General features: G+C 46.2%; 4 protein-coding genes and 1 long non-coding RNA gene across 7 annotated transcripts in view; 1 reads left to right on the top strand and 4 right to left on the bottom strand.

The window, feature by feature from the left end:
* Positions 1-27,633: 27,633 nt before the first annotated feature.
* Positions 27,634-33,090, bottom strand: LOC111162170. The gene is made up of 3 exons (XR_002641562.1): positions 33,012-33,090; positions 28,202-28,280; positions 27,634-28,002 (listed from the first exon to the last, which is right to left on the bottom strand). It is a non-coding gene; the product is annotated as an uncharacterized LOC111162170 (long non-coding RNA).
* A 4,300-nt stretch (positions 33,091-37,390) lies between these two features.
* LOC111162181 (RUS1 family protein C16orf58-like) lies at positions 37,391-50,629 on the top strand. Of its 3 annotated transcripts, none has more exons than XM_022526396.1 (13): positions 37,391-37,715; positions 38,815-38,914; positions 42,136-42,181; positions 43,779-43,811; positions 43,898-44,003; positions 46,126-46,227; positions 48,198-48,268; positions 48,347-48,531; positions 48,612-48,669; positions 49,025-49,095; positions 49,758-49,901; positions 49,999-50,076; positions 50,524-50,629. In XM_022526396.1, exons 1-13 carry the CDS (start codon positions 37,416-37,418, stop codon positions 50,619-50,621), a joined length of 1,392 nt encoding a protein of 463 aa, XP_022382104.1. In that variant the 5' UTR covers positions 37,391-37,415; the 3' UTR covers positions 50,622-50,629. The 3 variants fall into 3 exon arrangements, with proteins under 3 accessions (XP_022382104.1, XP_022382103.1, XP_022382105.1); XM_022526395.1 differs by lacking the exon at positions 38,815-38,914 and adding an exon at positions 37,925-38,039; XM_022526397.1 differs by lacking the exons at positions 38,815-38,914; positions 46,126-46,227 and adding an exon at positions 37,925-38,039.
* A 60-nt stretch (positions 50,630-50,689) lies between these two features.
* On the bottom strand, positions 50,690-56,888 carry LOC111162180 (sodium/glucose cotransporter 2). The gene is made up of 14 exons (XM_022526394.1): positions 56,744-56,888; positions 56,124-56,195; positions 55,943-56,047; positions 54,978-55,142; positions 54,562-54,667; positions 54,235-54,315; positions 53,853-54,082; positions 53,415-53,550; positions 53,065-53,172; positions 52,807-52,957; positions 52,512-52,680; positions 52,222-52,437; positions 51,271-51,400; positions 50,690-51,185 (listed from the first exon to the last, which is right to left on the bottom strand). The coding sequence occupies exons 1-14, from the start codon at positions 56,867-56,869 to the stop codon at positions 50,962-50,964; spliced, it is 2,019 nt and encodes a 672-aa protein (XP_022382102.1). The 5' UTR covers positions 56,870-56,888; the 3' UTR covers positions 50,690-50,961.
* A 3,347-nt stretch (positions 56,889-60,235) lies between these two features.
* Positions 60,236-65,620, bottom strand: LOC111162270 (transforming growth factor beta-1-induced transcript 1 protein). Its single transcript, XM_022526562.1, has 11 exons — positions 65,608-65,620; positions 64,200-64,315; positions 64,025-64,077; positions 63,779-63,921; positions 63,527-63,614; positions 63,305-63,410; positions 62,999-63,193; positions 61,869-62,042; positions 61,566-61,647; positions 61,135-61,283; positions 60,236-60,897 (listed from the first exon to the last, which is right to left on the bottom strand). The coding sequence occupies exons 1-11, from the start codon at positions 65,618-65,620 to the stop codon at positions 60,631-60,633; spliced, it is 1,386 nt and encodes a 461-aa protein (XP_022382270.1). The 3' UTR covers positions 60,236-60,630.
* A 1,842-nt stretch (positions 65,621-67,462) lies between these two features.
* The window catches only part of LOC111162248 (armadillo repeat-containing protein 5), a 5,876-nt gene continuing 3,875 nt past the window's right edge, over positions 67,463-69,463 (bottom strand). The window contains exons 4-6 of the mRNA XM_022526528.1: positions 69,380-69,463; positions 68,694-68,826; positions 67,463-68,606 (exon numbers count right to left, since the gene is read on the bottom strand). The exon at positions 69,380-69,463 is cut by the window's right edge and continues 422 nt beyond it. Of these exons, the coding sequence (XP_022382236.1) occupies positions 67,787-68,606; positions 68,694-68,826; positions 69,380-69,463 (1,037 nt within the window). The 3' untranslated portion in view covers positions 67,463-67,786. The remainder of the gene's footprint in view (positions 68,607-68,693; positions 68,827-69,379) is intronic.

Below are 69,463 nucleotides of genomic sequence, written 5' to 3'. Positions count from 1 at the left end.
CTCTCTGATTTCTTCCCATTTAGTTTTCCCTCCCTTCCCCTATTGTCCTCTGCACTATTCCTTTTGTTTCACATATGAGTGAAAACATGGTAATTGTCTTTCTCTTATTGACTTATTTCACCTAGCATAATACCCTCCTGTTCCAACCATGTCAATGTAAATAGTAGATATTCATCCCTTCTGATGGCTGAGTCATATTCCATTGTATATAAGTGCCACATCTTCTTTATCCATTCATCTATTGGAGGACATTTTGGCTCCTTCCACAGTTTGGCTATTACGGACATTGCTGCTATGAACATTGGAGTGCAGGGGCCTCTTCTTTTCACTACATTTCTATCTTTGGGATAAATACCTATTAGTACAATTGCTGGGTCATAAGGTACCTCTATTTTTAACGTCCTGAGGAACATCCATATTGTTTTCCAGAGTGGCTGTACCACCTTGCATTCCCACAGTGTAAGAGGGTTCCCCTTTCTCCATATCCTTGCCAACACACTTGTTGTTTCCTGTCTTGTTAATTTTTGCCATTCTGACTGGAGTAAAGTGATATCTCATTGTGGTTTTGATTTGTATTTCCCTGATGGCAAGTGATGTAAGCAACTTTCATATATCAATTGGCCATTTGTATGTCTTCTTTGGAGAAGTGTCTGTTCATGTCTTCTGCTTTTTCATTTCCAGAGCCCCTTTCAGAGAGGGATGTCTCTCTCCCTAGAGCAGATTTCCAAGGGTTCTGATTTTGTGCTCCCAAAATTTGTCACTTTCCAGGAGCCAGCTTAGGAAGCTCCCTCCCCCCTCTGTTTATTTTCTGATATCTTCCTGCAGATTCATGACTCCACCCTTTGTACCTTACAAAAAGCAGTTGATTTTCTGCTTGTAGAGATGCAGATATATATTCTTACATCTCAGGTTGATTTTATGGATGTTTGATAGCTATCCAGCTAAATTCGGGGGACCAGTTGAAATGGGGTGCCCTACTCTTCCACCATCTTGCATCCCTCCTCCTCCTACATTATACTTAAGTTGTGATAAGTGATTCTAAGTGACTTTAAGTGATTCTAGAACAATCTCAGCTTCAACATTCACTGCACCTGTGAACTTGAGCTTGCAGCTTGGCTTCCCTGAGCCTGTTTTCTCATCAGAAAAAGTGTGAACTCCACCTACCTCTCATGGTCTCTTGAGCACTCAGTGTCATATTATTATCATCATTGTTGTAGCCCTCAACCCATTCCAAACCCATCACTGAACAGAGACCTGTCCTCTGGGCCCCCATCTGGACCAGCTGTCAACACAGAGAGATAGGGTGTCTAGGCTAGGGTGTCTGGTTGACCAGCACATTTTTATCTCATCCCCAGTGGAATCTTCATCACAGGCTGTAACTACGTTCATGTCAAAGCCTTCATTTCCCCAAGGAATGCTTCAGGCCATTCCCTACATCATCCACTCAGAACCCTGTTCCCTCACACCTCTCCTCTTTCCAGAATTGCACCATTCATGCTACCTTGATGAGCAGTTTCCTACTCTGTGGGTTGTCTTCAGTGCACAGTTTTTTTTTTAAGATTATTTATTTGTTTATTTGACAGAGAGAAAGAGAGAGAGAGAGAGAGAGAGAGGGAGGGATCACAAGTAGGCAGAGAGGTAGGCAGAGAGAGAGGGGGAAGCAGGCTCCCCACTGAGCAGAGAGCCCAATGTGGGGCTCAATCCCAGGATCCTGGGACCATGACCCAAGCCGAAGGCAGAGGATCAACCCACTGAGCCACCCAGGTGCTCATAGTGCACGGCTTTTTAAATTTTTGAAAACTCTTCCTGAATAGAAGGAAAGAGGATTAGTGTAGGAATAATGTGGAAGGGTTGAGTGAAAGTCCCTTTTATGTGAGAGCCCAAAAGTATAAAACTGCCTGGATGAGGGTTTCTTCTGGGTTCCTTTGAACACTAAGGTCTTTGTAGGACATGGAAGGGAACTCTCATGTGGGCTATCCAGTGCCCCCATTCCCATATTAATTGACAGCTCTGTTTTGGTCAATTTTGGTTTCAATGGGGACAGAGTGTAGTTGCCATAGAGGAAACATGTGCAAGTATTTAATTAAGCTCAGTCCAGCATGGGACATTTAAGAAAACTTATTTCTAAAGTAGGAGGCATGATGGCTATTCCACGTAGAAGCTGAGAGACCTGCCCACCAGCCGAGGTCCTGTTTTGGGGTTTTACTGCCTCCCAGGAGCACCAAGCTGACTGAGGAGGAAAAGGACAGGCCTATGGGAGATCCCTCAAACATCCTGGTTCTTCTATGGAGAGAGGCCTACTCATTTGGAAGCTTTCTCCTTTCTCCTTCTTCAGGTGGTGAATTGAGGCACTCTGCAGAGAGGATGGCATGCAGTGAGGATTAGTTCCACAGGATTTGGCAGGCCTGGGGAGGGAAGAGAATGAGGACTGGGAGCCCTATTTTATTGAGAGCTTCAGTCCTCCTCAGGTCAAATCTCCCCTCTTGGATGAAACAGACCAGGGACCTACAGAAGAGCATGTGTAAGACCCAAAGAGTAACACTGCTGGGGAGAGGGAGAGTTTTACCTCACTCCAAGAAAGAAGCCTGGTAGGAACTGAGCATCCCAACACTGGGCCATGCAAGTAAAGGTCAACATGCCCCTGGAAGGAAGAGCCTAAAGACTGCACAGTTCCTAGGGCTTAGACCAGGGTCTTCAACCCTGAGAACTGATAAAGGGGAGAGCAGTTCTTGAGGCTCAGGATGACAACTCATCTAGGCCTCTCATAGCATACCTTGGCCACATTTATCCAGTGCTCCACCACCATGGCCCCATCCTAGGCTGTCATGCTTGGGTTGCCAAGGCAAGTGGTGATGACACAATTGGCCACTGCTGAACTGGGAGATGGTGACACAGTCAGACTGAACTGGGTGATGGTGGCCAGGTGCTCACTGCCAGCTTATTCTACTTGGACCTGATGGAACCCAGTCACTGATGGGACAATGTCTTCTTGAACAGCTCATAAAGAACAGGGGGAGGTTCACTCACCCAGCCATTTCACTAGCAAGACTAAGGTCCTAGACAGGGATCCCAGGTCAGAGTTGGAGTTCAGGAAGCTAAGAATGTAGCCTGAGCCTGGTTGGAGTCTCCGGATTTCATTCCATTCTTTTTCACTGAGGGAACCCAGTACAGGATGACCCAGAAGTGAATACTGGCAGGGAAGGAAGGAGGGCATTTGCACCCTGATCATCCTCACTAACTCCAAGCTCCAGGTGGCAGTTCCAGGTGGCTCCTCACAAAGGGCATCTTCCCCTCCAAGTGTTCATCCCTCTGGTCCTACTCCCCTTTCAGATGCACATTCTCCCATGGTAGCTACAACCACAGTTTTGTCTGTCTGCTCTGTACTTAAGTACACATCAGATGCCTAATAAGTGCTTAGGTGCACACAGTGACCAGTACTCCCCCACCCAAAGGACCAGGGCCCACCCATTTTTCTATCTGTTCTGGCTCGTTTAATCTACACACTAACTCTGCATCAGTTCCTATCAGTGTCTATCTCTACAGTCCACAGCTGGAGAATGAAAACTTGAGTTTAAGGAACTTGATGGGTCGACTTGATGGTTGGTAAGTAATAGAGCTGAGATTTGGACCCAGACCCTAGGAGTCCACATCAGGGAAAGGCAAGTCTAGTGCAGCTGGTAGCAGAAGAAAAGCCTGCCCCAGCCCCACCCTGAGAGCCCAGCTGCTCACCACATCTATGTATGTCAGTTGCTCTGCCACCAGCTTGGGAGGGAAGTCCATAAGGACGGACTTCTCCTCATTCAACTGGTTCTTTGGGGTTACACACCAGTGGCAGGAAGCCTCTGGGGCTGGAGTTGGATCTGTCTGTATTTTTAGAGCTGTAGTTAAAATTCCCAGTAAAGCTGATGGTTGAGCTGACTGAAGCTCAGGACCTGGCACACATGCAGAAGATGATGTTAGCACTTGTTCTGGTTCTGGAACAGCTAATGGAGGTGATGCTGGCTCTAACACTTGAGCTGATGGTTGAAACAGAGCTGGGGTTTTCTCTAGCTCCATAGGGTGCCCTTATTTTGGCTCTACAGCTGGAAGAAGCCCTGGAACTGGCACTGGATAGAGAGAAATGTTCATACACATGACTGACTTTCCATGTGCCTTTCCAAAAGTAGGATAAATGTCATGGCCCTTAAAGGAATGCCCAGCCTATTAACCCCATCCTAGATAGTCTTCCCAGTTTGCAATCCCCCTTACCCTCTGACTCTGTCTCAGTAGGATCCAGAGGTATCAGAATAAGGGGGGCATGTCTCTTCAAGTACCCGTCATGCAACTCCACATGCACATAGCCCCCCTTTATAAACAGGCACAGTGCAGGGACTGCCAGGTATCCTGCAATTTCTGGTCAGGCCAGGTACCCAAAATGGGAGGAAGGCTGCTGGGAAGAGTCATATGTAGATCAGAGTCAGGTCTGGCCTTTCATTCCACATGGTACTTCCACAGCACCATTCTTTCTGTGTGGGTCCCAGAGGATGGTCCCAGCCCACTTCCAAGCCCACTATAGCTGTCCTTGAAGTGAAAGGCTTGGTCATCCAGAAAACCTGTATGAGTCTGCTTTTTCCACTTAAACTCTTCTCTCCATGGCCATGGGCCTAGCTTACTCTATCCTCCATGAAGACCAGTACCAGAACTTAGGTTTGATGCAGATTTCTAAGCTGTCTGTTCACCACACCTTCTGTTCTTAGCCCATTGTGGTAGTCAACAGAGGTGGATATGGAGAGGGGCAGAGAAAGATGGGACAATCAAAAGGATGGGTGTTTTAGACACCAACTCAGCCCACACTGTGTTCCACTTCCCAGAGGGCTTGGGATCTCAACCATATCTCTCTTTGACTCATTTCCTTCTTCACAGGAAGCCCCCCAAATTAAGTGCTCCCATGGAAATCAAGAGGTCTGTGAGATCCATGGTTCTGAAAGTCCCTCCTGCCAAACCCTTGTAGTCTTCCCCCCTGCTCTGTAGAAGTAGCTGGCCCTCCTTCTAGACCAAAAGACCAATCACATTTTTCTTGATCACATATTCTATCATAATGATCCAAATATGGGTGGGCCCACTCATACCTAGAGCAGACCATGAAGATGTCACATCTAATGAACTATGGACACGGATGTTTATAATGTGTAGAGTGACTGTCTGACACTCTGACTAGAATTTGAAACCCAGGCATTGTATCTACTTTATTCATTTAATTATCTTAGTGACTAGTACCCATTACTAGGTACTTGATATATACTATTGAATGAATGATCCCAACCAGTACTTTCCAAATACTGAGTGGACCTTGGGCTGCTCTGCCTGCCCCCAGTGACCCCTAATCTGGTCACATAAAGAAAAAGTACCAGGACCAGCTAGATGGAATCTCAGAAATCCTTTCCAGACAGGTAAACTAGCTGCTTTCCATGCACTTTTGTATGGGCCACAGGCCCATGAGAGTTGAGGTTGAGAGCTTCTTCACTAGAGAAGAGAACTATCAAATATGAAGATGCCCAGCATGTCCAGCAGCCCTTACGACAGAGCCAGGCTCCATGTAAATCCTTACCACATTTTCCCCCATGATTTCCTACAGGTTCATCCTCTCAGCACCCCATTTTTCAGAACAGGAAAGTAAGTGAAGCTCAGAGAGGTACAGGGACATTCCCAAGACACAACTCGTAGGCAGAAGTCTCACCTCTGTGCTGTGCATGGTGTAGGCACTCCCCAATTAATCTGCTGGGCTGTGGTAAACACCTTGTATATGCAGGAAATGGTTATGACTTTTAAGATATTTCTATCCTGGAAGGATGGTACCAGGGACTTATGAAATTGTCCATTGTGCTTTCCTTGAGCATTAGCATATTGCAGGCCTCATGCAAGGACAGGGTTGATTCCTTTTCACACCAGGTAGACAAGGAGGGGCAATGTAGCAAGTGTCAACACAATGAACTACCAAAAAGTTCAGAGTCTGGTGCTCAGACCAGAGACTCCAATCAATTCAGGAACTCATGCAAGAGAAGAGATTTGAGTGCCCACACAGAAAAAGGTTCTAGGCTTAAAAGTATGACTGGTTTTAGGGGTGAAATGATAAACCATTGGTAACTTCAAAGCATTATGTTAGCTGCACAACAGTATCATTTCTCTCTATTAATAGCCTTTATTAAGAGCAGCATGGGAGATAGAAGACAAGATGGCAAAGGAATAATGGACCTCATTTAAACTGGTCTCCTGAATTAGGATGGATATTTATCAAACCATTTTGAACACCCATGAAATCAATATATATGAGAATATATATCTGGATCTCTACAAGAGAAAAGTGACTGCTTTTTACAAGATAAGAAGAGTGGAGTCATGAATCTGCAGGGAGATATCAGAAGATAAACAGAAGGAGGGGGAGGAGCTGCCATAAACTGGTTCCTGGAAAGTGATATAACATGGGAGCCCAAAATTGGAACCCTTAGGAATCTGCTCTAGGAAGAGACCCAAATTAATATAATCATGAATGAAAGGGAAGAGATCATGACTAACACCAAGGAAATAGAAACAATTATTAGAAATTGTTACTAGCAGCTATATGCCAACAAATTAAGCAATCTAGAAGAAATGGACACATTCCTGGAAACTTAAAAATTACCAAGACGGAAACAGGAAGAAATAGAAAATCTGAACAGACCAATAACCAGGAAGGAAATTGAAGGAGTAATCAAAAACCATATGATTTCCTTCAGATGTAGAATTTAAGAAATGAAAGAGCTGAACACTGGGGAAGGGAAGGCAAAATAAAATAAACAGAGAGGGAGAGAAATCATTAGAGACTTTTTTCATCATAATTTTATTTTATTTTTTAATATCAGAAATTTTTTATTTAAATTCAATTTAGTTAGCATATAGTGTATATTAGTTCCAGTGATAGAATTTAGTGATTTCTCAGTTGCATATAACACCCAGTGCTCATTACATCAAGTGCCCTCCTTAATGCCCATCACCCAGTTACCCCATTCCCCCAGCCACCTCCCCTCCAGCAACCCTCAATTTGTTTTCTAGAGTTAAGAGTCTCTTATAACCTGCTTTCCTCTTTGTTTTCATCTTATTTTAATTTTTCTTCCCTTCCCCTATGTTCATCTCTTTTGTTTCTTAAATTCCACATGAGTGAAATCATATGGTATTTGTCTTTCTCTGAATGACTTATTTCACTTAACATAATACCCTCTAGTTCCATCTATGTCATCACCAATAGCAAAATTTCACTCTTTTTGTTGCCCGAGTAATATCCCATTGTATATATATAACACATCTGTATCCATTCATCAGTCAATGGACATTGGGTCTCTTTCCATAATTTGACTACTGTTGATAGTGCTGCTATAAACATTGGGGTGCATGTGCCTCTTCAAATGAGTGTTTTTGTTTGGAGAAATACCTCTTGGTGCAATTGCTGGGTCATAGAGTAGCTCTATTTTTAACTTTTGAGGAACATCCATACTATTTTCCAGTATATTTTCCAGCAAACATACTATTTGCTGCATCAGTTCGCATTCCCACCGACCGTGTAAGAGAGTTCCCGTTTCTCTGCATTCTTGACAACAACTATTGTTTCCTGAGTTGTTAATTTTAGCCATTCTGACTGGTGTGAAGTGGTATCTCATTGTGGTTTTGATTTGTATTTGATTTGTATTTCCTTGATGCTGAGTGATGTGGAGCACTTTTTCATGTGTCTGTTGGCTATTTGGATGTCTTCTTTGCAGAAATTGTTCATGTCTTCTGCCCATTTCTTGATTGAATTTTTTGTTCTTTGGGTATTGAGTTTGATAACTTCTTTATAGATTTTGGATACTAGTCTTTTATCTGATATGTCATTTGCAAATATCTTCTCCTATTCTGTCAGTTGTCTTTTGGTTCTGTTGACTGTTTCCTTTGCTGTGCAAAAGCCTTTTTATCTCGATGAAATTCTAATAGCTCATTTTTGGTTTTGTTTCTATTGCCTCTGGAAATGTGCCTGGCAAGAAGTTGCTGCGGCCAGTCACAGAGGTTGCTGCCTGCATTTTTCTCTAGGATTTTGATGGATTCCTGTCTCACATTTAGGTCTTTCTTCCATTTTGTGTTTATTTTTTTTATATTTTTTTTTATTTCAATCATTTTTTTAATTTATTTTCAGCATAACAGTATTCATTGTTTTTGTACCACACCCAGTGCTCCATGCAGTCCGTGCCCTCTCTAATACCCACCACCTGGTTCCCCCAACCTCCCACCCCCCCACCTCTTCAAACCCTTCAGATTGTTTTTCAGAGTCCATAGTCTCTCATTGTTCACCTCCCCTTCCAATTTCCCCCAACTCCCTTCTCCTAACTCCCCATGTCCTCCATGCTATTTGTTGTGCTCCACAAATAAGTGAAACCATATGATAATTGACTCTCCCTGCTTGACTTATTTCACTCAGCATAATCTCTTCCAGTCCCGTCCATGTTGCTACAAAAGTTGGGTATTCATCCTTTCTGATGGAGGCATAACACTCCATAGTGTATATGGACCACATCTTCTTTATCCATTCGTCCGTTGAAGGGCATCTTGGTTCTTTCCACAGTTTGGCAACTGTGGCCATTGCTGCTATAAACATTGGGGTACAGATGGCCCTTCTTTTCACTACATCTGTATCTTTGGGGTAAATACCCAGTAGTGCAATTGCAGGGTCATAGGGAAGCTCTATTTTTAATTTCTTGAGGAATCTCCACACTGTTCTCCAAAGAGGCTGCACCAACTTGCATTCCCACCAACAGTGTAAGAGGGTTCCCCTTTCTCCACATCCCCTCCAACACATTTTGTGTTTATTTTTGTGTGTGGTGTAAGAAATTGGTCCAGTTTGATTCTTCTGCGTGTGGCTGTCCAATTTTCCCAACACCATTTGTTGAAGAGCTTTATATATTTTAGATGTTAACCCCTTGTCAGATATTATTTGCAAATATTTGCTTCTATTGTAGATTTCCTTTTCATTGTGTTGATAGTTTCATTTACTGGGCAGAAGCTTTTTAGTTTCAGGTAGTCCCATTTGTTTACTTTTGCTTTTGTTGCCTTTGCTTTTGATATTAAATTCAAAAATCATTGCCAAGGCTGATGTCAAAGAATTTATTGCCTATATTTTCTTCTAGGAGTTTTATGGTTTCCAATCTTATATTCATGTCTTTAATCCACTTTGAGTTGATTTTTGTGTGTGGTGTAATGTAATGGTCCTTTTTCATTCTTTTATATATGATTGCCCAGTTTTTCAAACACCATTTATTGAAGACACTCTCCTTTCACCATTGTATTATCTTAGCTCTTTTGTGGTAAATTAATTGACCATACATGCACTGGTTTATTTCTAGGCTATAGTTATTTTTAATACTATTTTCCTTTTAACTTTTACATTACAGTTAGGTAGTTAACACACCATTCTAATTAGAGTTACAATTTTCTACTTCTGGCTATCTATTTTTTGTCTTTACCAGAATGTTACTTTCACATGTTTTTATGTCTCTAATTAGCTTTTTTTTTTTTTTTTCATTTCAGCTTGAAGAATTCTTTTTAGCATCTTTCAAGACAGATCTGGTTGGTGGTGAAGTCCTCTAACATTTGTTTGTTTGGAAAAACCTTTATTAGATATATCTGAAACATGAATTTGCCATATAATATATTCTTGACTAGCATTTTTTATCCACTAACACTCTGAATATGTCATTCTACTCTCTCCTGCTGAGAAATTATTGACGGCTGAGAAATCATTGATAGCCTAATGGAGGTTCCTTTGTAGGTTGCTTTCTTTGTTCCTGGATGCCTTTAATATTCTTTATCATTGATTTTTTAAGTTCCATTTTAATGTGTCTTGGAAAAGGCCTTTTGGCACTGAGATAATAGGTGTTCTATTAGCTTCATGGACTTGTATGTCCAAGTTTTTGCCCATGCTTTGGAAGTTTTCAGCTTTTATTTCTTTAAATAAACTCCCTTCTCCTTCTGACATATTAATTATTCTTACATTTGCCTTTTTTAAAAAAGATTTTATTTATTTATTTGACAGACACGAGTAGGCAGAGAGGCAGGCAGAGAGAGAGGAGGAAGTAGGCTCCCTGCTGAGCAGAGAGCCCGATATGGGGCTTGATCCCAGGACCCTGGGATCATGACCTGAGCCAAAGGCAGAGGCTTTAACCCACTGAGCCACCCAGGCACCCCTATATTTGCCTTTCTTTTTTTTTTAAGATTTTATTTATTTATTTGGCAGACAGAGATCACAAGTAGGCAGAGAGGCAGGCGGAGAGAGAGAGGAAGGGAAGCAGGCTCCCTGCTGAGCAGAGAGCCCGATGCGGGGCTCGATCCCAGGACCCTGGGATCATGACCTGAGCCGAAGGCAGAGGCTTTAACCCACTGAGCCACCCAGGCGCCCCTATATTTGCCTTTCTGATGGAATCAGAGAACTATCATAGGGTTTCTTCACTTTTTAAAAATATTAGTTCCCTATAGTGTTCTAACTGAATTATTTCTATATTCCTGTCATCCAAGTCACTTCTTTTTTCCACCTCAGCTGTCCTGTTACTGCTGCTCTCTTTTGCATTTTTACATTTTATTCATTGAATTTCTCAGCTCTAGAAATTTGTGTGGTTTCTTTTTATAATTCCAGTTTCCTTGGTAAAGAACTCCTTATGTTCATTGATTTTATTCTTTATGTTCATTGAATTGTCTTTCTTAGTGTTCTTGTAGTTCACTGAATTTCTTCCTAACAGCTATTTTGAATTCTTTATCAGTTAGATTGCAATATACCATGTCTTTACATTTAACCATTGGAGAATTATCATTTTCTTTTGGTGATAGTATATTTCCTTTATTTTTCATAGTGTTTGTAGGAATGGACTTCGGCTTTCACATTTGAAGTAGCAGACACTTCCTTATTGGGCTTTTATGTCTTCTTTGGTTCTTACAATTCAACAGGCTATTAGGAACCATTCTTCTGTATTCCAGAAGGTGGTGTTATAGCTCAGGTTTACTATTTCTCCCTTGGCCACATTTCTTGGCCTATTATCTGAACAATCTCTGTGTCTTCTGGAGTTCACTCTGGCAGACCTACTTACAAGCACACAAGGAGCTGAAAGCAGAGTATGGGGAGGTGTGGGTTTAGCACATATTGCTTTTGGAGTACCCACGGCTGGTGCAGATATCCTTGAGCGGGGTACTACCAAAGGTTTGAGTGGACTTCTCACTGAAGTCTTGAAGTAGATAGCAGGAAATGTTCTTTTAATGCTCTTTGCTATATTTATCTGCTTTATTCCCTTTTTCCTCCTTTTCTAGACATAGTGGTCCTCAAAAATCCTCAGAAATCCAGGGGCTGCTGGAGAGAAATGGATTTCTCCAGCACAATTATGATAGCCAATCATAATTGGCTTTCACTTTCACTTTCTATCTACTCTGTGAGATCAGTCACCACTTTCCACCTCTGCTGCCAGAGAAGTGGCTGTTGCTGTTGCCAAAAGCCCACCCCTGTAGTGTTGCCCTGGGAGAGGTGCCTCCTTGGTGAGTTCTTCTCTCATCTGTGTCCAAACTTGTCTTTATCCTGCTCCAATGACATGATGGAATTCCCCTTTGGGCAGACTGAACTTCCATAAATTTTCTCTTGTTTGTGGGTATTTCCCAGTTTTGCAATCTCCAGTTTTGCAATTCCCTCCCCCCAATTGTAGTGAATGGGGGTGGAGTGGGTTTGCTGACCCCTTTGAATCTGCAGCCTTTACTGAGGTTCTCTTTCTTTATTTTCAGATAGAGAGGTGAACTAGAAACCTCTTGGATTTGATGTAATGCACAGTGGCACATTTGTTCAGTTATGGATATCTAATTGGTTATTTTTAAGGGGGGGGGGGGAGAAAAGAGGAACACCTTACACTGCCATAATGATGACTTCACTCCTACAAGTCTGTTCACACTATTTCTAATACTAATCCATTACCACATGGGTAATTCTTAACTTTCCCCCTTGGCTCTCTCAATTCCCACTCTAACATTGAGTAACCAAACTCCAACCATCTATTTACGTGTTTGTTTAATTCCAATGTGCATGTATAACAGTATCAGAATTACTAATATGCATTTCTGTAGAAAATAATTTTGTCAACTCTCTTATATGCAGTTACTTCTGCCATAGTCTTTTAGACTCCATCATTTCCAAAGTCACTTAGGTTAACACATTTTATTCCCCATCCCCTTCAGTGAGACTGTCTTACACATTTGTAATACATTTGGATTCTCTTGTCAAGTTCTGACCTCTTTCCTGAAATTCTTTAGACTCATCTAAATAATGTTTCTTTTAATTTACATACATTACAATACATTCTTTGTGTCATAAAGTTCTACAGATTTTGAAAAATGCATAATGCTATGTATCCACCCTAACAGTATCATATATAATAGTTCCACCACCCAAAGAAATACCCTATGCTTCATATAGTTAACCTTCTCTGCCTCCTGCTTCATTCCTGACAACCACTGTTCTTTTTTACTGTCTTTATAGTTTTACCTTTGCCAGAATGTCACATAATTAGAAACATGTATTATGTAGCTTTTTTCATATTGGTCTCTTTCACTTAGCAATATATTTAAGGTTCTGTTGTGTATTTTTAAGACTTAACAGCTCATTTCTTTTCATCACCAAATTATATTCCATTGTATAGATAGATGTTAATAAGTTTCTCTATCCAATCAGCTATTGAAGTATATCTTGATTGCTTCCAGTTTTTGGTGATTATAAATGATGCTCTTGTTCCTATTGAGTGTTTTTACTCTTTGGTCTTCTCAAATGACAGAGCAAGGAAATCTAGGTTTCTAAACAACACATGTATACATGCATATCTACAGGTATTTCTTTTTTTTTTTAATAAACATATAATGTATTATTAGCCCCAGTGATACAGGTCTGTGAATAGCCAGGTTTACACACTTCACAACACTCACCATAGCACATACCCTCCCCAATGTCCATAACCCCACCACCCTCTCCCTACCCCACTACGCTTGCAACCTTCAGTTTGTTTTGTGAGATTAAGAGTCTCTTATGGTTTGTCTCCCTCCCAGTCCCATCTTCTTTCATTTATTCTTTTCCTACCCCCCAAAACCCCCACGTTGCATCTCCACTTCCTCATATCAAAGAGATCATATGATAGTTGTCTTTCTCCGATTGACTTATTTTGCTAAGCATAATGTCCTCTAGTTCCATCCACGTCGTCGCAAATGGCAAGATTTCATTTCTTTTGATGGCTGCATAGTATTCCATCGTATATCTGTACCACTTCTTCTTTATCCATTCATCTGTTGATGGACATCTAGGTTCTTTCCATAGTTCAGCTATTGTGGACATTGCTGCTATAAACATTCGGGTGCATGTGCCCCTTCGGAGCACCATGTTTGTTTCTTTAGGATATATACCCAGTAGTGCAATCGCTGGGTCATAGGGTAGCTCTATTTTCAGTATTTTGAGGAACCTCCACACTGTTTTCCACAGTGGTTGCACCAGCTTGCATTCCCACCAACAGTGTAGGAGGGTTCCCCTCTCTCTGCATCCTCGCCAGCATCTGTCATTTCTTGACTTGTTAATTTTAGCCATTCTAACTGGTGTGAGGTGGTATCTCATTGTGGTTTTGATTTGTATTTCCCTGATGCTGAGTATGTGGAACACTTTTTCATGTGTCTGTTTGCCATCTGGATGTCTTCTTTGCAGAAATGCCTGTTCATGTCCTCTGTCCATTTCTTGATTGGATTATTTGTTCTTTGGGTGTTGAGCTTGATAAGCTATTTATAGATTTTGGACACTATCCCTTTATCTGATATGTCATTTGCAAATATCTTCTCCCATTCTGTCAGTTGTCTTTTGGTTCTGTTGACTGTTTCCTTTGCTGTGCAAAAGGTTTTGATCTTGATGAATCCCAATAGTTTATTTTTGCCCTTGCTTCCCTTTCCTTTGGCAATGTTCCTAGGAAAAATTTGCTGCAGCTGAGGTCAAAGATGTTGCTGCCTGTGTTCTCCTCAAGGATTTTGATGGATTCCTGTCTCACTTTGAGGTTCTTCATCCATCTGAGTCTGTTTTCGTGTGTGGTGTAAGGAAATGGTCCAGTTTCATTTTTCTGCGTGTGGCTGTCCAATTTTCCCAACACCATTTGTTGAAGAGGCTGTCTTTTTCCATTGGACATTCTTTCCTGCTTTGTCGGAGATTAGTTGACCATAGAGTTGAGGGTCTATTTCTGGGCTCTCTCTTCTGATCCATTGATCTATGTGTCTGTTTTGTACCAGTACCATACCGTCTTGATGATGACAGCTTTGTAATAGAGCTTGAAGTCTGGAATTGTGATGCCACCAACTTTGGCTTTCTTTTTCAATATTCCTCTGGCTATTCAGGGTCTTTTCTGGTTCCATATAAATTTTAGGATTATTTGTTCCATTTCTTTGAAAAAAAATGGATGGGATTTTGATTGGGATTGCATTAAATGTGTGGATTGCTTTAGGTAGCATGGACATTTTCAAAATATTTGTTCTTCCAATCCTGGAACATGGAACATTTTTCCATTTCTTTGTGTCTTCCTCCATTTCTTTCATGAGTACTTTGTAGTTTTCTGAGTATAGATTCCTTGTCTCTTTGGTTAGGTTTATTCCTAGGTATCTTATGGTTTTGGGTACAATTGTAAATGGGATTGACTCCTTAATTTCTCTTTCTTCTGTCTTGTTGTTGGTGTATAGAAATGCAACTGATTTCTGTGCATTGATTTTTATATTCTGACACTTTACTGAATTCCTGTACAAGTTCTAGCAGATTTGGAGTGGAGTCTTTTGGGTTTTCCACTTATAGTATCATATCATCTGCAAAGAGTGAGAGTTTGACTCCTTCTTTGCCAATTTGGCTGCCTTTAACTTCTTTTTGTTGTCTGATTCCTGAGGCTAGGACTTCTAGTACTATGTTGAATAACAGTGATGATATTGGACATCCCTGCCATGTTCCTGACCTTAGTGGAAAAGCTCTCAGTTTTTCTCCATTGAGAATGATATTTACGGTGGGTTTTTCATAGATGGCTTTGATAATATTGAGGTATGTGCCCTCTATCCCTACACTTTGAAGAGTTTTAATCAGGAAGGGATGCTGCACTTTGTCAAATGCTTTTTCAGCATCTATTGAGAGTATCATATGATTCTTGTTCTTTCTTTTATTGTATCACATTGATTGATTTGTGGATGTTGAACCAACCCTTCAGACCAGGAATAAATCCCACTTGGTCGTGGTGAACAATCCTTTTAATATACTGTTGGATCTTAGTGACTAGTATTTTGGTGAGAATTTTCACATCTGTGTTGATCAAGAATATTGGTCTATAATTCTCTTTTTTGATGGGATCCTTGTCTGGTTTTGGGATCAAGGTGATGCTGGCCTCATAAAATGAGTTTGGAAGTTTTCCTTCCATTTCTATTTTTTGTGCCATGGATCATGATAAGGTAACCCTGAGTTGAGAGCTCACTCCTTGGCTCCATCTCTGTAGCCAGCTTCCCCACTCTAATACCTGTGAGCTCTGCAACACTCAGACAGCCCCGATCCTTCTGTGATCCCACAGGACCTGAGGCCATGCTGTCCCCATGTGAGCTTCACCCTGGCTTAGCCTCTGGAGCGATGTCCTTCAGTGGAGTAGACTTTTAAAAGTTCTGATTTTGTGCTCCATTGCTCTGCTGCTTTCCGGTAGCCGGCCCCTCCCCCCATGGTCTATATTCCCATCACTTTGGATTCACTTCTCCGCAGGTCCTACCTTTCAGATAGTGGTTGATTTTCTGTTTCTAGAATTGCTGCTCTTCTTCTCTTTGATCTACTGTTAGATTTGTAGGTGTTCAGAATGGTTGGATAAGCTATCTAGGGGATCCCCTGGTATCTGATGTCATCACAGCCTCCTACTTCTCTGCCATCTTGACTCCTCCCCTCTACAAGTATTTTTATATGTATCCATTTTTATGCAATAGCTGAGAATTTCTTTTGCTCTGCATCTCCACCAGCATTTGGTGTTCTCACTGTTTTGGATTCTAACCACTCATAAAGATGTAGAGTGGTATAATGTTGTTTTAATTCATACTTCTCTGATGATAAATGATGTGGAGCATTTTTTTAAAAAATTTTTAAAGATTTTATTTATTTATTTGGCAGACAGAGATCACAAGTAGGCAGAGAGGCAGGCAGAGGGAGAGGAGGAAGGAGGCTCCCCGCTGAGCAGAGAGCCACATGCTGGGCTCGATCCCAGGACCCCGGGCCATGACCTGAGCTGAAGGCAGAGACTTTAAGCCACTGAGCCACCCAGGTGCCCCTGAATTAATTTTTTTTTAAGTATCATATCTTCAAGAGAACGTGAAAACAAGCCATAGACTCAGAGAAAGTATATGCATGAGCTTTGCTTGAATTGTTCATGCAAACCGTTCACACAAACTGTTCACTAAATATTAAAGGTTTAATATTTTAGGTTTAAGTTTAATATTCAGTGAAGGTTTAGGTTTAATATTCAGTGAACAGTTTGTGTGGAAGTAAGTGTCATGGGGAGGGTCAGGGTCATGGTCAGATTCAGGGCCATAGTTTCACAGTGAGTTGTATAAGGGTTAGGGTTAGAGTTAGCATGATTCAGGGAAGTAAGGGTCAGGGTGAGAATGAGTCTTGTATCTGTTTCAAGGTCACAGTGATGATCAGAGTCAAGAAGAGTGTGAACATGAGGTTTCAGTCACATTCAGGGGATGTCTGGGACAAGTATCAGGGTCTTGATGAGGATCAGTATCTGACTAATGTTAGGATAAAAGTAAGGGTAAGGGCTGCTGTTGAGTTTAGGGAGGGTGAATCTGAGTGTCAGGGTCAGAGTAAGCATTAAGTAAAGGTCAAGATAAATATGAGATTCATCTTTAGAGTGAGGTTTGTGTCAGAGTAAGAGTGATGGTCACAGTCAGGATCAGATTGATTGTCAGCATCATAGGAAAAGTATGTAGTATCAGTTTAGTGTCACATTGAGGGTAAGAATCCAAGTCAGTGTTTGTGTGAGAATCAGGGCCAGAGTCATGTTAAACATCAGGAACACAGTCATAGTCAGTATTGGGTGTAGGTCAGGGTCATATTCTGTGTAAACTTAAAGGTCAGAGTCAGGATAGGAGTTAAAGTGAGAGTCATTTGACATAATTAGGTCTGCATCATGTTTGGTGTCTGGGTCAAGGTCAGTCAAAAGCTATCCTAGTAAGACAGAAAAATTAAAGGGACCCCTTGAAAAACTGTTTTTCTTTTTACTCCTTTTCCTGCTTCTAATTCTTGCTAGGAACTAACCCCATCTTACACATGCCTTATAGAACAGATATTGTATGTACTCCTTGTAAAGGTCAAGTACTTAATGATTTCTTTGGAATCTTCCAGCATAATAGATAACATCTAAGGCATGACTGGGTGTGGTCATCATGAATGTTTTCCAAGAGCACTGACCTATCAAGACCCCTGCCTCCAGGACATAAATGACTTATGGGGAATACCTAAACACTGACCTTTTTCCCTAGATTACTAAAAATATATATGCACCAAACCACCATCCTCATTAAAATCTCCAGACCCCAAGCAAAGATAAGACTTACTCTTCTTTCATTTCTAAGTCTTCTGGACATATGTGTCCATATCTACACTTCCTATATACCTTTAATAAACTCTGCTTTCACTTCTTTTCAGTTTGCATTTGATTTCTATCCTGTACAAGGCCAATGACCCTTTTGGCTGGTCCTAATGACCCCCGCTCTGAGTCCTCAGATGCAGCCAGCCTGCATCACTAGGGTCAGTTTCAGCATGAGGGTAACCAAGTCAAATTTAGGGTCAGGGTGAGTGTGAAGATGAGGGTTAAGGTGAGGGTCAATGTATAATTCAAGGTCAGGATAGTTGTCAAGTTCAGGGTCAGCCTCAGAGTGAGGGTCATATCAAGGGTTAGGTAAGGTTGAAGGCAGGTTGAGGACTAGAGTCAGGGTAAGTGTGAGAGTATCAGGCTTATGGTAAAAGTAAAAACTAATTTACGAAGAAATGGAGGGAACTACAGGGTATTATGCTAAGTGAAATAAGTCAATCAGAGAAAGACAATTATCATATGATCTCAGTGATATGAGGAATTTGAGAAACAAGACAGGATCATAGGGAAAGGGAGGGGAAAATGAAACAAGATGAAACCAGAGAGGGAGACAAACCATAAGAGACTCTTAATCTGGGGAAACAAACTGAGGGTTGTTGGAGGGGAGTGGGGTGGGAGGGATGGGGTGGCTGCATGATGGACATTGGAGGGTATATTTACTATGGGGAGTGCTGTGAATTGTGTAAAACTGAGGAATCACAGACCTGTACCCCTGAAACAAATAATATGTTATATGTTAAAATAAAAATAAAAATGTAAGCCTGCCTTGGGATGCCTGGGTGGTTCAGTCAGTTAAGTGGTTTTCTTGGGCTTGGATCATGATCCCAGGGTCCTGGGATCGAAAGCCACATGGGGATCCCTACTCAGTGGGGAGACTGCTTCTCCCTCTGCTGCTGCACCCACTGCTTGTGTCCCTCTCTATATATATCTGGCAAATAAATAAAATCTTAAAAAAAAAGATATTTTGTGACTAGCAGCTCACAAGAGGAAGGAGCATGGAATGTCACACAGAGCAACATGGGGAAGCACTGGGGTTAGTCAGGAAACAGAGTGAAGGCAAATCATAGCTTTATTATGGTTTTCATGGAAAGGCATGGGTCAGAAAGGGTAAGCAAGCTAAGCATTGGCTAGTTTGAAATATTTCAGTGGGTTCTGAGGCATAAGGGCTGTCTCAGGTTATCTGATACCTGGCCCTGGGATGATTAAGGCAGAGGAATACCCGCCAAGAATCTAAGATCCCTTAGAAAACTCGGTGAAGAGCTTTACTACAAAGTTGTGATCACCAAGACAGCATGGTACTGGCATAAAAACAGACACATAAACCAGTGGAACAGAGTAGAAAGCCAGATATGGCCAAATAATCTTCAACAAAGCAGGAAAAAATATCCAGTGGAAAAAAGACAGTCTCTTCAATAAATGGTGCTGAAAAAATTGGACAGCTATGTGTAGAAGAATGAAACTCAACCATTCTCTTACACCACACACAAAGATAAACTCGAAATGGATAAAAGACCTCAACGTGTGGCAGGAATCCATCAGAATCCTAGAGGAGAACATAGGTAGTAACCTCTTTAACATCAGCCACAGCAACTCCTTTAAGATATGTCTCCAAAGGCAAAGGAAACAAAAACAAAAATGAATTTTTGGGACTTCATCAAGATCAAAAGCTTCTGCACAGCAAAGGAAACAGTCAACAAAACAAAGAGACAACCCACGGAATGGGAGAAGATATTCGCAAATGACAATACTGACAAAGGGTTGATATACAGGATCTATAAAGAACTCCTCAAACTCAACACATACAAAACAGATAATCATGGGGTGCCTGGGTGGCTCTGTGGGTTAAGCCTCTGCCTTTGGCTCAGGTCATGATCTCAGGGTCCTGGGATCGAGTCCCACATCAGGCTCTCTGCTCCACAGGGAGCCTGCTTCCTCCTCTCTCTCTCTCTCTCTCTCTGCCTGCCTCTCTGCCTACTTGTGAGCTCTGTCTGTCAAATAAATAAATAAAATCTTTAAAAAAAAAACACAGATAATCATGTCAAAAAATGGGCAGAAGACATAAACAGACACTTCTCCAATGAAGATATACAAATGACTAACAGACAAGTGAAAATGGTTCATCATCACTAGCCATCGGGGAGATTCAAATCAAAACCACATCAAGATACCACCTGACACCAGTTAGAATAGCCAAAATTAACAAGACAGTAAACAACGTGTGTTGGAGAGGATGTGGAGAAAGGGGAACCCTCTTACATTGTTGGTAGGAATGCAAGTTGGTGTAGCCACTTTGGAAAACAGTGTGGCAATTCCTTAAGAAATTAAAAATAGAACTTCCCTATGACCCTGCAATTGCACTACTGGGTATTTACCCCAAAGATACAGATGTAGTGAAAAGAAGGACCATCTGTACCCCAATGTTCATAGCAGCAATGGCCACAGTCGCCAAACTGTGGAAAGAATCAAGAAGCCCTTCAACAGATGAATGGATAAGGAAGATGTTGTCCATATACACTATGGAGTATTAAGCCTCCATCAGAAAGGATGAATACCCAATTTTTGTATCAACATGGGTGGGACTGGAAGGGATTATGCTGAGTGAAACAAGTCAAGCAGAGAGAGTCCATTATCATATGGTTTCACTTATTTTTGGAGCATAAGAAATAACACGGAAGGACATGGGGAGATGGAGAGGAGAAGGCAGTTGGGAGAAATTGGAGGGGGAGACAAACCAAGAGAGACTATGGACTCTGAAAAACAATCTGAGGATTTTGGAGGGGCAGGTGGTGGGAGGTTGGGTGAGCCTGGTGGTGGGTACTATGGAGGGCATGTACTGCATGGAGCAGTGGGTGTGGTGCATAAACAATGAATTCCGGAACACTGAAAATAAATTTAAAAAATAAATAAAAACTTAAAAAAAAAAGAAAGGAAGAGAAAACCGGGTGAAGGAGGTAGTTGGGAGGTATGGACTTTGGATTGGTAGGTTGCATATCAAAGGCATGCTACAAGGGAAGTCATTTGCTATCTATAGGAGTTAGCTAGCCCAGGAAAGGACAGTCTCTCTCAGGTCTGCAAAACTCCAATTCAAAGTATCATAAAGTACAGAAAATTGTAAAACATGATTAATACAAAGTGTTAGGGATGGCAAGAATTAGGTTCAGGGCCAGGTTCTTATGGTAATATTCAGATTGAAGGTCATGGTGAGAGTAAAGGTCAGAGTACGTGTAGCACCAGGGCAAAAGTCAGGTTCAGAATAAGGTTCAAATAATCAGGGTCAGCATAGGTAAGGATAGAAGCCACATGTAAGTCAGGTTCAGGGTAGGATTCAGAGTCAGAGTCAAAGTCCCAGCCAGGGTAAAGGTCATGGTGAGTATAAAATTGGGAGTAAAAGTCAGGGTTAAAATCAAGGTGAGGGTAGATCAAGGACAAGTTAAGTAGGAAGAGGATAATCAGACTCAGAGATCAGAGTAAGAGTCAGGGTCAGGGTGATGCTCAAGGTCCTGGTCTGGTGAAAGTCACCTTGAAGTTTAAAGGTGAAGACAAGAATCAGATAGTACTTAGGTGAGGACCAAGTTTAAGATCCAGCATGATTGTTATGGTCAGAATCAAGGTGGAGTGATAATAAAGGTCAGGATGATAGTCGTTGTCAGGGTCAGTGTGAGGTACAGTTTTAAGATCAGGGTGAAGATGAAAATTAGAATCAATGTCAGGATGAGCTTCAGGATCAGAATCAGGGTGATGGTCACAATAAAGGTCAGCATTTCATAATGGTAAGGGTATGGAAGAGTATAGGGGGACAGAGTGAGTGTCAAGTAAAGTTCAGGGTAAGGAGGAGGGTCAGAAGCAGGATCAGGGTCCGATTCTGATATATTGTCATTGTAAGGGTCAGTGTGAGAGTCAGTGTCAGAGTCATGGTCAATGTGAGGGATTCCTATATAAGCATGGATGAGAATGTGAGTCGGTAGCAGAGTGAGCACTGGGGTCCAATCATGGTGAGTAACAGTGTCAGAGATACGGTCATTGTCATAGTCAGTGGATTCTGGGTGAAATGAGTGTCAGAATTGAATTAGGGGAAGTGTCAGGTCAAGGTCAGATTCATGATAAGGGTCAGAATCGTGTCAGGGTGAGAGTGAGGGTGAAGGTTGGGTTTAAAGTATGAATAAAATGAAGCTAAAATTCATAGTTAGGATCAGAGTCAGGGTAATGGTCAACATGAATTGCCATATCTTGGTGAGGATGAGGTTAATGATCAGGGTCAGAGTTATATTCATGGACATAGTGAAAATCAGGGTCATTTGTGTGTCAAGGTGAGGTTTTAGTTAAGTTAACAGATTATGTGAAGTTCAGAGTGTAAGATTAAGTATGAGGGTGATGATCACATTAGAGTCAGGTTCAGGAACATGGTAAGGTTTATAAACAGTTATTTCTAGAGTAAGGATCAAGGTATGATTCAGAGTATGATGTCAGGTTCACTGTCAGGAGGAAGGTCAGAATCAGGTAAGTTTAAGGGTGAAGATCAGTGTCAAGCTCAGGGTGAAGGCCAAAACAAATTGCTGGATCATGTTCAAAGTAAGGGTCATGCTCAAGGTAAGGTTGAGAGTCACTGTGAGGATCAGAATGGTAGTTGGTGTCAGAGTGAAGATGAGAAGTCAGGAATATGAGGCAAATATTCAGAGTCATGCTCAGGATGAGAGTCAGGGTCAGTTTCAGCATAAGAATCACGGTGCAGTGCCAGCCAGGTCTGGGTGAGGAAGGATGAATGTCAGGATCAGTCTGATGGTCTGGTTCAGGTCCAGCATGAGTTTCAGATTCAAGACTCTTTCATGGACATCATGAAGGTATGTGTAAGGGTCATAATAGAGTCAGGGTGAGAGCAGGGTCAGGGAGGTCATGGTCAAGTCAGGGTAAGTGGAGTATGAACATCAGAGTCAGGGTCAAGGAAGGGTCAAGTGAGGTTAGATTCAGGGACAGGGTAGAGCGTCAAATTGAATGCTAGCGTAGGGATAGCTTCAAAATCAGAATACAGATGAAATTGAAAGTAAAGGTGAAAGTGAGGGTCAGGGTAAACATGACCAGAGCTTCTAAATGAGAATTAGGATCAGAGTCAGGGTGAGTGTCATGATCAGACATAATGTAAGAGTGAGCATCAGAGTAAGGTTTGGGTGTAGAATAGAGGTAGTGTCAGAATGAGAGTCAGAGTCAAGGTGACAGTGAGTATATACCTCAGGGTTAGAATCATGGTCATGATCAATATCTAGATCAAACTAAGGGTCATGGTGATGGTCATGGTGATGAAAAATGTGATGGTCAAGGTGAGTATGAGCATACAATAAGGGTAAGAGAGACATAGAGGTTCAGTGTCAGTGTGAAATTCAGGGACAGGGTGAAGGTTACAATAGGATCAGCATCAGAGTATGATAAGGATCATAAGAAAGTCACAAGCCCAGTCAACATTAGGTTGAATATCAAGTCAATGTTATAGAGGTGCCTGGGTGGCTCAGTCATTAGGCACCTGCTCAGGTTAGGCATTCGGCTTGAGTTGTGATCCCGGGGTCCTGGGATTGAGCCCTGCATCAGGCTCCCTACTCAGCTGGAAGCGTGCTTCACCCTCTCCCACTTCCCCTGCTTGTGTTCCGTCTTTCACTGTGTCTCTGCCAAATAAATAAATAAAAATAAAAACTTCAAGTCAATGTTATAGTCACAGTGAGTTTGAGGAAGCAGTTCAGGGTCAAGGTGAGGGTCAGAGTCATGCAGTGTATGAAGTGAGGGTCAGAATCTAAGTCACACACAGGGTCAGGCATGAGTCAAAGTAAGGTTTAGGGTCATGTGATTATGTGTGTCAGAGTAAAAGTCTACTTCAGAGTTAGTGCCTGGTCAGAATACCAATCTAGAGTCAGAGTAATCAGAATCAGGGTCAATATTAGTTTCTGGTCAAAGACTAAACTCAGTTTAAATTTTGAGGGATGGGGAGTATAGAGTCATTGTTGGGATCACATCAGGGTCAAAGTCAGTTGAAAGTCATAGGCACGGAGAGTGGGAAGATGAGGTTCAAGGACAGAGTGAGGGTTAGATTCAGAGTTCAATTCAGGGTCAGAATCAAGATGGTCAGGTTGAGTACGAGTTTCAGAGTAATGATCAGCCTGGGGATCAGTGTTAGGGGGAGTGTGAAGGTCTCAGTGTAAATCTGAATATCAGTATTGGCTTAGATTTAGGTTGAAGGTGGAATAAAAGTCAAGTATATGGTGAAATTGAAGAAAATGGATCAGGTGTACAGTGAAGTTGAAGATGAGGGTCTGAGACAGCTAAGCCTGAGGGTCAAAGTCAGTGTTTGGGTGAGGGTCGGTTTAAACATGATTCTTGGTGATAGGATCAGAGAGAGGATGAATGTCATGGTCAGGATTAATGAGTATAGGGATATAGTGGGGTTGAGTCTATTTCATGTTCATAGTCAGGGTCTTGGTGAGAGGCAGGTTCAAGTAAGGGAAAGGATCAGGTCAAGGGACAGGGTCAGTGTCTGGGTGAAAGTCAACATCAGGAAAGTTTGATAGTTAAGGTCCGTGTCAGGGTCTTGGTGGTAATAGTGTCAGGATCAGCTTCAGGATCAAAATCAACACATCAGTGTCAGGTTGATGATCAGGGTCAGGTGAAGGTCAAGTTAAGTGTTGAGTTCAGAATCAAAGTCGGCCTGAATGCCAGAGCCTTATTAAGGGTCTGTGAAGGTCATGGTCATGGTCACAGGGTCAGCAACATATTGAGAGTTTAGAGTCATGTCATGGTTAGGGTAAGGTCATCATGAAGTTCAATTTCAGGGTACGTATTGCAGGGTAAGGATAAAAACAAGATCCAAGTTGAGAGTCAGGGTCAGAATCAGGGTGAAAATTAGGGTCAGGTAATTTCAGGGCTTATTTAGGCATCAGGATCAATGTGAGGGCAGGGTCCTGGGATCAAGAACAACATCCAACTCTCTGCTATATGGGGAGCCTGCTTCTCCCTCTCCCTCTGCCTGCTCTGCCTCCTTGTGCATGCTTTCTGTCTCTCAAATAAATAAAGTCCTGGGGCGCCTGGGTGGCTCAGTTGGTTAAAGCCTCTGCCTTTGGCTCAGGTCATGGTCCCAGGGTCCTGGTATCGATCCCCACATAGGGCTCTCTGCTCAGCAGGGAGCCTGCTTCCTACTCTCTCTCTCTGCCTGCCTCTCTGCCTACTTGTGATCTCTATCTGTCAAATAAATAAATAAAATCTTTTAAAAATAAATAAACAAATAAATAAATAAGGTCCGGAAAAAAAAGAAAAAATTAAATGAGAGAGGTTAGCATGAGGATCAGGGATATTTGGGAGAGTAAGGGTGTCTTTCATGGTCAGGACCAAGGTCAAGTACGACTTGGAGTCAGGGTCAGGGTGAGGTTAAGTGTGAAGTTAAAGTTCAAAGCCATCCCCTGGGTCAGGTGATATTAAAGGTGGGGTTAAATTTCAGGCAGCCCCAGGATCAAGGTCAATGTTAGGGTTAGGATAAAAGCAGGGTTATTGCCGTAAAATTTCATTCTTCTGTTTATAATCTTACTTCCACCATTAATTCATGTAATGCTGTCAAAGCAAAAGAAACATTATTTTTCTTATTAATTTTGTTTCATTTTTCTGCAGGAATAGTAATGGATTTGGGATACTCATTGGCCCAGTAATCTTAATTGTATTATTATGCACCATCAGATCCTGATGATTCACAGCTCTGAAAAGTCATTCCAAATTTTATGCCTTAAATTTACAACCAGATGCTAAGGTGATAGGAATGTAAGGACATGCAATGCAGTTTTAACAGGTTTCTGTCCTTAAAAAATAAAAAAAGGATTTGCAACTTCTAAATTTCAAGCTTATGGAATGACTGGAATAGAATTTAAATGTTGAATTACCCATTCCACCACAGCATACCTGATAATTGACCATCATCCTTTGAGCATTTGAGAAATGGCTAGCTAGCAACCCCCGCAATTAGAGAGTTTATTTATGGAAAATTTATCATCATTAATTGAGCCAAAATGGCTTCTGACCATTATTTTCATCTTCATACAGCAACAGAGTAAATCTAATACTTTTTTCATATGGCTCCTCAGTATCTCTCCTCCACTGATGCACAGTAGTGCAGGTCTTTCTGCAAAGGTGATGATGGTATGACCACTGTCCCAACCCCAACTGATCAGGCCCTGGATCCCATTAACAGGCTGAAATTTCCTGAGTGGGAAGGCCCTGGCCTCCACCTGGACCACCAACATCACCTCAGAGGTGCTCACCACCTGATTCCCAGGACGCCTTCAACTCCCTTGATGGGTCCTGACATCCTTACACCCTAAGTTTGGAAGGATGGCTGCGGGTACTGGGCTTGTTCCCTTTGGACCCTGTGATGTTGGAAGGACAATGTTAGGGTTCAAAGCTGACAGCATAGAAAGAATTCTTGAGACAACTTTGGTGCAAAAAAGGTGATTTTATAAAAGCACAGGGACAGGACCCGTGGTCAGAAAGAACTGCAATGGGGTCAGAAGTGGCCCATTATATGCTTTCAAGTTGGGAGGGGTTTGGGGATAGCACAAGTCTATAAGGAATTTTGGAAGCAAGGTTTCCAGGACCTTGAGGGAGCTAGCTAATGTTGGGGGAAAGTCATTTATTACCAGCTAATAAAACCTCAGTCATGACACCCTTCAGATGCATATTGGTGGGCCATATGCTTGGAGGAAGACTGCCAACATGTATCTTCAGGGATTTAGAGAGAAATTTCTAAAGGAATTTTATATGTTAATGTGGACTTATAGGATGGGGGAAGGAGGGGATAGGGCTAGAATTGCCTTTTGCCCTTCTCAAAGTGTCAACATCGAGGCAGTTGAATGCCTAGGGGAATGCCACTCTCTCTGTTTTAAGGACTTGTCAATGGGCTGTAGGTAGTAAGGAAATATCATAATTTTTCTTCTGCCTTTGTTTCCCACATCACCTGAACTAGACTAATGAGGCCCCCAAACCAAATCCAAAGTCGGAGGTAAGAGTGCACAGATCTGAAGGGAAGATTTGCTAGAGATTGGAATGAGAAAACAACCCCTCTCACCACCAAATCTTTCTGGCTGAAGAGAAAACAGGAAATGACAGGGAGTGCTCCTTGCTCTCCTCCTGCCAGCCCAGCAGCAAAGGCTTTGGCCAGCCTCTGATTTGTGTGCCCAACCCCCTAGACTGGCTTTTCCTGCCTCTTCCCACCTCTATCCCTCCTCCCCTGCTCACTGGTGCTGGGCACCTCTGAGGCTCTTCACAATGAAGAGGTTTACAGGGTTTAGAGGCTGAAGAGAAAAGAAGTCTAAGCCAGGGAACAATGCGAAATGGTTGGGGCCTCAGAGGCAGGAAGGAATCTCTGCTTCTCAAACCTGAGAGCTGAGGCTGAGGATTTAGAGCCAAAGGTTTTCCTACCTGAAAAATAAGGGATGTATTGAATGGTTCCCAAGATCCTTTCCAACTCTAAATCACAACAATGCTGCAGGGAGGTATTCTGTAATATTAGAGCCATGAGTTCCTAGAACTTTGTTCAAGCTGGGGCTAAGGGCAAGGAATTGGAAAATTGAGGTCAGTGGGCTCTTGATTCCACCTAGCATAGGGTGAACAAGACTGGAAGTCTTCAACAACTTTCTTCTAGACAAGAATTCCACATGGCCACAATTTCTAGAAAGCTTTTTTATTTCCTTTCCTTCTTTTTTTTTAATGACTCCTCCCTGCAGCACTTTCTCTTTAGTCCCTGCCTTTCTGGCCTCTCCTTTAGACTATTTTAATACTGCCCAGTGGCTACTTAAGGCTGCTAACCTCTGCTCTAAAAAAATTAAACACCCGAGAGTATATCTAGGAAGCAGAGCTAAAGGAAAAGGAACCAGCTGCCTCCACAAGTCAGGGACCAGCAACTGAAAAAGAACAGAAGAGCCAGGAAGACCAGCAAACCAATTTGGTCTTTATTGAGGTGTCAGGGTAGAATAACACCATGAAGGAGCAGAGCCCGAGCACTTGAAGAACACAGAGGCAGGATTTAAGGGTTTCTTAGAGATGCAGGCCTGGGTATTCGGGCTAGGAGAAAGGCAGTGAGTGATTTAGGTGCTCAAAAGGACTTCAAGAATGCCCTATACTTGGTCAGAAAAGGGGCAGACAGAGTTCTTAGCTCTTGCTCAAGTTCCTGTAGAGCCCTCTCCTGCTCTTGCTGCTCCCCTGCCATCTGCTTCCTGTAATAGTTGATGTAGAAGTTCACCCAGTCATCCACCATAGTCACCATGGCTTCTTCAGGTATAGGAGGATTAGGGAAGACCTGCAGAGTGAGGGGAAAGCAAGGGAGAATGTAGTCACCAGTGTGATTCAGAAATAACTCACAAACTCCAACATCCTCCTTTCTCTGATTTCCATCAACTGCACCATTGCTCTCCCAGCTCTAAATTATTCTCCCTTCTCTCCCCTCACCCATCTGCCAAGAGTCTCTGCCTGTCCTTTGAGACAGTGCCTGGGCTTACCTGCTGATTCAGCAGAACATTAAATTCCTTCATTCCTGTAGAAATGAGATCCTTATTGGCCTGAAGAAGAGCCATCTGCCTAAGTTAGAGAAAGATAGAATTTAAGTATCATTTTTCCTCATTGTTGGGTATTTCCCCCCAATTCCCTCATTCCCCTTAAAGATCTCTGGTGCCTTGCAGGACCCCCTCTCCAACACCTTTCAAATCATGCCCTGCTCTGAGATCACATTTCTCCCAGGCTGGCTCACCTGCAGGTCCACCAGTGCTATGTATGTCTCACCCACACTTTCCAGAGTATGTAGGCATACTTAACTAAATGTAGGCAAGGAGTCAAGTATCTGCCTAAGAGGGAAACGCCCTGCATCTAGGTCCTGAAGGAGGGTGATAAGTCAACCAGGGGATGAGACGGAGGGAGACGTTTCCCTGAAGTTAAAAGATAGAAAGGCCAAGAAAGACAGATAAGTGGGGAGGCCCAGAAAACCAAACCCAGGACAGATCCTTGCCATCTACCCCACATCGCAGTACCCGCGCTCCAAAACTAAAATTCAGGCCAACAAAACTAATATTAACTGACTGCCTATTACATGGCAGACACTTCTTTTCATTCTAACTCCAGTATACTTAACATTCAGTGTTATATTAGTTTCAGGTGTACAATGTAGGGATTCCACAATCCCATATGTCACCCTGTGCTCATCATTCCAAGTGCATAATCCCCATCACCTGTTTCACCCACCCCCTACCCACTTTCCCTCTGGTAACCATCAGTTTGTTCTCAATAGTCAAGAGTCTGTTTGTTGGCTGGCCTCTCTCCCTCTCTTCTCTGTCTCTGTCTCCCTTTCCCATGCTTGTTTGTTTTCTTTCCTAAATTCCTCATATGAGTGAGAGCATATAGTATCTTTCTCTGACTGACTTATTTGCTTCATTCCACTTATATTCTCTAGCTCCATCCATGTCGCAAATGGCAAGATTTCATTCTCTTTTATGGCTGAATAATATTCCATTATATAAATATAAATATAAATATAAATATAAATATAAATATATATATATATTTCCATGGCAATTATTCTCCAATTCATAGATGATATATTATAGCAGCTACATTAATCATGTGTGTCAGGCACTGTTTCAAGTATGTATTAAGGTATTTATCCTTATAAAAAAATTCTATTGGGCAGAGACTAATTGAAGCCACATTTTGTGACTGAGACACTTGTAGGATGTGGAAAACTGGACTCTACCAGACTGTGCCCCATAAGAAAGGAGACACATTTGGGATGCCTAGATGGTTTAGTTGGTTGAGTGTCCAGCTCTTGGCTTCAGGTCATGTTCTCAGGGTTGTGAGATGAGTCCCCCATTGGGCTTCATACTCAGCAGGAAATCTGCTTAAGATTCTCTCCTTCTCAGTTGAGGGAAATTGGAGGGAGAGATGAACCATGAGAGACTATGGACTCTGAAAAACAATCTGAGGGTTTTGAAGGGGCAGGGGGTGGGAAGTTGGGCCAGCCTGGTGGTGGGTATTGTGGAGGGCACGTATTGCACGGAGTCCTGGGTGTGTTGCATAAACAATGAATTCTAGTACACTGAAAAGTAATTTAAAAAATTTAAAAATTTTTAAAACTGCATGGAGCACTGGGTGTGGTGCAACAACAATGAATACTGTTATGCTGAAAATAAATTTAAAAAAATGTTTAAACAAAAAAAAAGAAAAGAAAAAAAAAGATTCTCTCCCTCTGCCCCTCCCCCCACTCTCACTCACTCTTTCTTTCTCTAAAATAAATAAATAAATTTAAAAAAAAAAGAATAGAAACACATTTTTCTTGTTCTCTACCATATCATCAGGTATTTAAATAAGCAGAAATACTTTTTTCTTTTTAAATATTTTCCTAATATCCATTTTTAGTAGATGTTTTTCAAATTTTGAAATCACTAAATGCTAATTGAAGTAAGTGTTTTGAAACAATTGTTTCAAAACAGTACAAAAATGTACACTGAAAAAGTTGGTCATTTTTGTTTCCTCCTCCAACAAAGTAGCCAGTATTAAAGATATATTTATTTCCTGCCACATCTTTCTCCATTGAAAAACCAACATTCATAGGTACCTACATACTTATACAGGCTTTGTTGATTTTCTTTTTTGTTTATAACATGTTCTTAATTAACATACAACAAAATTGATTTCCCTTTGTGTACATTCCTGAATTTTATTACATAGATTCATATAACCACTACCACAATTATGACATAGAATATTTCTATCACCCCTAAAACTCCTCTATGCTACCCCTTGTAATGACCCCCACTCCCATACCTAAACCTTGCCAACCACTGGTCTCTTCCCTATCACAACAATTTAGTGTTTTTGAGGATGTCCTATAATGGAATTATACAGTATATAAATTTGAGAGTGGTTTCTTTCACTGAGAATAATGCCCTTAAAGTTCATGCAAGTTGTTGCAAGTAGCAGTAAGTTGTTCTTTTTCATTGCTGAGTATACATCACATGCATACACTACAGTTTGTTTATTCACCCCCTGAAGGACATCTGGATTATTTGCAGTTTGGGGCAAGCATGAATAGAGCTTCTATAAATATTTGTGTACAGACTTTTGCATTAATATGTTTTCATTTATCGAGGGTAGAAAATATTTGTTACCACTAGGAGAAAAAATTGTAATACAACCTAACAAGGAACATGTATACAGAATTTATGACAAACCCTTATAGATAATAAGACAATCTAGTCTTCTAAATTGCTGAAAGACTAATATAGACATTTCAAAAAGAAGATATACAAATAGCCAATAAGCATATGCAAAGACATTCAACATTATTACTTTTCAGGGAAATACAGATTAGAGCTACAGGGTGATACCACTACATGACCACTACAATGACTAAAATTTTAAAAAGACAGATTAAATGTTGATGAGTATATGGGATGAATAGAATTATGATACAGTGCTAGTGAGACTGTAAAAGTGGGACTTCCAACCACTTTGGAAAACAACCTGGCAATTTTTTTATAAAGTTCAAAATGCACTTACCACATGACTCATCAATTTTGCTCTTAGGTAGAGTCCTTGAGAAATGAACATACATGTCTACAAAAATACTTGCATGCAAATACAAATGTTCACATTATTATTCATAATAATTAAAAAATGGGAAAAACCCAAATGTCCAATAACCACTGAATAGATATACAGATTGTGGTATATTCACTCAATTATATACTACTCAGCAGTAAAAAGGAACAGTCTAATGGTATTCATGACAACATGGATGAATCTCAGAATAATTAGGAAGAGCGAAAGAAGACAGACATACAATTAAAAGGAAGAAACAGAGAAATAAAAAAGACATGAAGTAGTGAGGTAGGGGGACTGAAACAGGTGAAGGGAATTAAGAGTACATTTATCCTGATGAGCACTGAGTAATATACGGAATTATTGAGTCACTATTTTGTACAGCTGAAACTTAATATAACATAGTATGTTAACTACACCGAAATTGAATTTTTTTAAAAAAGAAGCCAGACATGAAATACTATATACAATATAATTCTATATCTATGAAATTCTTGAATAGGCAAAAATAATCTATAGTGACAGCAGATCCAAACACGAGTGGAGATTAAAATGCAAAGCTGCCCAAGGGAAATTTTTTGGACAACAGAAATAGATATATCCTGATTATGACAAGCAGTTTCATGCACTGTTAGCAGGAGTGTAAATTGGTAAAGTTTTTTAGAAGGATAATTTGGCAGTACTTGTTCAAATTAAAATATATATATATGCTTCAACCCAATGATTCTGCTTTGAACTCTAAAGAATTATTCATATTCAATGCACAGAAAGGCCTGTACAAGGAATTTGCCATAATAATAATGAAAAGGCAGAAAAACTCAAACACTCATTAATATGGGAAGTCATTAAAGAAATAATGGCACATTCATACTGTTGCATGACATGCAGTTATTAAAATAAATGAGGTAGATATTTATGTACTGATATGAAAAGATATTGAAGATACTGTTAAAAAGGGATGCCTGAGTGGCTCAGTTAAGCACCTGCCTTTGACTCAGGTCATGATCCCAGTGTCCTGGGATCAAGCCCCACATTGGGCTCCTTGCTCAGTAGCGAACCTTTTTCTCCCTCTGCCTGCTGCTCCCCCTGCTTATGCGCTCTTTCTCACTCTCTCTCTCTCTGACAAATACATTTTAAAAAATCTTTAAGATAATGTTAACTGAACCATAGTTAGAGCAGACTACCCTGTAGGAGTAGGGATTAAACATAAAACACTCTCTCTCTCTCTCTCTTTCTCTGGGTATCTGTGTGTCTAGAATAGTAAACAATGTTCACTTCTGGGGACTGACTTATATTTGTTGGGAAATGGAAAAAGGAATAAATGTCAAGGGAGAACTTGATCTTATCTATCTATATTATTGATTGAATTATTTCACAGAAAGAATGCACCCTTCTATTATTTTTATAATTCTTGCAAAGAATACAAAATTTAAAAGGTAGAAAGAAGATTGTGTTGTCCTAAAATCATTAGCCACAAATTTGAATCCTGCCTCAATGCCTAGAAGAACTAGGCCTAGCATCTGTTCACTAAATATTTGTTGAATGAATAAATAAATGAATGCTTTTGCCACTTTTCAGCTCTGTGACCTTGGTGAAGTCACTTCACATACATAAGTTTCAGTTTCCTTGTTTGCAAAGAAGGGAAAAAATAATAACTATTTACAAGGGCTATTGAGAAAATAAATTCATTCATTCCACAAATTGATATTTGGAACCTACCTTGCACCAGGAACTGGAACAGGGCACTAGGAATATATTCAGTGCCAAAGACAAAATTCCTGTCTTCCCGGAGTTTATGTTCTAGTGCGAGGAATAAGAGGATGAATGGTAAGGGCAACATCTGAGAGATAGGGCAAGATCCAATCTACAGAGCTTTCTGGGCCATGACAAGAAGTTTGTGTTTCATTTCCAAGTGTGAGGAAAAACCTCCTTCCACAAAAGTAATAGGAAGGCACTGAAGTTTAAACAGAGGATCTTTAAACTTCATGGAGAGTGGACTGTAAGGGGACAGGAGTGGAAGTGTGGGGATCAATGAGGGTAAAGTCAAGGAGACAAGCAGCTTGGAATATTCTGTCCAGTGTTTGGTATACTGTTGAATGCAGACTACCAAGAGGTTTCACGGGGATAGGAAAAGGGGAATCTCTTTGTCAAGCCATTGATCTGGACACTTCTGAAAGAAGTGGATGATGAGTCCTTGTCCTCACAGTTCAGTTGGAAAGACAGGACATAGGTACCGAATAAAAGCAAATATAAACTGGCTCCAGAAAGCATATGCTAAGGGCTAAATAAGTGCTACAGTGAACAAGAGCTGCCATGGTCTCTGAGCAGGAGAAACCAATGTGGATAATTAGTGGTGGGCAGTAAAGCTGAGAGGTTCAGAATTAGTGTGATAATATATACCAATTTGCCCAGAACAGCTCCAGACTGTTTCCCCAATGTAACAGTTAAAAGTGCCTCCTCTAGAGAACACAGGTAGCATCCTCTTCGACCTCAGCCACAGCAACTTCTTCTTAGAAACATCACTAAAGGCAAGGGAATCAAGGGCAAAACTGAACTTGGGACTTCATCAAGATCAAAAGCTTTTGCACAGCAAAGGAAACAGTCAACAAAACCAAAAGACAACTGACAGAATGGGAGAATATATTCTCAAATGACATATCAGAGAAAGAGCTAGTATCCAAAACCTATAAAGAACTTCTCAAACTCAACACCAAAGAATAAATAATCCACTCAAGAAATGGGCAGAGGACGTGAACAGACATTTCTGCAAAGAAGACATCCAGATGGCCAACAGACACATGAAAAAGTGCTCCACATCACTTGGCATCAGGGAAATACAAATCAGGACCACAATGATACCACCGCACACCAGTCAGAATGGCTGAAATTAACAGTCAGGAAATAACAGATGTTGGCGAGGATGCAGAGAAAGGGGAACCCTCCTACACTGCTGGCGGGAATGCAAGCTGGTGCAGCCACTCTGGAAAACAGCATGAAGGTTCCTCAAAAAGTTAAAAATAGAGCTACCCTATGACCCAGTAATCACACTCCTGGGTATTTACCTTAAAGATACAAATGTAGTGATCCAAAGGGCACGTGCACCTGAATGTTTACAGCAGAATGTCTGCAATAGCCAAACTATGGAAAGAACCAAAATGTCCATCAACAGATGAATGGATAAAGAAGTGGTACATATATACAATGGAATACTATGCAGCCATCAAAAGAAATGAAATCTTGCCATTTGCAACAACGTGGATGGAACTAGAGGGTATTATGCTGAGGGAAATAAGTCAATCAGAGAAAGACAATTATCATATGATCTCTCTGATATGAGGAATTTGAGAGGTGGGGCGGGAGGTTGTGAGGGGTAGGGAAGGAAGAAATGAAACAAGATGGGATTGGGAGGGAGACAAACCATAACAGACTCTCAATCTCACAAAACAAACTGAGGGTTGCTGGGGGGTGGAGGGGTAGAGATAGGGTGGCTGGGTTATGGACACTGGGGAGGGTACGTGCTATGGTGAGTGCTGTGAAATGTGTAAGCCTGATGATTCACAGACCTGTACCCCTGGAGCAAATAATACATTACATGTTAATAAAAATAATTTTTTAAAAAGTGCCTCCTCTAATGAGATGCTCACAAATTCTGATCTGGATAATAACTTATATGGTGATGCTAGTCATGAGGGCCATTTGCCTCATATGGAGCAAAAAATCCCATATTTGAATACTTGACATTAACTCCAAATAATGGTCAACACTTAAAAAGCATGCCCTGTGTGCCAAACATAATTTAAAAGCTTTACACATGTGACTCATTTAACCCTCAATCCAAACCTACTGTTGTAGGTCTAGTATTATTGCCATTTTATATGTGAAGAAATAAGAACAGAAAGATAGGAAACTTGCCCAAGATCTCACAGATACTAAGTGAAAGAACGTGGGTTCAAACTAAGGACCTCTGATGGAATTCATTTGTACAGGTTGGCTTCAGAGTTCAATGCATTCAGAGACTAACATTTAAAATATTACACATTTGTTAGTATGAAGTTTCCTCAAAAAGTTCTATATAGAACTACCCTATGATCCAGCAATTGCACCACTAGGTATTTACCCAAAGAATACAAAAATACTAATTAAAAGGATACATGCACCCCAATATTTAAAGCAGCATTATCTCCAATAGCCAAAAACTATGGAAACAGTCCAAGTGTTTATTGACTGATGAATGGATAAAGAAGATGCAATATATACATACATATTTATTAATTTTTATATATTATACATAAAACACAGACAGTAGAATATTACTCAGCCATTAAAAAGAATGAAATCTTGCCATCTGCAAATACATGGATGAAGCTAGAGTATTAGGCTAAGTGAAATAAATCAGTCAGAGAAAAACAAACGCCTGGAACTTCAGAAACAAAACAAATGAGCATAGGAGAAAAATAGGATATAGAGAGGCAAACCAAGAAACAGACTCTGAACTATAGAGAACAAACTGATTGTTACCAGAGGAGAGGTGGGTAGGGGGATGGTGACGTAGGTGATGGGGATTAAGCAGTGCCCTTGTTGTGATGGGCACTGGGTGTTGTATGGAAGTGTTGAATCACTGAATTGTATACCTGAAACTAACATTACACTTTATGTTAACTAACTGAAATTTAAATAAAAACATAAATAAATAAATAAATAAATAAATAAAGTATTACACATTTGTAACCCTTCAATTTTTCACTCTAACACAAAACTCAAAACGTAAAAAAATAATAATGAAGTAACCCAGGTCTATCTTAGCATCAGAGAGACTCTGTGTAGGTCTCAGATAAGGTGAGGCGGGGTAGAAGGGTGTTCCAGGCTGAGGTCTAGGAGAAGGTGATAGTTTGAGAGAATCAGAAGTTTAAACCAGGGAGTCAGACTGTGGGAGTCCAAGAAAGCCAGGCTAAGAAACCAGGATGTTTTATTTTCGGATAAAATAAAGGGCGCTTTGGTCAAATTTCTACTTTGGAATCAGTACATTACACTAGATGGAAAGAGAAAGGGAGAGAGGGAAAGAGAAAAAGGGATGAGTTAAGGGGACAAAGTGGGGGTATAAGTTGGGAGAGAGAGAAACAATCTCTTTAGACTCTTACCCCAGTTTCATGGACCCTTTCCACCAATAAACACACAAGAACTTCTTGCCTATTTCTTATTTTCTGAGACTACTAACCGCAATCCCTTGATTTTCTCATTCCTCAGATGTCCTAAGGATCCTTTCAGAAATAATAGTCTTCCAGGAAAAACAAGATGAAAACAGAGAGGGAGGCAAACCATAAGAGACTCTTAGCTCTAGAAACAAACTGAGGGTTGCTGGAGGGGTGGTGGTGACCGGACAGGGTAACTGGGTGATGGGCATTAAGCAGGGCACTTGATAGAATGAGCACTGGGTGTTATATGCAACTGATGAATCACTAAATTCTACCTCTGAAACTAATACAGTGCATGTTAACTAAATAGAATTTAAAATTTTTTAAAAAGAAAGAAAAGAAATCCCACTCTTGCAGTTTTGGGTAAGGCCCAGGACCTCAGGGATCATTTAGTCCACCTTCTCACCATGCATTCGTTGGTTTGTTTATTCATTCATTGTATCTTTTAAACACCTATTATGTGTTAGGTGCTGGGGATAAAATAAGGAGTAATATATAGTCCCTGCTCTCAAAATAAAGGCAGCATCTAAGGCCCCGGGAAGGGCATTGACTTGCCCAAAATTTAAAAATCCTGTCGTGGTACTGGGTCTCAAACACAACGGTTCCCCTCTTCCTTCTGCCCCTAGCTGAAAGTTGCAGATTCCAGGAATGCAGTTATCTCCAGGACTGGGCAGCTAAAGGGCTCCCATTGCTCCCGAGGTCCAGCAACAAACGCTACAGAGAACAAAAGCAGAGAGCAGCCCTGGCGTGTCCACAGCGGGGCCAAGAAGCCCCAGGAGGAATTGTGGTACCCTGGGCTGGACAAAGGGGGACGCAGAGGCCGGTGGCATCTTCGCGAAGAAAGATTGCACCTCTACAGCCGCCGTAGCCAAGCCGGAAATGTAGTTCTGCCACGTTTCGCGTCCAGAGGCCCTGAAGGAAGAGTTCTGAAATGGCGAACGGCGCGAATCTAGAGTCCCAGCTGTGCTCGGAACAGTTCGGTTCCGGGACGGCCCGGAGCTGCCTCGCCGCCGCCGACGGGCGCTTGCAGTGGGAGGCTTGGGGGTGGCGCTGGTGGGGGTTCTCTGGGCCCTTCACAGCAAAACCCCAAGGACGGGATGGCGGCGGAGCGGGTACACCCGGGACTGCTTCACCATCTCTCTCCCGTCTCATGGCCGTGTTCCTGCCGCAGGGCTTCCCCGATAGCGTCAGCCGGGACTATCTGCCCTACCAGCTATGGGATTCCGTTCAGGTCAGCCTGGCCAACTGGGGTAGGGGGCAGCAGAGAGCCACGGGTGAGGGAGGCAGTGCGGGCCACCTCGCTCCATTGAGAGCTTGGAGACTGAGGCTCAGAGCGGGACTGCGACATGTTTCTGGTCACACATCTGTGAGAGCTGGTAATAAAACTTAGACCTCCGTGCCCCTGCGCACGGTCCTCACCCCGCCTTTTTTCTTCTCCAGGCCTTTGCTTCCAGCCTCTCAGGCTCCCTGGCTACCCATGCAGTCTTGCTGGGCATAGGGGTGGGGAACGCAAAAGCTTCTGTTTCAGCTGCCACTGCCACCTGGTTGGTGAAAGGTGAGCTGGGCCCCTGGAACCTCACCTGTCGCTGCTGCCAGCCCATCTCACTGGCCTCTTTTTCCTCCAAATGGGAAGTCCAACCCCTTCTGTCCCCTGTCCCAGTGTTCTGGCCTGTAGTTCTGGGCTGTGGTGTGTATATGTATGGACTCGTTCCTGATTGGATCTAGGAGCCAACTCTAGTCCCTAAACGTATTTTTGTTGGTTTTATTCAACGATTAATTAGTTGCCAGAATATCCTCATCCTGAGCGCCAGCCTTGCAGCCGCCATCTGTTCCTCATACTGTTCAGAGTCTCTAAATCATCAGGAGCTCAAATCCCTAAGTTAATCATCCCCTCTCCTTTACCCCTAGGCTTTTTGTGGAGCATTACATAAGAATGCAGTTATTGAATAAAAGGACCAGCTGCTTGAAATGTGGGAAATTGCTCAGTTCTAGAAAAAAACAGTTTTGTAGTTAGTGCTGAGTAGGAAGGAGGAGGTTCTGGGAAAGACAAAAGGCGTTTTAGAACCTCTGGGATACTGGATGATGCTGTAAATAGTAACTATAGTAACCTCTGGTGCATGTGTACAACTTCTTGAAAAACTGCTAATGAAAAATAGAACATACAGTGTGGTACCAGGCCACTTAAAGAGTGAGGTAGAGAAGAAAAGGGAAACTGCCATGGGTTCCACATCAGGAGGATGTATGGCTCTCTCCACTGTCCTTTGTCTTTCGTTACTTTTCCTGGTGGGAACTTAAATCAGACCCACAGTGAAGGCTCTTTCTGCTTCTAGCATGAGTCTGGCCACATCTCTGATGAGTCTCCATGGATCTTTTGGAAGATCTGGAGGTTCCTGCTTACATCCTTATTAAGACTGAGCAAGCTGGCCCAATGTGAGTCACCTCTTGAAAGTAGCCTTTCTCTGTGGCTTGTTGTCCTAGCTGTCTCTTCTTTTAATAATAATAGTTCATACAAACTGTTTATTATCTACTAGTCTTTAAATATGCTGGCTTCACAGTAGCTCTGAGATAGGTATTGTTATTATACCCATTCTGTGGGTAAGGAAACTGAGGCACGAAAAAGTAATTTGACCAGGATCAGAGCCAGTAAATTGTAGGGCATGGATTTGAACCCAGGAGTTTAGTTCCAGATTCATTTTCATAGCACCAAACTGTGCTTAATTTGAACCTTTCGATCTCCTGTTGGCTGAGTGTTTGGAATGCAGGAGGACCATGGATTAGTAATTGATGTTTTCCATGTCATTTCTAAGCACCCTAGTCTTATCACAGACATGTTGCCCATATGTATGTTCAAGTTATGAAAAAAAAAATAAGATTACTTTAAGGTAGGAAAAAGTAACTACTTTTTAAAGCCTATTGTTGATATTAAAAGAAGCCTTAACTAGAAAAGAATTTACAAACTCATTTCCATCAGACCTGGGAAATTTGTATGCAGAGCTTTATATAAAAAACTCCCTTGGAATTTTTTGAAGTCATTTTCAATTACAGGTCTCTTAGTGGAACGTGGTATTAATTGTCATAACTAATAATAATACTACTACTAGCAGCTAATATTTTGACAGCCTACCACTGTATGCCAGGAATCTTGTACACTTACGTGTAATATGTAACTTAATCTCTACAGCAGCCATATTAGGTAGATAGCATTTTTAATACCTTTTTCAGAGAGGTTTCATACCTTGCCTAAGTTTATGTAGGGCCAGGATTTGGACCCAGACCGACTGACTCCTGTGTCCCACTCTTCATTACTACATTCTTGCCAGTGGGATTTAGAGTGGAGCCTAGACAGTTTGTGGACAGCTGATTCCTTACTACTGCTCAAAAGTTTCTAGATCATATAGCTCAGCTAGTTGTAAGTGAGGCAAAGAAGAGCAAGTGGGAATTAAGTTTCCTAGTCTAGTGGCCAGTGTTGACTTTCAGACACAGGGAGGCTATGTGTCATTGTTGCGTCCTAGTGCCAACTTCCAGATTCTGACAAGGACTGCGGGCTGCTGATGAAAGATAGACTAGGTCCCCTTTCTACCCAGTGGCCCTTGTATGCAAAACATACACTGTATTGGATATGAGTGTGCAGTCAGAGGGAAGAAAAGTAGAGTCTGGCCCAGTGAACTGCCAGTAAGTAAGAGTAATCTTGGCATGTTCAGAGTTACTAAGTTGAGCCAATACAAGAATCTTAAGTGAAACAAATTTTTTGTGGAGAATAAAATATAGTTGAAAGAAAGAGGGTCAAGTGGGTGATGGAGGAAGCCTATAAAGCCACCTGGTAGATATTACTTCCAGGGACATACAAGGGACAGAAATAGAGAAACAGAGCAGGCCAGGTTGAGAAATGTGTTGTACGTATGCCTCTGAGGTAGCCACTGCTCAACCCCAGCCAGTTGTGGTGGTAAGGGAAGACGGGCTTGGTGTTGCCATGTCTTCAGGTACTTGCAGAAGAGCTGGACCTCCAGATTTTCTCACAGAATGTCCTATTTTTGTTGACCAATTTCTCTGAGCTTGTTACTTCATCTGTGAAAGGGAGGATCTCTTAGAAGTTCATAGGATTGTGGTGAAGATTGAAAGGAGTAAAGATTTCAGGTGTCCAGCAGCGTGTTTACTGGTGTGCCTCAGGCCCAGAGTTGCATAAACTGTCTAGATAGAAGGCCTTACTGCCCAAGGGTAGAGGTTGGGGCAAGGGGTAAGAACTGCTCTTTCCAGTGGAGAATGGGGAAGGTCAGCCTGTCACCACCTTTATATGCGTAGGATACTCCCAACCCTCCCTACAACCTAGTTTCCCTTCTTGGATTCCCTTAAGGGTCCACGCGCTCAAGTTCAAACAAGTTAGGAGTCCTCTGCCCACTGTATCTTTCCTTTCCAGTGTCTACTGTGTGAGGCTTTCTGAGTTAGTTGTTTGGTCCTAAAACAGTCCTTTGTGATCCCCCTGCTGAACTTAATGCTACTTTCAATATAAGGGGTTTTAATCATGGGGTGGCAAAACTTCTGTAAAGGACCAGATGGTAAATATTTTATGCTTTGCAAGCTGTATTGTTTCAGTCACAGCAACTGATTCTGCCATTGTCTCACAAAAACAGCCGTGGACAGTCTGTAAATGAATGAGCACAGCTATGTTCCAATAAAACTTTATTTCTAAAACAGGGCGTGGAAGACTGTGGACAGCAGTTAACTGATCCTTGGTCTAAATCAGTGTTTCTCGTACTGACTGCTGTTTATTTTTACACTGTATTTTGGGTCTGGAATCATGATTTTCTGGGTCACAGTATCCCCTTACCTCCTATAATGCCTGGCACAAAGTAAGTAGCCAGTAGGCATGTGTTGTGCAAATGAGGGTCTAGCTGATTCCTGGAGACTTCTCTGACTAGTCTGAGAAGGCCTCTCCCCGCTGCCTCACACCCCAGCTGTCTGCCATCAAACTGTAATTCACATCCTTTTTTTCTAACTGATACTCTAATGACCACATGTGAACCTGTTGCCCAACCTAAGAGCTAGAATATCAACAATAACCTCTGAACTTTCCACACAGGATTTCCTGCTTTTCCTTTCTTTTTTTTTTTTTTTTTTATTGTTTTGCCGTTTGGATATATATACCTAAACACTGGATTGTTTAGTTTTAGAGCTTTATGAAAGGTATATACCTTATGAAAGGTATCTAGTCTTCATGGCTTGTTTTTTCATGCAGTATTATAATAGTAGGATTCATCCATTTTGATATGAGTAGTTGTACATTAGATTTTTGCTGCTGTCTAATATGGCACTAAGAGACTATAACAGAATCTATCTATGCATTCTCCTGTTGATGAGCATTTGCGTTATTCCCAGTCTTTGACTGTTTGTGAACGATGCTGCAAAGTATTTCTGGTCCATGTCTCTTGGTGTGCATGGGCACATAGTTCTCTTGGGTACATAATGAGGACCTGCTAAGTCTAGACACTTCTGACCCCATCCTACAGCTCTGACTATCCAATATTTATGGTGCCAAACTGAGTTCCTAAGAGCGGTGACGCAAGGTGAATCAGCCATTTCAGTGCCAGGGTCTGCCAGGCCCAACAGCCCCCAAGGCTCTTCCTTGTTCCTTACCAGTGCCTCTCTCCCCCCAGATTCAACTGGCATGCTGGGCCGCATCCTCTTTGCCTGGTGGAAGGGGTGAGTTTATCTTCTTGGTCTGGCCACTCTCCCCAGACGGGGGTCACATTTATCTCATCCTAGTTTGTACTTTCAGCTCCTCCTCTCTCCTACCAGTCTCCAGGGGAGGGGAGATTTAGCAGTTATTTCATCAGAGCTAAGGAGTCCTTAGTAAGTACCCGGTCCAGGTGGCTCACCCCAGCAATGAAGCCACAGAACCATTGCTATGATCACATCTGCCTTCAGAGCATTAATTTGCTGCCCACCATGGAAAAAATCAGCCAAAGGGCTCTAAGTATCCTCTCTTTGCTTGTTGAAAAAGAAGGCTGGACAGGAAAATGCTTAATTCAAAAGGAATGCTTTTACTCCAGAAGCTAATGGGGACTAGACGGGCAGGTCATCAGGATCCCTGTCTCACACAGAATGAGCATTACCATCTATCTAGAAGGAATTAAGGATCTTGTGCTGCCTTCTTCCTCCTCATGTCAGTATTGAGGAGTAATTTAGTATCTCCAGTTAATTGTAGGCAGATACTACCTACAAGGTGTTCAGTGAGATAGTTTATGCAAAGTGCATAGCATGTTGTGGCTCATTATAAGCATAATAATAACAATTATTAACACTAATAAGTGTTAGCTGTTGCTAACAGCTCTGTGCCTCACAGGCTGTCTGCTTATCACTCTAATCCTTAGAACAATTTTGTGTAGAGAAGGATTGAATGTGTACATTTTAGCAGACCTAAAAGGAATCACTTCCAAGTTGCACAGCTTATAACTAATAGTATCAGGCTACTTTATTGGGCAGAGCCCTAGACTAAGCCCACGTGTTCTGGTTCTGCTTTTGCCATTTGTTCCCTCAAGAGTTTCTACTGTGTGCCCCATACCCAACCTTGGAATCCTCCTTTTCCCTCCAGGAGGTTTCAAAGTAAGGGACAGGGAATGCTGTAAATTCTGCGCTTGGTCTGGGGCTACAGCACCCCCTGCTACCAGACTATTGGAAAAGAGGTCCCCAGGTGTTTGTGCATGGGCCAGGGAGTCCCTCTGCCTGGCAGAAGAGGCATCCATCCTCTTGGTGATAGAATTATCCTCGGCCTGGATGTCAGAGCCTCCCTCTTGCCCCTGGCCATTATATTTTTTTTCTTGGCCCCCGCTTTCCATATGATCTGAGGGAAGTTATGTGTCTTCTCTGGGCTACTGGTCTGTAACCTGTGGGGGTTACACTAAATGTAGTTGCTTACCAGTCCAAAATATGTGGACTTCTTGCTGGGTACTCTTGATCAAGTGGGAGGAAGGGGTGGGGAGATGGCAGAGGGACCCAGGGATGGCTTCTCCCCGAGGAGGCCAGAGGGTGGGGAGCAGCCACAAGACAATTAGTTCTTTTCCCTCATGCATCATGGGGATGTAGTAAAGGGGAAACATTAAGTGACCTCTGAAGGTTCTCTCGCAGCTAATGGTATTTCAGGCAGCAGTGACAGGGTGTTGGGACAGATGTCTTCATGGAGTATGGATTTTGCCGAGCCCTTCAGACCTTAACCTCAGCCTAAGGATGGCCTGCATTGCCCATGGGTTGTGTTTTCTCCTTAAATTCAAATTGCAAACCAACCTCTCTTCCCCAACAGGACTAAACTGGACTGCAATGCCAAGCAGTGGAGGTAAGGAGGGGCTGAAGACAGGGGAGGAAAGCTATTATGGAGGTCTCTTAACTTCTGATCTCTAACCTCTGATCCCTCCCCCCCAGGCTTTTTGCTGATATCCTCAACGATGTAGCCATGTTCCTCGAGATTATAGCTCCCATATATCCAATCTTTTTCACCGTGATCGTCTGTACCAGCAACCTGGCCAAGGTATCCACCTCTCGGGCCCCCCATACCTGCCTTGCTGGTGCTGTATCTGAGCTTACTTGAGACCAGCCTGGGCCCTGTGTTCAAAGCACTTGTAGAAAAGTGAAAAACTTCAGAGTTTTCTGCTCATACTCAACCTTATTTTCTGATTCTCCTCCAGCCACATAGTTCCTCACATATAAGACAATGTCTGAAACCACAAGATTGGTGAGGAACTCTGAGCCGAAAGATAGAAAGGGTGCTCCAGTGTCAACATCTTGGGACCAGCTCTCTGGCTATCTTTCATTTTCTGGGTAAAATATTTGAGTGCCTACTGCATGTTGGGCATAAAATATAGGCCCTCCCATTTTTTTCTTGGAAGAAAGCCGCACATAATTAAACAAAAGTTTATAACATTGTAGCTACAGGTATTCCAGATGAGAAGTGTAGGGGCCTACGAGAGGGTTGAGCAGGGATCCCAGCCGAGTCAAGAGATGGGCCTCTTCCCTAGGCCTGGGTCCTGAAGAATGAGTTTAAGGTGAAGGGTGGATGTTTTTAAGCAGAAAGAAGAGTGTGGGTCGAGGTCCAGGGGCAGGACAGCGTGAAGTGGTTGTAAGGCTGGAGGGTCACATGGGGTGAATGCGAGCTCTTCCTCTCTGCCAGGCTGCTCACCCTCACAATTCCTTCAGGTTGGCCACATCCAGGTGAGGAAACTGAGGCATAGTTCAGTAAAGAGCTTAATCTGTCTTCACCACAGTGTTAAGTATCTGGCACAGAGCAGTGACTCAAGAAGACATGTAAGATCCATCTAAAAAGCCCATCTGTCTGTTCAGAATTACTTCAGGGCAGTGCTTCTCCACAGGGCACTAGTGACATTTCAGAGACAGCAGTTATTTGTGGTGGATTACATGTAGCCCAGTGCCCTGAGCACCCCCTCCAACTCCGGGGCAGGAAACACCAGAGAAAACTAGTGCTGTAGCTGTAGACCCATGATTGGGACCTCTGCCATCTGTTTCAAATTATGCACTATATTCTGCCTTTGGCGCCTCGGTCTCTTCATCTGTCATATAAAGGAGTAGAATAGGGCCATGAACTTCCCCTGACCACCTCTCACCCTCTCTAGAGTTCTGGTCTCAGTGACTAATACCTCCATACCCCAGGTACACCAGTAAGAAGCCTGGCTGTCATCCAGGCCTTCTCCTTCCCGCCCACTGTTACCTTCAGTTGAACTTCCATCTGGTGGTTGGTTCCTTGCTGCTGAAAAAACCTTGGTTGCTTCCTAGGTAGTCTCCTTGCTTCCATTCTCACCTCTCTTCATTACTTCTCAGAGCAGCCCGTGATCCTACATCAGGTCATCTCCCTGCCCTCATTGCTCCTAGGATAAAGACCTTAACAAGATCTGCAGGATTCCACATGATCTGGTCAATCCAGCCTCATTTCGTACCACATTCCTCTTACCTTTGAACAAATTATTTCCTCTGCCTGCCTGACTACTTGTTTATTTATTGTCTTTTGATTTATAGACTTCATGAGAGCAAGGATTCTATCTGAATTATATCACAGCACTAAATCTGTCTCAGGCATCGAAAAGAGATTTGATAAGTGCGAAATGGATGTCAGTGATCATTGACCCTCATTGATGAGTTCTACCATCCTAGATCTCAGGGATTGAGGAGGTCTGGGTACCATGGGAGGTCAAGGCCATCACTGTGGGTTTTGAAGTGGCCTGGAAGACTTGACTAGGCCTCCGCTGGAACAGAAGGAGGGTGGAATAGGTTACAGGCAGAGAGGAAGCATAAAGCTGGAAACCAGGCTGGACCTGGGAGCTTAGCAAAGAGGCAGGTATAGTCAAAGTAGAAGTTGTGGACTAAGAACAGTCTTTGGGCCTCTACTCTGGGGAAAGAAATGGAGTTCCTTGGGACTAGGCCACAGGGACGTATGACAGGCAGAATTTTAGTTTTCTCCAGGACTAAGAGGGGGTGTGGACCTAGTGGAAGTGTGGGGATGAGAACAAGATACCGAGGACAGCATTCAGGGTTTTGCTGTTTGGTCACCTGATGCCTGGTTTTCTCAAACAGCCACAGAAGTGCCTTTGTTGCCACAGCATGTGGCCTTTCTGACTTTCCTTCTCCCTTTCCCCACCTAGTGCATTGTGAGCGTGGCTGGTGGGGCCACTCGGGCTGCCCTGACCATGCACCAGGCCAGGAGAAACAACATGGCTGATGTGTCCGCCAAGGACAGCAGCCAGGTGAGCAGCTGGAACTGGGGTTGGAGGCAGGCCAGGCCGTGATCTGGGAGTATGGAGAGAAGCACCTGAGTGCTCCTAAGGGTAGGGGTGGGAGATACACACATGGGACGAAATGTCATGCTCCCAACTCTGACTAACTTAGGCAGTCAGATTGAGGGCATGAGTACTAGTGGCAAAAAGTCCAAGCTGATCATCTCAGCTCCTTCCCAGTGCCTGTGTGGCCAAGAGTGGGCCCTCGCCCTGGCCTTCACCCTCTCTGGGCCATAGCCCTAGCCTCTGAGGTAGATGTCTGACCACATGAGACCCCATATGTCAAAGCACTTGGGGGGTCAAAAAGTGCTCAGCATGTGAGGGGGGCTGGGGTCATTGGCCAGAGGTATCCACATGACAGTTTCGTAGGCCTTTCTGACCCAGCCCGTCACCTGACCAGGGCATCCTGGAGTAAAGGTGGGGACCGTTAAGGCTGAACTCTACAGGTGTGGGATCCTCCCAGGCTCCTGTGCTAGCTGCTTATATGTATTGCATTGTTTAACTCACACCAGCCCCAGGAGGCAGATACTGTTATTATTCCTGTTTTACAGAAGAGGAAAATGAGGACTGGTTAGTCAGAAGTGTCACAGAGCTTTGACACTGAAGGAATTTAGAAACCTCTGTTCTGTCCAGTCCTACACTCTGTCCTTCTCTTAAATTGTTTTGCTCAGTTTCTAAATAGAAGTTGTTTTAAATTTAAAATTAACTCCTTTGAACAATATTAGGTGTTAAGCTGTAAACACAAGCTAATACTTATTAAGCGCTGTGTGCCAAGTATTTCATTTGAACTCATTAATACAGGAGGGACTCATTGTTGCCATTCTACAAAGGAGGAAATAAGTCAGAAAGACGTTCAGTCCTCTTGAATACCTTTGTGCACATCCCTTCTGTCAGGAAATGGTTGGATAAATTCTTCCCATTATCTCTTCCATAGGTTGTCAGGAAGGGAGAAATAAGTACAACCCAGGACTTGAATTTTAGGATCTCCCAGCTGTATGCCTGCTCTCTCTCTCACCTCTTCTCTTTCCAAACCCCAACCCTCCTCATACCCCCAGGCTATATTTTCCAAGCCCAGGGGCTCCCTCAGCTTGCAGAAGCAGGAACACATCACAGGGGCAACACAGGAGATGTGCTCAGTCCTACAGCAGGCCCCTGATTTCTGTTGATGTTGCTTTGTTGCCACTTAATGTGGCTGCTGGAAATGAGTCTTTCCACCTGAGGGAGAGGTGGTCTTCCTGCTCTTGTGCAAGCAAGACCTCTAATCTATTTCCCATCACAACCACAGCTTTTATTTCCACAGCCCACCCCTTTGTCAGGACAGCTGGGTAGGAAGAGCTCTCTCAGCCTCAGACCTGCTTCATGCCAGAACCAGCTCTCCCTTCAACTCCAGGAGTCAGGAGCCACCAATCCAGACTCTTCCTCCCTTATGATGAGTTGGGGACAGGTGGCCTGGTGTCTGTTCCCCTTGGGTGAGCTCAGTCAGGCCATCTCAGGACATTAGAGGGTTCTGATAACTGATTCTCAAGGGAAGAGGTTTGGATCTTGTGCCTTTCTTCCTGAGTGGTTCCCTTAAACCCTTTGCAAATGTTTTTGTATACCTAGGGGCTGAGGGGGATCAGTCTTTTTAAACCACTAAATTTAAGAACTTCCTCATTCCAAGGACATTCACTTGCTGAGTATAGAGGTACTCTATAGAGAGTCAGAGGACTCTTGCAAAACAAAGAAGACATGTTCCAAGGGCATTGTATCCACCTAGACACAGAAGCAGCTGGTATCTTAAATGACCACTCACTCATTAAAAACTGACTAGGCATCCTCATCAGTGTAGGGAGCCCTGGGAGGAACTGCAGCAGGGAAAAAGGTAATGAAAGGTACTCAAGGATATTTAGCCTGGCCTGGAAAGAAGCTCTCCAACTCCCAGCCCTTCTGCCATTTTCTAGGAGACACTGGTAAACCTGGCAGGGCTCCTGGTCAGCCTCTTGATGCTTCCCCTGGTGTCAGCTGGCCCTGGGTAAGCCGGGATCAAGGGCAGGGAGGAGGTTCCCCGCTGGGCCTCCACCCCTGTTGACCACCCTACTCTCCCACCCAGCTTCAGCCTCGGTTGGTTCTTCTTCCTCACCGCCCTTCACATCTACGCCAACTACCGGGCAGTCCGAGCCCTTGTCCTAGAGACCTTGAATGAAGGCCGGCTCCGGCTGGTCCTGAAGCACTTCCTTCAGAGGGGAGAGGTACTTGGGCCTACCTCAGCTAATCAGATGGAGCCACTGTGGACAGGTGACACAACCTCTTGGTCTTAAGTACTGTGTCTCCCAGTCTCTCCCTGTCTGGGCATCCTGACTCCCAACTTCCCACAGGTTTTTGGCCATCTCTGTCTCTATCCCTGGGGGTCCCCCTACACCGCTTGATCTCCAGGTAAGTGGCCCAGTGTCTCCCATCCACCCCCGCTGCCACCCCCACTCCCCACACATGCTCTTTATTCCAGTTACACACTGGCCTCCCCTGACCGGGCCTCACCTCTCTATTCTAGGTCCCTTATTGCCACTAATCAGACTTGGGGGCAGCAGGGGTGTGACACTGAGTAGATATAAGGGATACATTTGTTAGACATAGGGAAAAAAAGGAAGGATGGATGTCGCATGCATGGGTAATGGCTGAGAGAGATGAAGAAGTGGTAAGAGACAGATGAAGTAAGGACAGTTCAGCTGACTGGATGGTTAATCCTATTTTTGCTTTCTCCTCCCCCACTCCACTCTCTTCTTTCCTTCAGTGTCTTTGAGCTACAACAGCTGGTTGAGGGACACCAAGAACCCTACCTCCTTCACTGGGACAAGTCACAAAGTAAGTGTGCTGTGCTCTTCCAGCCCTAGACTCACCCTTCTGGGGTCTCATTCCATCAGCTCCAAAGCCTCAAGCCCTGGACAATTTAGAGGCTGCCCGGTGTCTTGGAGGGAGCTCTAGACTAAGACTTGGTGCATTCAAATTATAGCTGCATGCCCCAATGAAATTCACTTTGTCGCTGGGTAAAATGAGGCTAACAATGCCTGCCTTATTGTCTGCATGTTTTTATGAGAATCAGATAAGGCGATTTTGTAAAGCACTTTATATATTGTAAAGTACTCAAATAAGATTATGACCTTTGCTTATCCCTGGAGAACTTTTCTCTCCCATCCTGAGTTACCTGTTGAGGAAACAAATGCTGAGGTTTACTGGTCTGCTGGTTGTTGTGTGTGTTGTGTGCTAAAAGGTGCTTATTCTCACTAGACGTGCAAAATAAACCCACCTCAGTGGCCTCCTATAAAGCTGTATTTGGAAATTGGGCATTTTGGTTCGGCCAGAACATTGGGACAACAGGAGATGAAGATGAAAGGGAAAGGGTGAAAGATAGCCTCCATCTATGCCAGGCCAACACCTCAAGACAGGGATGAAGCAGGATGGTAGGTTTGAGAGTGTTTGGGGAGGTGGCCCTTCCCTAATACCAGTCTGTCCCTGGGTTTCTCCAGGCCGGGTGCAAGTTGTTCTGAGCCAGATGGCAGGCCCTGAAACCATCCTGAGGGCTGCCATACACGGACTGGTGCTTGAAGCCCTGCAGGGAGAGGGGCCCCTCCCGAGAGAACTGACAGAACTGAGGAACCAAGTACGGGCAGGTAAGCACCTCGCGGTCTAGACTGCTGACGACTCAGAGAAGAAGGACTGTGTTCCACTTGGGGACCTGACAGCTTCTCGTTCTGCACCCTCCTCCAGGTCCTGAGAAGGAGAGCTGGGTCATTGTCAGAGAGACACACCAAGTGTTGGACAAGCTATTCCCAAAATTCTTGAAAGGTAACATCCTTAAGCTCCATGGCTCTTTGGCCTCTGAGGCCTTCTCCCCCAGAGACCCTGCCTAACCTGTTTCCTTGTCTGCAGTATGGGGAGGTTAGGGATACTGAGGCTGTGTCAGTATTGACAATCTCTATAATTCCAGTTGGCATTGAAGAACTGGGGGCGTGGGGTGGGGAGGTTTGCTCACAAATGACTGATGATGATCTTACATTTAGCACCTACTCCATTCCAGCTCTTTCCCATGTGCTAAGTCAGTGAATTCTCGCTACAGCCAGATGAAGTTTTAGCCTCATTTTGTGCCAGAAATGGCCCAGCAGAGGCAAGTGGAGCCTGGGCAGTACACACAGCATGCACCTGGCCTGTGCTGCTCCTTACCGCTCTCCCCCGACTCCCTAGAGTCTTCTCCCCAGCAGTCCCAGTGGCACCCTGATTATGACCTCTCCCCAGGATTGCAGGATGCAGGCTGGAAGACTGAGAAGCACCAGCTAGAGGTGGATGAGTGGAGGGCCACCTGGCTACTCTCTCCGGAAAAGAAGATCTTGTGAGCAGCCCAAATGGAGACCCAGGTCCCAGGATAGGAGCCTAGAGCAAGCACACTTTGGCCATAGCAGGATGTGGGAACAGCAGCTTTATTTTTGCTTAGGGGAACTGCTGTGGCAGTTCGGCCAAGGTCTCATGGGCTGTAACTGCCAGTCAGATGGACGGGGCCCCAGGAAGAGACAAGGTGGAGAGAAGGGGAACCAGGGCCTACCCCCTCCCGCCAGGGCCTACCCTCTCCCGCTTCTGCCCTACTCCCTTCTCACCACTGCAAGGCGCCTCACCCCCATTCATTGTGAGGCCGTGCTCTGCCCTGGCTGTAGCTCATGGTGTCCGGCAGAGTTGGCCTCAGGCATAAAAGCCCCAGAAGAACGTGGCCACAGCCATCATGAGCAGGGCATTGAAGTTGACCACACGGGCCCAGTTCGAGTCCTCGCTGATGTCCTCCAGCCGCCTGGCTGCGGCCGCTGCCTCCTGGGTAGGGGCTGGGGGACTACCCGCCCCACCCCCACTCATTCCACAGAACCAGAGCAGGCACCTGCGGAACAGGCCTGGTGCTGGGGACTGGGTCTCTAGGAAGAATGGACACGGGACAGTTAGTTTGAAGGAACCTGGCTCCCCTAGTCCCTGGCCCCACCTCCTGGAGGAGTGCCTTACCCTCCATCCCCACAGCATGCTCCGGACACCCATTCTGTGTAGGGGGTGAGGCTGGACCTTCCAGCTCATCAGCATCCAGGTCCTCTCGCTCCTCCTTGCTGTGCCGCAGACTGAAAACCAGGCGGTGGAGCTGGGGAAGGGAGCAGGGACCAAGTGAGAGTGCTGGTCCCCCCCCGCCCCCGCCCCCGACCCTGAGGTCTCTTGTCTACCTGGACACCTAAGACACCTTAGCTCCCTCTGTCCACCCTGTACACATGTTCAGACTCAGTTCAGCAAATCCAGCCTGCCAGGGCTGCCCTTTGCCCTCAGACTAAAGCTAAGCTCTTCAGCTATGTGTTAAAAGCTCTTGGCCCTGGTTACCCTTTGCTTCATTGCCCCCCGTCCCTGTCTACACTCAAATTGTAGTCCTTTATAGACTCTAGTCTTCTAGTCCTGCTAACAGTGTTCCTTCCTGTGGGTATTTGTGCATGTAGTTTCCTCCTGCTGCCTTTCCCCCACTTCACCTGTGCAGCCCTGCCCATCCCTCTGCGCAGCTCATCTGTCCTGGCCCCCAGTCAGCCCTGCCCTGGGGCTCCTGCCCTGCAGCAGCACAAGACCAAACCCTCTTGTGGGCCTTCAGGATAGTGTTCTGTCCCTCTTAGCCACCAATCAGATCTGTGGTTTGAGTCCTGGGGGCCACTGCAAGGACTTTGGGAGGTCATCACCTCCCCCACAGTCTTAAAGCCCACCCAGAACACCTCAAATAAATGTCATTTAAGTAAAATGTTGTGCTTGCTTTGCAAATGCATCTTCCAACTGGATTCCCAGTCTACCCTCATGGACCCTCAGTGTAGAAATCCAGGTCCTCCTCACTGGGCATTCCTGGAAGTGGATTGGCAGACTAGGGGGTGGAGAGGGCTGCACTGACTCACATGGTGCATATTTGGTGCCCTTCCAGAGGCCAGCACTTACGTGCTTGCGTGGGATGGGTGCTGTGCACAGTGAGACTACAATGGTGAGGAGGCCAGAGCAGATGAAGAGCACGATGGCAAAGTAGAGGTAGTGCATGCCGCAGAGGAGCGCCGGGCACGCTGAGGGCTGCACACAGCTGCCCGAGCCAAAGGAGAACTCAGGAATAAGTCGTGCCAGACCCATAAGCAGGCCCCCAATCAGTCCCCAGAAGGCACCCTGCCAGGGGAGAGAATGTCAGCCTCTTCTGTCCAGGTTCTGCCCCCAAGTTCACCACCTACACACAGACTCACCTTCTCATTGACACGGGGCACAAAGAGCGCCAGCACAAAGATGGCAGACACAGGTGGCGCCAGGTAGCTGGAGACTGCCTGAATGTAGTCAAAGAGCTGCCCGCCCTGCGCTGCCTGCACCACGGGTAGCCAGGCCACGGATACCGCCACGATGAACACCACCCAGAGCCTGCAGTGGGTGGCCGTCGGGAGATTTCACAGGATTCCCCAGTTCCCCGTAATCCTGTGAGGGTTCCCTGCCCCCACCCCATGGCTGTTTGGTAGGGCAGGATCTTGGGGGGAACCCAGGCCGCACCGTCCTACTAGCAGCAGCTCGCGATCGCCTGCATGGGGCCGCAGGCGCGTGTAGATGTCCATGGTGAAAAGCGTGCTGCTGCTGTTAAAGATGGAAGCCAGCGAGGACATGAGCGCGGCCAGCATGACCGCCAGCATGAGTCCGCGCAGACCTGCAGGCCGATGGGAGCTGTGAGTCCCCAGCCATCCCCGGGAGGGTGCAGACTTGGCACGGGGTGACTCCTCCCAGTGGCAGTCTCTGCAGCTGGCCAGCTCTTACCATTGGGCATGAGCTTCACAACAAGCCGCGGGTAGGCGATGTTGGAGCAGCCCACCTCGGTACCACACACGCGTTTACACACTTCAGGCACCACGCATGCCACCTCGTCTGCAGGAAAGAGGGCACAATGTGGCTAGGACGGGACCTGGTCTGGGAACTCAGATCCCTAAAGTGGGGAAAGGAAATCCTAGTGGAAGAGAGATAGGACCTCTGGTGGGAGGTGGGCCTGGGTTGATGGGATTTCCAAATCAAAGGACAGTAATGGAAACGGGAAATAGGCACCTGTTACCGTACACAGGGGGCTGGATGGGGCACAGGACTCTTGGTGGGGGCGGGGTTGCAGACATTACCTGGATAAAGAATGCGGCTGATCATGCCTGGCATGACCATGAGGAACATGGGCATTAGCTTCAAGTAGCCGCACAGTATGCAGCCCGCCTTGATGTGGGTCAGACTCTTCCCGGCCAGACAGCGCTGCACGATGACCTGCGGCAAGGGCTGTTCAACTCCCTGCATCCAATCCTGCATACCTCGCCCTCTCAGGCCTTGTCTCTACTCGCTGCTCTAATTCAGGCCTGCCTCTGGCTCAGTGGTGCTGGCAATTCACCTTCACTCAGAACCAGAGTCTTTGGATTCCACTGGGTCTGGTTTAGCCCCATCCCGGCCAGGTTCCTGACCACTCAACCGGGTCTTTGAGTTGGGTTCCGGTTCCACCCATCTCAGCTCTGCCCACAGTGGTTTCTGGTTCTTCCCCAGCTTCCTTGCCGGCCCAAGCCCTGACCCCGCACCTGGTCGCTGCACCAGTACCAGCCTGAGACGATGGTAAGACCCAGGAGCAGTGCTGGCCATGGCAGGTCCCCTGTCACAGGGTCCCGGAGCAGGTGGTAGGAGTCAGGCCGGGGTCGATAGCAGGAACTTGAGATGTTGCCCACCGCCGGATCCTCAGAAACCGTCAGCGACGTCATTGCTCCCAAGTATTTGTCGAAAAGCCCCGAATACCCGCCCACCTCGTGGAAGGCTGTGAGGGCAAGGCTGTCAGGGGACCCAGCGCGTGTGCCAAGGCCCTCCCTAGGACCCATATGCTGGAGACGTGCAATGTCTCTGCTCCCAGGTTGAGAGCTCTGTGACTCGCAACCTCTGTGCCCTTCCCCCACTGGCTGAGCTCCGTACCGTAACCCATGAGGATGAAGGCCCCCCCAAGAATGACGAAGGTCTGCACGGTATCCGTGTACATCAGTGCCGCCAGCCCTCCTGCAACGGGGCCTGAGTCAGTGGAGACAGCCCAAATAGGATGCCCCCAGCACATATGGTGTCTTTCTGCGGGTTTGAAAGATGTGCTCCTTCCTGGAGAGCAAATTTCAAAGAAATGGCCCATTCTCCAGGCTCATGTACCCGGGCATCAGGAGGCAGGAATTAGTGAGCAGAATGTGCTTGCTTCAGTGACGCTCCCAGCATATCTTCAAGCCCACTCCATCCCTAAGCCCCTGCCACAGCCACCTGTCACAGTGTAGATCATGGTGATGCCCAGAAGAGCGATAACTGAGGCATAGATGTTCCAGCCCAGAGCCTGTTGAATGAATACTGCCCCGGAGAACATGTCCACCTTGGGAGAAGGAGTGATAGCACAGGTCAGGACCCAGGGATCCAGGCAGGGACCCAGGTCTACCTCATGCCCAGACCACGACCCTATGTGGCCACGTTTCAAAGGTTCTCTTATTTTCCGATGGTCTGCCCTTCCCAGGTCTCACCCATTGTGGCCACGGCCCCCAAACCTATTTCTTCCAGACCGTGCTTCAGTCTTGGTTCTTACAAGGGATTTCTCCTTTGTCCCGCCCCCTCCAGGGCTTTCTAGAGACCCCCACTCGGTGGTCCCTCCCTTCCAGGGCCCTCCCCCGCCCTCCATGAATGCGCACCGAAATCTTGGTGAAGATGTACAGAAAAAGCGAGAGCATTGACAGGTAGAGGCGGATACGATGGCCTCCGAAGCGCTTGCGCAGATACTGCGGCATGGTAATGACGCCCGCGGTCAGGTACACTGGTGCGAAGACCCAGCCCAGTAACAGCACCACGAACAGCGCCTGCGGGCACAGCTGACAGCTGAGGATGACTGAGAGCCTGCCATGAGTTCACCCTCACCCCTGAAGGGTGTAAGACACCTCTTTCCGAACGTGTTATACCAAGGAAAGGTTTCACTGGGGACCCAAGGGTATACCCGGGGTATTAAGGGACAGAGTCTTGACAGCTCCATGGGCCCTTAACTAGATCCCTCCTAGTCCTCCCAGGCCATGACCCCTGGCCAGTCCCTCCCAAGGTGGTCCCTATCCCTTCACCCGCCAGCACTGGAATCCAACCACAGACCCCTCAGCCTGACCACAGCCTCTGCCAGGAAGGGCTGCCTCCACCCAACAAAACCTTCTGTCCCTCAAGACTCAGTGCAGAGACCTCCTCCTCCAGGAAGTCCTGATCTCCCCAACCCTCAAAGACAAGCCTCAGTCCCAGAGCTTTATCTCCTTCCCACTTCTGCAAGGGACTTTAATTTGGCCCAGAGATCCTCACAGCTTCAGAGAGAATCAGAACAGGCACTTCACTATCTTTGAGGCTGTTCACCCCACTTCAGAAAGGAGAAAATCAAGGCCACAGAGGGTAGTGGCTGGTCCCAGCTTACACAACAAGTCAGGAGCAAACCCTGAAAGTCGTCACCTCCAACACCCGCCCCCCCGCCGCCTGCAAGCTGGACGTGTGACTCACTCGAAGCCCAACCACACCCCACCACTGGAAAGTCCCACCTCCAGCCTTACATCCCCCCTGCTTGGAGCCTCCCCAGGTGTGACAGTTCCAGGAGTTCTCACAGGGGTTATTGGCAGAAAGGGGGTCTCACATTCCACTCAAATCCAGCCACAGCCAAACCGCTTGCAGCTCCAGTGCCTGCGAGGCCCACAAAGTGGCCACTGCCGATGTTGCTGGCAAAGAGCGAGGCCCCGACCTAGGTGGCCAGAGGTGGGGGTGAGCTAGGCTGCTTCTCTAGGCCTCCTCCCACTCCACAGCACAGCCTCTCTCACCGGCCACCACACCATGCTTCGTCCTGCCAGGAAGTAGCCGCCAATGGTGCCTCTGTTGGTTCTGCACATGGACTGAGAGACAAGAGTTGGGGAGGAGATGTGGGTTCGGAGCACATCTTTGGACCTCATTAGCCTTCTCAACACATTCCTCAGCCTTGTTTCAGGCTGAAGATTAACCAGCCCTGGGCTCTCTTGATGATTCCCACCCAACCCCCTCCCCCAACCTCCTCGGAGGCACCTAGAGCAACCCAGGCCCTAACCTAGTGCCCAACTACACAAGCTTGAGTGTGACTGAATGCCGCCTGACTCTTCCTGGGGCCTCGGATATGGATGGGCTTCTGGTCAGATACTGTGTGGATAGGGGAACAGAGACCTCATTTAGAATGCTGTCCCTGATGGAGATCCACTGATCCCTTCAGCTAACCCTATTCAAAGGTGGGAAGACAAGGAATGAGTATTGGCTGGGCCTTCCTGAGGCTATCAAAAGATTTGCTTGCTCCCAGCCCCAGGTTTCTTCCTCAAAGATCCAGGCATCCCACCCCTGCTGAACATGGGGTCTCCCTGAGACTTTCATTCCAGACCCCAGAAGCCTGACCGCCAGCGGCACCCCAACTTCTCACCCACAAGCCGACACCAATGACCAGCAGGAAATAAGCAGCAATGACCAGGATGTCAGCAGAGTTGTTAATTAAGACCCTCTGGTTTCCCAGTCCTGGTACGGAGCCTGTCTCTGTGTGTTCCTCCATTCTGCCTATGATCTGTCTCTCAAGGGACCAGCCAGTGGATTTCCTCACAGGAGGGATTAATGGTTACCTCAAGGTCAGTGAGCCGACAAGTCCCCTAGCTCTTGTTCCCCCTCCCCAGCTTTGTTTAGCTGAATCAGGTCTCATCAAGGCCGAAAACTGGTCCTGTGGAACAGACAGCTTTCAAGTTCAGGAGCATTCCTTCCTGGGCCTTAGCCCCCACACTGTCCCCAGTAACCCAGGCTCAAAATTACTCCTTTCATCCATGCTTACCCTTCAACCTTGACCTAGGGAGCGTGGCTGAGTCAGTCTCCTTGTATTTACTAATCCAGAGGGATCATTTTCAAATGGAACTCTGACAGTGTCACTCCCCTGCTCAGAAACCCTTCCTAGCCCCCCATCATACTAAAGGAAGTAGGAGCTTTTCAGCCTCATGTTCAAGGCCTGCCATCCCCTGACTCCTGCCCACTCTTCCTCCTTGCTCCTCCACACCAAACCTGGGGTGATATCACATTTCCCTCCAACTCCCTTGCCCTGCCCAGGCCCTATATTTTCACACACCCAAACTTTTGCCTTAGCTGTGCATTCTGCTTAGAGTGCCTCCCTGCCTCCCAAATGGCCCACCCCTACCTCACAGAAGGTAACCTTCAGTACCCAGCTCATGTCGGCTCTTCAAGAAAGGCTTCTCTGACTTTTCTGATACAGTTATGAGCACATTGTGTTGTCCTCCTCTGGGTCCAGGTCTGCCTTCCCAACAGACTAGGGATTACCCACAAGCAGGAAATGACCTGACTCATCCCTGGAGTCCCATTGCTCAGCACAGGGCTGAACGGAAGAAGGGAGAGTATTGATAAATATCAGTACCTCTGTCTTTCTAGAAGAATTGACCAGACTTGGATGTCTGATTATGACAAGTTAGGTTCATGCCTGAGATGAAGAACAGAAAACAATATTTAGGGGAATATATTTAAGGAATGCCTTAGTTGGGTCCTTTCAAAGCAGATCCGAAGATGAGAATTGGGTGCAAGGACTTTCCTGAGGAGGAAGTGAGGGAAAGTGAGACAAAGAAAGAAGAAAAGCCAATAAAGGGGCATTTTGATTAAAAGGTTGCCACTGTGAATGAACAATCTCAGTGGGGATTCTTTGAGACACTTGGAGAATGTACCTCAGAATTGACGCCCTCAGAGCCAGGAAGCAGGAGTATTTATTCACCAATTCCTGTCTCTGACGTTACAGAACCTCCCCCTCCCACTTCAGGTGTGCTGGGTGCAGGAGCACACTTGTTTCCCCAGAGAGCACCCTCAGACAGAACCTCAGGGAGCAGCTGAGGAGACTCAGCTGGGGAGACTGGGTGTCTGGGAACTGTCTGCTTGACTTCCCTGACGGGCTCAGTGGATATGGGCGGCACATCTACAGCTTCTGCTTCAGGGGATGATAAATTTGAAGTACCTGAGAGAAATCCAGGTCCAAGTGTCAGAGGACACATTGGGGTTACAAGCACTTAAAATCAATATGCCCTCTTTGTGGCCTGCAAAACCCTTTGTGATGTAGCACCTATTTCCTCTTTGACCTCATCTCCTACTACTCTCCCCCTTACTCGCCCTAATCCAGGCCTACCGGCCTTCTTTCCTTTTGTTCAATATGCCCAGCCCCTTGCTACATTCTGGCCTTTGCACTTGCTGTTTCCTCTGCCCAGAATGCTCTGCTTATGCTGTTTGCCTGGCTGTTTTCTTTCCTCAACCTTCCAAGTCTCAACTTAGATGTTACATATTCACAGAGACTATCTGGTTAAAAGTAATCCCTTCCTCTCTTTCTCTAACTTAGTTCTCTATTTTTCCCCCTTCTCACTCTCCTTCCTTTCCTTTCTTCCTCATTCCTTCCTTCTATTAATAAACATTCACTGAGCACCTACAGCCGGCCAGATAGCATTCTAGACACCGGAGAGACAATGGTCAGCGAAACAAACATGTAATCTGACAGACAAACTCTCAGGAGCTTGCGTTCCAGTTTCAGAAACAGACATAAATAAGCAACAGATAAACACCTATTTGCAATAGTAGTAAGTGCTATGAAGGACTAGGGAAGTGCTATGGATGGAAACAAGGAGAAAGAGTGAGCTTTCTTTAGGCCATCGGGAAAGTCTCCGTTAGCTCAGCACATGTGATGTCATCAGTGCACTTGTCATTTGTCTCCTCTACTAGACTTCAGCTCCACCAGGTCAAGAAATACGTCTGCTTGGTTCCCTGTGGTCTCCCCAGCACCTGATAGAGAGCCTGGCATAGTACATACTCAATAAATACTTGGTGAAATGAATGAATCGAGACTAGATGGCCAGTTGGGGCATCCTCAAGACAGGAAGGTGGTTACAAGCCAGGAAACAAATTTCTCCAGGGAGAATATGTGGGAGGAGAGCAGGAAGCCTGGGAAGACCTAGGGAGAGGAGCTTCAAAGAGGAAAGAATCTGGGTGGGGGGGGGGTCAGGCCAAGATGAGGACAGAGAACACCTCACATTTGTCTTACTCACACATGCTCTCCTTGGCTAGCTATTCCTCCTCAAGTAGGAAGGGTCTCTGAGAATCCATCATTTCCAGCTTCAAAATCTCCTGCACTTTGGACTCAAGAATCCCAGCCCTCTCCTTAGGGTACTGCAGGGTCCAAAGTGAAGGTTCAGAGGCTCAAAAAGGCTCTGGGTCCTGAGTTCAGATGGAGCCTAAACTCCACATCTAAAAATCCCTGGCCTAGCCATTTCTGCTGGGGCTTAGCTCAGGTGTTCCCTCCTCCAGGAAGACTTACTGGACTCCCAGTCTGAGTTAAAAGCCTCCTTCTGGCTCATACAGCCCCTAGTGTTGACTTTGGTCACGACTCTGACCACCCCAAGTGTCATCCTCTGCTTAGGGGAGAGGCTATGAGTTAGTACAAGTAAGAGCGAAGCTGTGCCTTAGTGCCCAGATACAGAGAGTGGCCATAAATTGGCACTTCTGCATGGAGCCCCATTTCGGAGGGTCTTTTCAGGAGGGGAGGAAAATCTGAAAATTAGACAAGGTGACAAGGGTGGGAGGGAGTGGGAGATGGGGGTTGGAGACACATTAATGTTTATTTCAAGGATACAGGTTGCTGAAGAAGTGGGGAATGAGGGTGGGAAGTTTCCGTGGGGCCCAGTTTGACCTCCTGTTCTGGCTCCCTACTTTCTGTACAATCCAGTGCAGGCTCATTTGATGTGTGAGGGACAGCTCGCAAAGGCTGAGGCTACAGGTCCCCCTGAGGCCACAGGGCAGGGACCTAGAACCAGCTGCAGCCAGAGCCAGCAGGAGAGAGGCAAGGCATCACCGCCCAAGGCTTTCCCGCACACAGAGACACCGCACCAGCGTCATGTGGCATGTGTTTTTATGTAGGTAGAAAAAAAAAAGTGCACAGAACAGTGAGGGTGCGGGGAGCAGGTATGTCCTGGCCTGTCCTCTCATTAGTGGGACTTGCAAGGGTCCGCCTCCAGTCAGGGGGCTCCCTCAAGGGTGGGGATAAAGTGAAGACCTCAGGTAGGTTGCTTTACAGTGCAGGACCCACGTACGTGGTCTTGAAATTGGCGGGCCCTTTTCTGAATTTGACCATAGAGAACTGAAGAGTATAGAACAGAGTACCTCAGGGGCGGGTCTCTCCAGTGGGTGGGGCTTCCCAGGGTGGGCTGGGGAGAGACCCCAGGCTCAAAGAGCTTGGCCGAGGCCGTGGGGTCTTTTGGGGGAAGCGTGGGGTCATAGGCCCGCAGGCGGTTAGCCGAAGAGCTTGACGAAGCAGGGTTGGCAGTACGGCTTGCCGGCGCGCTCCTGGAAGGAGCCCTTGGTGAGTGGGCGCAGGCAGAAGGTGCAGGTGAAGTGGTCTGGGTGGAAGCGACGGCCCAGGGCTGACACGCAACGGCCGGTCACGGGGAGGCCACACGTGGCGCACAACGAACCACGCCGCGCGTGGAAATGGTTCTCGCACAGCGGGCGGCCCTCGTGCTCGAAAAAGCTACCTCCGGAGAAGGGTGCGAAGCATTCCTGGGGGAGGGCGGTAGCGATAGGCTAGGTCAGCCGCCAACCCCCAGACCAAATAATTAGCTTTAGGAGCTTAATAACCCAACGTGGGAACCCCACTGCCCACAACCCCACCCGCGACGTGAGGCACCTTGCCTTGAATACCTGAATCAATCGCCCCGCCCCAGGCTCCAAGCTGGGCTCCCTTTGGTCCAGCTCCCCTCCTCTCCCCATCCCCCCCAACCTCGCGCAGCAGCGCACCCTGCAGACGAAGCAGTCCGGGTGCCATAGTGCGCTGAGCGCGGAGATGTAGTTATCCAGAATGGGGCCTTGACAGCCCTGGCAGCGCGGGGCGAACAGCTGCAGGAAGTCCCGGCGGCAGTAGGGGCGGCCCTCTCGCTCATGGAAACCTAGGGGCGGAAACCGAGCAGAAAGAAAAAAAACTGCGGGCTGCCCCCAAGACTTGAGAGATCTGAGACTGTGGGGCCAGATTAGGGGCAGTCAGAACGAGCAGTAGAGAAGGAGGGATCCGATCTAGGGTGGAGGCCGAGTGGGAGGGGACAGAATGGGCACGCGCGGGGGCGAGAGGGTGGGGCCAGAAGACTTGGAACGTTGTAGTAGGCTGGACCAAAGTGGGCGAGGCGGGATATTGAGCAGATGGGTATCTTTCGAGACTGGAGCTAAGCTCTCACCCTCATCTCCGAAGGGCTCCCCACAACTGACGCAGCAGAAATGCTCCGGGTGCCAGTGGGTGCCCAAGGCAGTAACCATCTTCTGTGGAGAATGAACGGGGACACTCAGTGTGGCCCTCCATCCCTTCTACCCTCCCTCTCCCATCATGATACTTATGGAAACGGGTTTAAGTAGGCGTTTGAGGTGCTGGAGACCCAAGAAGGACCTTGGAAGTCAGAGAGAGTGGGCGGAGTCCAAAGGGCCTTGGGTGAGGCGAAGGGGCTGGGCATGGGTGGGGGTGCTCTGGGAAAGGCGGGGCTCACGTGTCTGATGGGTTGATTGCAGAGGCCACATCGTGGGGAAAAGCGCTCAAAGTAGCATTCAGGGCAGAAGGGGGCTCCGTCCTTTTCAAAGAAGCTGCTGCCTCCCAGGGCCATGGAACAGCCACCGCAAATGAAGTGCTCAGGGTGCCAAGCCCGGCCCAGCGCAGTCACCACCTGGATTTGGGGGGAAGGCCTGGGTCAGAGTAGCCCTCGGGTTGCTATGTGCCCAGTGAGCCACGGTTGACATGGCACATTTCAAGTTTTCCTTTTTCTTTTTCTCTTTTTACAATTTGACTCCCTTAGCTCATTTCTCCCCTCCCTCCCTGAGAGGTCAGGCTGAAGAACCTAATGTTCGAGTCAGTCTGTAAGTGACAGAGATTCAACCCAGGGCTTCCAGCAGCACAGTGCCTAGGGCCCTCAATAATTTTAGGAGCCCATGAAAATGCTGCAATTACTTTTAAAGTCAGAAGACAAAAATGAGCTAGAAGAAAATGATTTGATGTATAATATTAATATATTCATCTTTACACCAACACAGTCATAAAGCACAATTTAAAAAAATTTTTTTTTTAATGGAGGAAGGGGCCCATGAAGATGAACGTGCCTAGGGCCCACAAGGGTCATAATGCCACCCTGCTTTGCTAAGATTGGAAGTTTTGGAATGGAAGCAGGGCACCAGATATAGCAGGAGGATCTAGGTCAACCACTGGGCACAGTTGTCATCAATAACATCTACTCAGTCCATAAGCCAAGAATAAGAGCTCACAAACCAGATGCTAGTGGAGGAGAAACTGTCCTTGTTGGTGCCCGAGAGATGGTGGGTGGCACCAGTAAGACTTTTGTGAAGACTAAGTGAGATGGAGGTTTATAAAGGAGCTAATACAGTGCCCACACACAGTAGAACCACAATAAAGGGTAACTGAGTCGGAATTCTCACCCTGCCACCTACATGCTGTGTGACTCAGAGCTTTAGTCTCCTCATCTATAAAATATGAACAACGGTAATACCCAGATAATACCCAGGTAATACTTCCCAGAGTCATTTAGTAAAAGGGAACAGCACAAAGTCTGGCTCTCCATAAGGATAGGTCCATGGGTCTCTACCTTCCTACTCACAGGGCCCCACTTACTTGCCCAGCAATAGGTTTATTGCAGGAGCCACAGAGACCCTTGGTCTGGGTAGGAACACCACGGCGGCTGAGATCAGACTGCAGCAGCCCCAGCATGGTGTCTAGGCTGCCCTTGCTGGCCGGCCCTGGTGAGGATGGGGAGTCCTCATTCACAGAGCTTGGCACTGGTGGCTGGGTTGACCCAGATGCTGGAAGCTGCAGCAAAGAGGACACGACAGTTGAGTCAGCAAAGCAGCAGATGTGGAAGGTCCTAAAAGGGGTTGGGAAGCCACAAATCCACACTGGGCCACACCCCACCTGATTCACATGGTTTTGGACACGGAAATCAGACAGCGAAGCCATCAGTCTATCCAACTCCAGGGTGGCGGAGGTTGCTGAAGGCTTTGGGAGAACAGGAGATGGGCTGGGAGGGCTGTGAAGAACACAGTCTGTATCAGCTCAGAGTCCCCCAGAGTAATGAATGCTACCCTCCAGTAACTCAGGTATCCATCACATCTCTCCCAGCTCTGCCAGCTGTGTCAAACTCACAGGCTGGGCCTTTTCTTGTCCTCACATTGGTCCTCCTTCTGTTCCCCTGCAGTCTCCTTGCTTGATGGGAACTGAGACATTATTTCATCTGCAGAGAGGAAAGAAGGGCACTGGACATGGAACTATACTCTACCCCCTCCCAGTTGAGACTCGTGTCCCTTTAGCTGCTACCCTGTGAAGAGTATACCCCCAATCTCTGCCCTTTCCTGCCCTTTCCCCATCCCATCAAGGCCTATCTCTGTAACCTGGTACCTGTGATGTTGAACTGGGTAGCATTAAGTTCCTGAAGCAACCGGTCTAGCTCACAGAGCCCTGTGCCCAAGACACCGCTGGAAGAGGAGAATGGAGGGGCCGGAGGGGCCGCAGGCTTTGGGGACCGAGGCTTGCAAACCGTACTGCAAAACAGGGTGGGAGTCTGTGTTCAGGGGTGGAGAATCCAAGCCTCCTTACCTGAGTCTCAGTTGGATTCCCCATCTTCCCAGTTCCCAGGCCCCTCACCTGTATAGATGGTCCTTGTCCCCAGAGGCTCCGGAAGACTCCCCAGACCCTGTCTACAGAGAGGACACATGTGTGGGATGATAGGCCTGTACTTTGCCCCACTCAAGCCAAAATCCCTCTAGCCTTAGCCAAGCTTGGCCCTAGTGTTACCCCAATTCTTAGTATTTGATCTCACCTGTGGTTGGTGGCCATAGGGCAGGGGAGCTGTGAGAGGCTCTGGGGACCGCTCTTTTGGAACCCCTGACCTTGGCATGTGTGAGGTGGTGGTCTCCAGGTCAGACAGCAGGGCATCTGCAGGGAACAGGCCACCAGGGTGAGCAGTTGAGAGGTTAAGGTTAGAACAGACACAGGGCCTTAAGAGATTAGAGGGTAAGGGTTCCAAGTAGGCTGTAGTTAAGGAGGGCAGAAGCCAGTATTAAGAGCAGAAGTCAGAAATCAGATGGAAAAACACAGGCCAGACCAAGGCAGAGAAGTAGAAGGGCAGCAAGGAATATTTATGGCCAAAACATCCCAAATGGCTCATCTTGGGAGTCCTACACAAAAGCTGCCTGATTCTTTTATTCTCTGCATCTTCCCTGATGCAGTCAAAATTGACTCGTTACTCAAGCCAAATCTGGCTTCACCCCAAATTGCTCAACTGGCTGTATGCCTGGCACCCAACTTTCTGATTGGATGCTCTTTCTGCCCACTAATTCCTGCCCTGTCCTGCACCTAAACAGGCCCGCCCAGCCCTGGCCCGCATCCAGGCACTGGCTCCCACCCTATTCTCCTCATTGGCAGGTCTGCTGGGACCTGCTTTCTGATTGGCGTATTTTCCACAGTGCCGGTTACCCCTGCTGAGCAGCACCCCCTATCGCAGGGTGCCTGAACCCCTTCTCTAGCCTGGAGAGCACAGCCTTCCATCCGTTTTCAACAGACCAGAAGGAGGAGATGCCTGGGTCCTCCTTCCTCCCCCAAGACACCCCCACCCCCAACTCTCTTTCCCAGATCTAGATCCTTTATACCCTTTCCTTCCCAGAACCTAGAACTCCCTGCTCCTTTACTTATCTCTGAGTACCACAGTGTAACCCTTAACCTCTCCCTGGCATCTTGGCCCTCATCCATTTTCTTTCTGTCCCCCAAAGACCCGACCCTTACCATATTTAGGGGTGCATAATTCTTTTCTTCCCCAAACCCTGAGATGGACCTGTTTTCTTCTCCAGAATGTGATGTCATATTCTCCCTTCCTGTCTACTTTCCCAGTGCCCGGACCCCAGACCCCTTTAACCCCTCCTTTCCCAGCGCCCCTGAGCCCAGGTGCCCACTGGTGGGCGCTGCATCTCCCTGCCCATTCGTTGGCAGCTAGTGATGGAGGAGCTGAGCGAGGGAAGAAGGGAGGGAGCGGCCAGTCCAGGAAAAGGCAGGAAGGGAGAGGCAGGAAGGGGGACGTGGAGTCGGAAAGGAGGCGCAGGCAGAGACCAGAATCAAGAAGACAGGAGGCGGGGATGGGAAGATGCGGGGAGTGCGAGGGGTTTCCAGCATGGGGAAGCCGGGTCCGGATGGCGGTGAGGAGCTGGGGACAAGGGGATCCGAGCCCCACTCACCCAGGTCCTCCATGGCGGGGCGCGGGCGCACCGCGCGGGGCGAGCAGGGCGGGGGCTGTGTCCGGTGGGGGCGGGGGGCGGGGGGGACGTCCGGGAGTTGGAGGCCCGGCCGTGACCATGTAAGGAAGCCGGGACCCGCTGGGATGGGGCTTGGGGGGGGCGGGGGTGCAAAGAACGGGAGAACTCGGGATGGGGGCGTGTAAGGGAAGGAGGTCCACGGCCCACCCAGGCCCAGCCCGCTTGTCTGCCGCGGAGGCAGCCACACCCCAGCCTTGGCCTCAGCTGCCGGGAGCTGGGGCGGCCAGAGCCAAAGTCAGAGAAGTGGCTCTCCTAGACCAAGCTCGGAATCCTCTGTTCAGTGAGACTCTTAGACACAAACTGAGGACCCCAAGCAAACGCGTCCCAAAGCTAGCAACCTGAGTCCTAAATAGAGTCCTGTCCACTCAGGCCATTCTTGAGAGACTTGCTCCAGACAGAATTTTTGGGTTGAGGACAGGAGTGATGGTTCTAAGGTTCAGGCAACAGGTTCAGAGACCTTCCGTTAGAGACCCTAACAGTGACATGAACAGAGATCCCAAAGGGCATATATACCAGAAACAAATCGCTCAGAAATAGAGACAGATAGACACAAGGAACCGTCCCACCCTCTAAGCCAGGACCTTCTCTTTCAGACTTGGAAACAGACATATAGACATGGGTAAACTGAACTCAGGCCCAAACCCGGTGAAGACTCAGGGGAAACATGCCCAGGCAGCCAGACCACAGCCAGCCTTCAAGACAAAGCCCTTCCTTCCCCGACACTGAGGTAACCCAGACCTGTTCTAAGAGCCCTTTCCTGAGATACTGGTGAACACAGACACTAAAGACACAGACTCCAGTCACAAAGGAACTTTCCCTGGCCTGGGACCCTGAGAAGTCAAAGTGGAAATGAACACTTAGAGACGTATGGACAGACACAATAATGTTGCAGCCACTGGACTGTGGGTCTCAATCCACAAGAGTACTGGACTGTGGCCCTCAGGCCAGCAGCAGATTAAACCGACCTGGGAAGCTTCTTAAAAATACTGATGCCCAGGGCATCCTCCCCTCAATCCAATTCATTGAGGAAGTGCCTAGACATCAACATTTTTTAAAAAGCTCTCTGGGTGATTCTGATGCACAGCCTGAGGACAGAGAGCTGGACACAGAAGCACAGAGACAGCAAGAGTCAACCTTAGCTCCCCAGAAGCTAACAGGCAGCCCAGTTCAGGCACACTCCTCAGTCAGGCTGCCACCGGAGTGGTTAGTGATCTGGAAACCAGGTGATAGATAGACCCTATCCTGAGAGACCAAAGCACAGCATAAGCCCTTCCCTTGCCTGAATGCACCCAGGGCTCTGGCTCTCTCTGAGTGAAATTAAGACAGGACCTGCCTTAGGGACTCCAGGAATACAGCAGGTCTTCCCTTAGGCCAATAGCAGAAGGCTACTTGGCCCAAGAGATGAAAACAGACCCAGACTCTGAAGGCTCAAGATGGGTGAAAGACACTCAGTTAACAGTAATGCCAAGGCCTTGGACATACATTCCCACACTTACTGCATTCCCTCAGCCCAGCCCCTTCATCCCTGACGAGAGTCTGTGTGTCTAGGTGGGTATTTGTCTGAGCAATGAAGTTGCATGAGCAGGAAGCAGGCCTCTCCCCACATACTCTATTCTATCCCAGGACTCCGGGAACTTACTTATTAAACTCCTACATGCCAGGGGTGGCCTGTATTGAGATACAGCAACCTGAACAAGATCCTGGTGGATTGGGGGGGGCGGGTAGGGGGAGTGCCACAGGAAAGTAAGCAGAGACACCACACAATATGAGTATCCAACTCCAAAGTTTTTAATCTCAACTCTGGAAGGCTGGGCCAGGCCAGGTGCCTGAGGCCCTGGGCTGTTCTCCTTCTGTGGGCTTCATACTCCAACATGAACTCCAACTTCATACTCAACTCCATACTTCATACTCCATCTTCATACTCCATACTCCAACTGTGGCCTTGGCTTCTCACTCCTGCGTCTTCAGACCGCTGTCCTGGGGTATAGTTCCATTCTCTCATCAATCCTTGGTGGTAACTTCTGCTCGGCCTCCTCTCATGCTGCTCTGAAGAAGTCCTCCTCCACAGCCAACTCATCCTTGGATCCCCTCCCAGGGGACATCAACAGTCTAAGCTGGAACCCTTGCCCCCCATTTCAACCCCCATCACCACAGCCAGTAAAGCCTCAGTCAGGGGCCCTGCCTCCTCTCCTGCTGCCTCCACAAGCCCCACTAAGGCCAAGGCCCGCTTCCGCGGGCACTGCCCTGGCCCCAGGGTCCAGCGGGCACAATGGGCAACCAACCGGGGCCGGCCCAAGCGGAATACCTCACCCACGGACTCTGGGCCACCATGGGGTCCAAGGTGGATATGGCCCACAGCCTCTTCCAGCTCCTCCTCCAGCCCAGGCAGCAAGAAACGGCCAGCAGCCTCCAGTGCCTCCTCAGCCTCTGAGCCCAGCAGGGGCTGGCCTGGTGGGGGAATTGGCCCCAGGGCAGCCCCACAGCCCCGGCAACCATGCAAGTGATGCAGGATAGGCCAGGCTGCACTGGGTGACAGGCCTCGAAGTGGCACCAGGTCCATCTGGGCTTCGGCAAAGCTGCCAGCTAGCAGAGCCCGGAAGAAAGGTGAGGCAGTAGCTGAGGCAGCTCGCTGGGCAGGGAGCCGTAGGCCTGAGTCCAGTAGGAAGTGCAGGTCAGGGGCTAGGATGGGGGCTGGGCCCAGCAGAGGTTCATAGAGGCAAGGGGATGGGGAATCTAGGTCCAGGGGGATTGGAGATGGAAGGGCTGGAGTCACAGTGGGAGACACCAGGCTTTGGAGGCAGGAAAGGGAGTCTGCAGCAAAGAAGAGGAACAGTGGATGTGGAGCTGGCCGAGTTAGTGCCGAGAGGAGGAGCCGGAGGCCACCCTGGTCCAAAAGTAGCCGGCGCCACAGAGAGGGTTTCCTTTGGGAAGAAAGGTGAAAAAGGGTGACACTGCAGAATAGTAACTTTGCTCCCCTGACCCCTATGAGACACCCACATCCTCCTCACCGACAGATGAAGGGCAGGGTCAGTGCACAGGCCACACGATCCTCAGGGCTTCCAGAGAGCAGCAGGTGAGTGAGGGCACCCACTCCAAAGGGTGATTCAGCCTGTACGGTCAAGTTCTGCAGCAACATCTCTCCTGCGGAGATGAACAGAGCAGATCAGCTTGAGAGTTGATGTCCCAACTCTGGCAAAAACCTTAGGGAACGGAAGAGGGGATGACTGCAGGCCCTGGAGGGAAAGGGTCCAGATGCTAGGAAATAGAGGTCAAGGACAAGAACAAAGTGTGATGGTCAGGAAGTGCAGTCGGAACACCGGATAGGGCATTCCCTTGCAGTGCTGGGAGGAGTGGGAGGCCTGGGAGGACATGGGGCCTCAGCTGTGGGTTTTCAAATCAGTATGCCCAGTGGGAAGGCAATCAGGACAATGCAGAACCAAGAGCAGATTAGGTAAAGAAATACAGACAAGCACAATTCTAAATTGTTGGGGCTACACCTGGTGTTGGGGTATCTGGGCCCCAAGACTTGGGCAGAGGATGGGGCAGAACTTTGCATCCTGGAAGTCCCTGTCCTCCTCCCATGTGGTGACTGAAGTTGATGGTAGGCTGGAGAAGGCAGTGAGAGCCATGAGTAGCAAGGTGAGGTTCTCAGTCCAGAACTAGAGGGGGATGGGACCTCTTATGGGAGACACACCCAGCTCCCGGTGCTGGCGTCGAGCCGGCCGGGCACGCAGTGTGGGCCAGTCATCTGGGGCAACGCCTAACACAAGCCAGGCAC

Source organism: Enhydra lutris, unplaced genomic scaffold, assembly GCF_002288905.1.
Source record: "Enhydra lutris kenyoni isolate GAN:26980312 unplaced genomic scaffold, ASM228890v2 scaffoldscaffold90, whole genome shotgun sequence".
In the NCBI taxonomy this organism is placed as follows: Eukaryota; Metazoa; Chordata; class Mammalia; order Carnivora; family Mustelidae; genus Enhydra; species Enhydra lutris.
Note: the sequence above shows the minus strand (reverse complement) of the source record. Positions and strands in the feature narration are given on the sequence as shown.

Coding starts and splice junctions, on each gene's coding strand:
- LOC111162270 (XM_022526562.1), bottom strand. Junction 63,922..64,024: donor GACAAGGACCATCTATACAG/GTGAGGGGCCTG, acceptor CCTGTTTTGCAG/TACGGTTTGCAAGCCTCGGT. Junction 60,898..61,134: donor CGGACTGCTTCGTCTGCAGG/GTGCGCTGCTGC, acceptor GCCCTCCCCCAG/GAATGCTTCGCACCCTTCTC.
- LOC111162181 (XM_022526395.1), top strand. CDS start 37,416: ATGGCGAACGGCGCGAATCTAGAGTCCCAGCTGTGCTCGGAACAGTTC. Junction 46,228..48,197: donor CCGCCAAGGACAGCAGCCAG/GTGAGCAGCTGG, acceptor GCCATTTTCTAG/GAGACACTGGTAAACCTGGC. Junction 48,269..48,346: donor CTGGTGTCAGCTGGCCCTGG/GTAAGCCGGGAT, acceptor TCTCCCACCCAG/CTTCAGCCTCGGTTGGTTCT.
- LOC111162180 (XM_022526394.1), bottom strand. CDS start 56,869: ATGGAGGAACACACAGAGACAGGCTCCGTACCAGGACTGGGAAACCAG. Junction 56,048..56,123: donor GAAGCATGGTGTGGTGGCCG/GTGAGAGAGGCT, acceptor CTGGCCACCTAG/GTCGGGGCCTCGCTCTTTGC. Junction 53,551..53,852: donor GGTACTGGTGCAGCGACCAG/GTGCGGGGTCAG, acceptor CCCTTGCCGCAG/GTCATCGTGCAGCGCTGTCT.